The sequence below is a fragment of the Papaver somniferum genome, unplaced genomic scaffold (genome assembly GCF_003573695.1).
Source record: "Papaver somniferum cultivar HN1 unplaced genomic scaffold, ASM357369v1 unplaced-scaffold_19, whole genome shotgun sequence".
Classification (NCBI taxonomy): domain Eukaryota; kingdom Viridiplantae; phylum Streptophyta; class Magnoliopsida; order Ranunculales; family Papaveraceae; genus Papaver; species Papaver somniferum.
The window spans coordinates 17,460,718-17,532,806 of record NW_020628818.1 but is presented as its reverse complement, the minus strand read 5'-3'; the positions used below and the strand labels follow the sequence as shown (position 1 = coordinate 17,532,806).

General features: G+C 36.3%; 2 protein-coding genes across 2 annotated transcripts; both read right to left on the bottom strand.

Annotated features, from left to right (window-relative positions):
- Positions 1–41,789: 41,789 nt before the first annotated feature.
- Positions 41,790–43,153, bottom strand: LOC113338616. Its single transcript, XM_026583996.1, has 2 exons — positions 42,613–43,153; positions 41,790–42,508 (listed from the first exon to the last, which is right to left on the bottom strand). Exons 1-2 carry the CDS (start codon positions 43,151–43,153, stop codon positions 41,790–41,792), a joined length of 1,260 nt encoding a protein of 419 aa, XP_026439781.1.
- A 24,243-nt stretch (positions 43,154–67,396) lies between these two features.
- Positions 67,397–67,714, bottom strand: LOC113338615 (auxin-responsive protein SAUR50-like). Its single transcript, XM_026583994.1, has one exon. It carries the CDS (start codon positions 67,712–67,714, stop codon positions 67,397–67,399), a length of 318 nt encoding a protein of 105 aa, XP_026439779.1.
- Positions 67,715–72,089: the final 4,375 nt, after the last annotated feature.

Genomic DNA, 72,089 nt, shown 5'->3' with positions numbered 1-72,089 from the left:
TGAAACAATTGATAATCCGGTCTTATATTACCGAAGAACAGCCTAGAGTTATCAATCACCTCAAAACAATCTTAATCGTATGGTAGCGAAACAAGATGTCGCGGAATCACAAACAATGAGACGAAGATTTTTGTGACTACTTTTTATATATTGCCTATCGGAGATATCAATCTCAAGCCAATCAATCTGATTGTACTCGTACGATAGAAGATGCAAGATCAGATCACACAACTACGATAAAAGTAGTATCGGTCTGGCTTCACAATCCCAATGAAGTCTTTAAGGCGTTAACCTAGTTTTAGAAGAAGAAAACCAAAGGTTAAAGAAGAACCGACTCTAGTATGCAAACAAATATCACACGTGAGGTGTGGGGATTAGTTTTGCACAGATACTAGAGTTCCCCTTATATAGTCTTTCAAATCAGGGTTTGCAATTAAGTTACCTTGGTAACAAAGCAATCAATATCCACCGTTAGATGAAAAACTGATTTAGATTCAAGCTAATATTTCTCAACCTTTAGATCGAAAACTTAGCTTGTTACACACACTTGACAATGCACGCTTCTAGGTTTTTTAACCATACCCAAACGTATGCTCTTGTTGGTTCAACAATAGTTAACCAAACGGTTAGCCATATGAGCATTTCATATCAACCACGTTCTTCTTCACCATAACTAGTTCAAATGACTTCAAATGAAGTAGTTAGAGAGTTGTTCAATTGCAAGGAAATCTCATGTACTACACAAGACATAATTGGAGCAAAGATAATTTGATTCACTCGAATCAGTTCATGAACTTTTATAGACACAGTTTGCAAATTGCATTCCTTAGTCTTTTTAAGTTTAAGTTCAGAAATCATTTTCAGATATATAACCTTCTCAAGTTCGCAGATTTAAGTTACCGGGAAGATTTTACAAACTCCAGCAGAAATTCTCGGGTATGAGAACTTTGCCGGTTCTCGGACTGAGTTCACGGACTTAGTTTCACGCAAGTAGTTTGTCAACTCCAGGTGAAATTCTCGGGTTTGAGAACTTCGGCAGTTCGCGGACTTCGCTCACGCCATTTTTCCGGTTCTCTTGATCAACAAAGTTTGCAAACTTTAGTTCAAGGAATAGGACTTATACATAAATGTGTTTCCACAACAATGCTTATGTCCACCATTGGTTATGTAATCTAAACTCTCATTTCAATCATTGAAACATTCTTAGAGGACGTTATATAGTTGTTACACCATTTCTCGTCAAAGCAATTTTCAAGATGATTGAAACATATCATGACTTTCGTCACATGGTAAAGATAAACTTGGTTAAAACAAAAAGCTTACCAACTCATATTTAGATATATAGATAGGCGAGGTACACTCGGCTCGAAATACCAAATGTGTATAATCAAAGTCTATATATATATAGCATACGACTTATTGTCTCAAAGAATATGAGATAGAGTAGATATACTTTTGAGTGATAGATAAGTTCAAGTCTTCACATACCTTTTTGTCGAGAAGTTCCACCGGTTCCTTGAGTAGTTCTTCTACTTGTATGATGAATCTCCATGAAGTCCTTGAGCTCAACTACACTTTCTATCCTAGTCCGAGACTTAGATATAATAGACTAGAAATCAAGACTTATAGCTTTGATCACTAACATTGACAAACATGCTTGAGATACCAACGCATGCGAGTTCGACCGAGTAATGCTCTAACAATCTCCTCCTTTGTCAATTTTAGTGACAAAACTATCAATACATATAGAATACAAAAAAGATAAAGAAACTTTAGTAGCCCCTATTCCACATGTCTAATCTTCAACATTCCTCGAAATATTCGTCACTTCCAAATACTCCAATGATCCTAAAGGTTGTAAGTTTAGCATCACCGCTGTTGAAGATCCGTAGCTATAACAACGAGAAAGCATCGGTCTCGATCATTGTTATACAATTTCATAATATTATTACAACTTCAAAAATAATACTGTGGTGATATGTATCACTCCTCCTTAGTAAATACTCCATCTCACATGGAAACTACTCCCCCTTACACACTGATCCGAAAACCATATGTATTTGTAGTGTGAACTACATATTAATTCTCCCTCTTTTTGTCAATAAAATTGGCAAAGGTACAATAAGGAGATCATAATGAAATTTTGAGAGAGATATTTCATGACAAAAGGAAAAAATACATACCAACTAATTTATATGCAATCATAAAGCCGAAGCTAAATGCATTCATCAAGGAGTTTAAAGATACAAGATAACCCCTCTAAAATTCCACAGCCGCACACCCCTCAAGATATGACCATTAAGCACAAGTTCAAAAGAACTCTCCCCCATTTGATGTCATTCCCGAAAGAACAACAAGAGCGACCTTAATTTCGAAAGAAAAGAAGGATTTTTATTGGACACCAAAAACCATGAGAATGATTTTCTATATCCAAAAACTCAATCAAATTAATCACAAGTAAACCCATGATTAATTTAATCGGAATACGCAATCAAATTAACCACAAAAAGTGATCAATTCAATTGATTATGCTCAATATAAGAGAACTTACAGAGACACGAAAATACTCAACTAGATTAATTATAAGAGAACCCATAATTAATCTAATCGGAATACACAACCAAACTAATCACAAAAGTAATCAATTTAATTATCATTTGTTTTGCTCGACATAAGAAAACTTACGGAGCAATAACTAAATAACCAAACAAGATGATTAATTTAGTTCAATATGCTCGACATAACATATCTCACGGAACACCAACTAAGCTAACAAATTAACTTGGTTGTATAGTGCTCAACATAATACACATTACAGAGCTTCACAGTAATACATAAAATATGGATCAGGGATGATCAATACTGCGGAATACACAAGGATTCATTCTATTTTCCATCACTATTTGCATAACGATATTAATAGACATAATCCTTGAAAACAAAAGATTTTAACCTATCTTCCATCAAATATTTGACAATATAGGCTTAAATTTTGTATTTGTCAAAAGTCCATTCATTCTTTTACCAGTACGTGAATACCGATCATGAACGAATTTACTTTTGAAAAAGTATGGGACAAACATAATTCATGGACGTAAACACCAATATCCCATAACACATTGCAATATAACAAATCATAAAGATTAATACTGCAAAAACATCATCTTCCAAATAGTTTTTAGAATTTAAATCAATAAACCTAAAAAAAGAAGATGAAAAATAATAGCTATGTATAGTCACAATCATTTCCATTCAAAGCACTAGTTATTATTCCAACTAAACAAAAAATAAGACATACTAGGAACAATATCTTTGAGAAATTCTTCATCATTCCTGAACTCCTTGTCGTCAACAGCCGTTGGAATATAAGGTTCTTGGAGATAGGAGTTAATAACAACAAACCGTCTTGGATGATGATGTCGAACCAGGGCTTTCTGAATTTCCAAAGATCTTAAAACGCAATCCTTTGTTTCACGAATATCCTTACTTACTTCCTTCAACTCATCAAGAACATCAGAAAACTTCTTAGAGTTAGAAGGGTCAGCCCTTGGCTTTCTTGTATTCCTCTTCTTTCTTTTCAAGGACGGAGTTACTGGAGATTTCTCTTTTTCCTTGATTGATGGCTTAACAATCATGTTGACATCTTTTCCATCCAAAGACATGATGCTTGGAGAACATTTATAAACAACTGGTTTTTTGTGAGTGGAATTCACAATCTCAACAAGCAGTCTTAAGATATAAAGGATATCAGAGAGGAAAAAGGAATGTAGGGTTCGCAACCTTTAAACATGTTCGTGGACGTCCAACTCTAAACCCTATAAAGAGTAGAATTATCGATAATAACCCTTTATTTGATAGACAGGAAAAATCAAACCTAAGAAAAAAAACTTTTCCTAAAGCCTGAGCGGTACACAATCTTATCTCTTTTGATCAGGCACATGAGACAAGATTTACCAAACAACACAATTAATTTGTGCTGTGGTGAACAACAATTTTTCCACCATTTTTCTCTTGAGAGGAATCCTCTGACTTCTGTCTATCAAAGCGATTTGACCGTACCTTCTTCTCTAATGGTCTTATTTTGTCTCTGGACACCAACTTCTTAGACGAAGATAAAATCCTACATACCTCAGCAGTCTTCTGAGCAAGTTTAAGCTTCCTTGCCAATCGATTTTCTCTTCGTTGAAGTTTGTTGGCGTGCCTCACTTGATGTTTGTACTTGTAATATCTTGATAGTTCATGACCCTTCTGAGAACAAAACGAGCACGTCAAACTTGGATAATATTTAGGCATCTGCGGTGTGAAAGCATCCAGACACATAGTAGATCCTGAAACATTACAAACAGAGTTTCCAAAGGATGGGTCAATTGATTCTTCCAGCTTGATTGGATTCTCTTCTTCACCGAAACCATCAAGGTTGATATTTGTATTGCTACAATTATCAAAATCAATGTTTTCAAATAGAATACCAACACTTGATTTTCTATCTTCATCAGAATCATAGATATCAGACATCTCATCAAGTGTTACAGCAAGACCTTTGTTCCCGTTGTATTTTCTACGATTTGGGCACTCGTTTACAAAATGACCAAAACCTTTACACTTAAAGCACTGTGGAATATCCTCGTCACCTGCCTCGTCAACATCCCTGTTTTTAGGAGGAACGCGATTGTGAGGTTTATCTGATGACCTAGGTTTGTCTCTTGAAAACCGTTTACTTCTCTTCAATAGAAGATCCCTAAACTTTCTTGTGATCAAGGAGACTGATTTGTCAAGATCTTCATCCGAAAAATCACCCTCAGACTGATCATCCTCGGAGACATAAACACTTTTACTTTTATCAAGTAATTTAGTGTTATTCTGTGCTTTAAAGGCAACATCCTTTCCGATTTTGGATGTATGCTCATGATCATAGATCTTTAGCTTTCCCACCAATGTATTTCTGGAGATATTATCAAGGTTATTTCCCTCAACGATGGCATGCTTCTTAAACTCGTATATAGATGGGAGCGATCTGAGAATTTTCATCACAATGTACTTTTCAGGAATAGTCTTACCCAATGCAAAAGATGCATTAATAATTTCATACACTCTGTGATTAAACTCATCAAATGTATCTTCATCTTCCATACGAAGGTTCTCCCAATCGGAATTAAGGTTTTGAAGCCTAGCTTCCTTTTCACTGGAGTTACCTTCAAATACGGTTTCTAAGATATCCCAAGCATCTTTAGACCTAGTGCAACTTGACACATGCTGCTGATGGTTTGGGGTAATGGCATGTATAATGGCATTCAAACCGTCGGAACTTTGCTTTGCAGCAAGTATCTCGGCAGGACTGTATTCACCAATATTCTTGGGAACGTTTACATATCCAACTGCTACAACAGGAGCATCATAGCCATTAACAACATATACCTATGATTGAAAATCACGCGCTTGAAGAAAAGCTCGCATAGCAATTTTCCACCATAAGTAATTAGAGACATCGAAGACTGGTGGTACGTTAATAGAGATAACACCTCTGTCCATAGAGTCATATCGCTATAAACACAGACTTGTAAGGTCTTGAACGTGTTTGCCTGCTCTGATACCAATTGAAAAAGAGGGGGTCTAAAAACACCACCCAATATTTCGCTTAGCAATTTTTATGGACAAACTCGAATATACTTTTAAGAGAATCAACAAGACTCAATCAATTAAAAGTATATCAACGAGTTTATATGATTTGATTTACTCAAGCAAGAACTGCGAGTTCTAATCAAATACAAGGAATAACTTGGATTGTACCAAAGATCAATATCTAAGGATCAATCAATGACAATCAACAACCAAAGGTTGGACTACTCTAATTGATGATCTAACACATAACCTGTATTATTTCAATTATTAATATAAACCAATATAATGTGGAAATAGAAATAACACAGACACTAGAAATTTTGTTAACGAGGAAACCGCAAATGAAGAAAAACCCCGACACTTAGTCCAGATTGAACACACACTGTATTAAGCCGCTATAGACACTAGCCTACTCCAAGCTAACTTCGGACTGGACTGTAGTTGAACCCCTATCAGTCTTCCACTGATACATGGTACAGTTGTACTCCCTACGCCTCTGATCCCAGCAGGATACTGCGCACTTGATTCCCTTAGATGATCTCACCCACAAGTAAGAGTTGCTACGACCCAAAATCGCAGGCTTTGACAATAAAAAAATCTGTCTCACAAAGACAAGTCTATCAAAGGATCAATCTGTCTCCCACAGATAAACCCCAAAAGGTTTTTTTCTGTGTTTTGATAATAATCAAGGTGAACAGGAACCAATTGATAATCCGGTCTTATATTCCCGAAGAACAGCCTAGAGTTATCAATCACCTCACAACAATCTTAATCGTACGGTAGCGAAACAAGATGTCGCAGAATCACAAACAATGAGACGAACATGTTTGTGACTACTTTTTATATCTTTCCTATCAGAGATATCAATCTCAAGCCAATCAATCTGATTGTACTCGTACGATAGAAGATGCAAGATCAGATCATACAACTACGATAAAAGTAGTATCGGTCTGGCTTCACAATCCCAATGAAGTCTTTAAGTCGTTAACCTGGTTTTAGAAGAAGAAAACCAAAGGTTAAAGGAGAACTGAATCTAGTATGCAAACTGGTATCACTCGTGATGTGTGGGGATTAGTTTTGCACATATACTAGAGTTCCCCTTATATAGTCTTTCAAATCAGGGTTTGCAATTAAGTTACCTTGGTAACAAAGCAATCAATATCCACTATTAGATGAAAACCTGATTTAGATTCAAGCTAATATTTCTCAACCGTTAGATCGAAAACTTAGCTTGTTACACACACTTGACAATGCACGCTTCTAGGTTTGTTAACCGTACCCAAAAGTATGCACTTGTTGGTTCAACAGTAGTTAACCAAACGGTTAGCCATATGTGCATTTCATATCAACCACGTTCTTCTTCACCATAACTAGTTCAAATGACTTCAAATGAACTAGTTAGAGAGTTGTTCATTTTCAAGGAAATCTCATGTACTACAAAAGACACAATGGAAGCAAAGATGATTTGATTCACTCGAATCGGTTCATGAAATTTTATAGCCACGGTTTGCAAATTGCATTCCTTAGTCTTTTTAAGTTTAAGTTCAGAAATCATCTTCAGATATATAACCTTCTCAAGTTCGCAGACTTAAGTTACCGGGAAGAGTTTACAAACTCCAGCAGAAATCTCGGGTATGAGAACTTCGCCGGTTCTCGGACTGAGTTCACGGACTTAGTTTCACGCAAGTAGTTTGTCAACTCCAGGTGAAATTCTCGGGTTTGAGAACTTCGGCAGTTCGCGGACTTCGCTCACGCCATTTTTCCGGTTCTCTTGATCAACAAAGTTCGCAAACTTTGGTTCAAGGAATAGGACTTATACATAAATGTGTTTCCACAACAATGCTTATGTCCACCATTGGTTATGTAATCTAAACTCTCATTTCAATCATTGAAACATTCTTAGAGGACGTTATATAGTTGTTACACCATTTCTCGTTAAAGCAATTTTCAAGATGATTGAAACATATCATGACTTTCGTCACATGGTAAAGATAAACTTGGTTAAAACGAAAAGCTTACCAACTCATATTTCGAGATATAGATAGGCGAGGTACACTCGGCTCGAAATACCAAATGTGTATAATCAAAGTCTATATATATAGCATACGACTTATTGTCTCAAAGAATATGAGATAGAGTAAATATACTTTTGAGTGATAGATAAGTTCAAGTCTTCACATACCTTTTTGTCGAGAAGTTCCACCGGTTCCTTGAGTAGTTATTATACTTGTATGATGAATCCCCATGAAGTCCTTGAGCTCAACTACACTTTCTATCCTAATCCGAGACTTAGCTATAATAAACTAGAAATTAAGACTTATTGTTTTGATCACTAACATTGAAAAACATGCTTGAGATAGCAACGCATGCGAGTTCGACCGAGAAATGCTCTAACAACTGTTAAATGGAAGAAACATGCCTTGGTAATGGTTGATGATTACACCATATTCACTTAGGTGGTGTTCTGGCCACATAAGAATGAGACTCTGAGTAAGTTGAGGATTATTGAAAATAGAATCCAGAATGAACAAGGTCGGAGACTAAAAAAATTAGGAGCGATTGGGGAACTGTATTCAAGGATACTAAAGTGTTCGAATTCTGTGACCACTGGGAATTATTCAAAAATATTCACTACATATCACTCCACAAGCTAACGGAGTTGCAGAACGGAAGAATAGAAGGATATAGGAACTGGCCAGAGTAATGATCCACAAGAAAAACTTACCTCTAAAGTTTTAGGGAGACGCTGTTTTTACAACATGTTAGTTGATCAACTGTGTGTATTTACGCTCACGAACCCTAAATACTCCTTATAAGATATGGTATGGTAAGAAACCTAACTTACACTATCTCCGTGTGTTTGGAAGTAAGTGCTACATTCTCAAGGATCGAAAAAAAGAGGAAAATTTGATTCAAAAAGTGATGAAGGTATTTTCCTTGGCTATGCATCTAACAGTCGTGGTTTTAGAGTATATAATCTGACAAGGCGAGGGTACCAAATATACCTCAAGCTAAAACTTTTCCTACCTATAAGTCATTTCTCCGAAAGTGATTGTCAATGGACCGAGTCGATACAATACAACGAATCGGTTCACACTTCGTGTGATCATCTATGGATAGAGATCGAGATAATACAACAACGAAATATGTTTACTTCATAAAAAGGTTCAGACTTAACCAAACACAATAGGATTACTTATCAAGTAAATGGGAATTAAAGTTTGTGTAATTTACTTTAAATTATAATAACAAACAATTATAATTGCGGAAAATAAAAGTAAACGACACAACAAGATTTTGTTAACGAGGAAACCGCAAATGTAGAAAAAACCCGGGACCTTGTCCAGAATTGAATACTCTCAGGATTAAGACGTTATACAAAATAAACCAACTTCGTATAGTTGATACCAAGCAACTAAATCTATAGTTCACCTAGTTCCGTCTGTATTCCCACGCCTCCAACTTATGAACAAGTCACGTACTTGGAACAATTCCTTTGGTTCGTATTCCAAACGGTAAAGGAAAAACAAATCTGTTTGGTAGCGACTCTCATCAACCAAGTGATGTGAGTTCGACAAAGGCTCTTCTGTTTATCTCAATAAACTCCTTCGTCAGGTTCTTAGATCTATCTATTCTAAACTACGAAGTAATTGTTAATATTTTGCAATCAATATTTTTAATCACAAAGAATTGTATTGATGCCGATCTACACAACTAATCAATCTAATCTACCACAAGGATAAACCGATTATAGTTGGATCCTATATACCGAAACAAGTATTGTGCACACCAAAGATTATGAACCCCAAATCAGAAATCTTCAATATCTTATTTGTCTTCAAATCTTCTTAGATATTTAATAAACACCTGCACACAATCAACTGGAATCTCTTGTGATCAATCACGCACAAAACAGAGTCTGTTAACAATGGATTATCACAAGACGTCTTTAGATCTAGAAACAATCTAAAGATCCCTGTCGATACTTCAATCTAGTTTGAGTGATTCTTATATCATAACAGAAGATTCTCAAGCATAAACAAACTAGGTGCAATCAAAGTTCAACCAGCGTTAGTTAATCAAGTCAATCGAAAACAAAAGATAAACCGCAATTATTTAGTTTCCCACCAACGGTACTAATAGAGCTTTTCAATCCCAAAGAAGACTTTAAACTGAGCGGCGTAAGAGATTTCGCCTAATTAGATTACTCTCCTCTCCGAATAGGAGAGTTCACCAGGTACAACACAACCGAGGAAGTTTGCTGTTACGAAGGATTAGTTTGCTAGAGATGCAAACTTCAAGTATTTAGAGACAAAGAAGTTTGGACACCAAGAAATTTCCAAAATAGAAAATATTCTCAAGATATTCATTAAAGCTCAGATCCGGTTTCCATAATTCCTGGTAATGCTCTTTCCAAAATATTGACCGAAAATCTCTTTGGAAAATCTCTAACTAGTAAGTGCACATTACTAATTCTCATTTTCCTAAAATAAAATTAAAAACCTTAAATAAAAGATTCTTAACTTATTTATGTTTCGATCCTGGGATTTTCTTCCTTTAGCTATTAAGGAATAACTTTGAACAATTAAAGATTAACATTTACTGCACGTGTTCAAAGTATGTCGACATCCTTACTTTGTAAGTCCTCTTTCATACTTACAATCTTAAAACTGATTTTACACACTTCCAAACAAGTTTAGAATTGGTTCATCTGATTTTCAAGAATTATGTGATTGATCAAGAAAATTTGATAGACACATTTTTGTGTCTAATTTGATCTCAATACTGTATATTGTTGGCACTCGAGTTTGTAATAATTTTGGTGTTTTATATGTTTGTAGGCACCTTTGGAAAATAAACATTTTTTGGAAAATTCGGCTCGAAAAGTTGGTTAAAGCTCCCAGGAGGACAAGTGTTATTCGGACTCTCACTTTGGATAAGGGGAACCCCATGAGGGGCATGTGCTAAAGGGACACCATAACTGGATTAGGGGGAGGTCAGTTTTCTTACCAAATTCAAAACAGAATTTTGGCGGGAAAACTGGTTATTTCATACATATTCACTGGATAATTTTGGACTCGAATTTTGGAGCAGATTTGAAGAGATTCAATCGCTAGAAACAACTGGGTTGAACGTGATTAAGCTAAACATGGCTAGTGCAAGTGATTTCACGAAGCAGATTGGGCTGGATAATTTGTTCTCGGCAAAACAGAGCCATGAGTTATTACGGGTCCTGTTTGGTTCCAATTATGGAAGTTACGTGACCAGATGGGTAAGAAGATATTCTGTTTGATTTGGGTACATCCTATGAAGATTTTGGAGAGGTTAAAACAAGTCAGCAGACGCGTGCATGGAAAGAAAATTTCTTGGGAATATTTTCATTCACTGCCGAGTAATGGAAAGATTTTTTGGATTAATGAGAAGTTATTCTTGGTCCAAAGGTGTATAAATATAACTCTTGGATTAGCATAGAGGGGATGGATAGTTAGGGAGACTTTAGAAGACAACAGAGGTGAGAAATAAAGTTGCAGAGAACTCCATTGTTGCTGCTGGTGAAGAACACACGAACAACAACGACCCACGGAGAACCGTCGTTCATGCTACAGTGGAGCGACAGACTTATTTGCACAGTAACAGTGACACTAGGGAAGACTTATCTGCAACAGTGACATCTACACAAACCTTATATCGTTCTTTGTAAAAGTTTGGTTTGTAACAGAAATAATTGTTACAAACCCGGTTTAAGCATTATTTCTCCCATTTTCTTCATTTGTAAACCCCTTGATCAATAAAAATGATTTTTGAGCGTGTTTCCAACATGATGATGAGCTAATTATCCCACAACCAAGGCAGTGAGGAAGCTATTTATGCATGAATAATTGGTAATCATTTATTTCCTCTAATTTATAATTTATAATTCACTCAATCACTGCTTTTGCAGAGTTTATAATTGTTTGCAAAAAATTTCTTCATTAGTTGTGATTCAATTAGATAGGTTATGCTTTGTTTAGATAATCTATGCTTAGGGATACAATTAATTTTCGAGAATTTTCCAGATTATTTGTGAATTAAGAAATAAGAGTCTTAAAATATAATTAGAGTTTTGTATTGTTTACCATAATTTATTCATGTGTAATAGTGAAATCAGTGTCTTGGTTGTTTTCTAATATCTTGAAGTCAATTTTGTAATAAGTTTTCTTTGTTTTTAATTTTTTATTAAGTCTAAAATTCATTGCCTTCACAAGTCTTAAAACAACCCTTTTATCATTATCTACAACAACTTTGAAAACACATCAAATTTTTGTCAATACCCCCAAACTTATTATTTGCTAGTCCTCGAGCAAATCTAATCTAGAAAGTAAAATGACTACACTTAGCACGTGAAGCAAGCCGTTAAACCACTAGGTGGCCCTAGTGGCGGAGCGTTGTCTCCGGAGGGTTTACCAGAGGTGTACCCACAAAACCTTTACTCCAGACCCTAGCTATCTACAACGAACCTTGGAAGGCACTAAAGAATCTCCTTGGTTGGCATACAGTCATTGACTATAGGAGGAAGTACCCTGATGCGAAATTCCAATTGTTGTACACGAGTTTGCACTCAAGCATACTAAAATTCATATAAAGTGACAGAGCTCTACTCAGATAGTTGCACTATGGACATCATATTCGGAGTCAAACTAATCATATGGATAGAAAAAGGAGATGGAAATAGAAAAATGTAGATGGTTTTGATGTTAACCAAATGATCGATGTTTCACATATCTGTCTGAAGGCCACTGCCAGAATGAACCTATCCTAAAGGAATAAGATACCGGTCTGACTAATATCAACACAACTGGCATATACAAGGGAACCAGTGGTCAATAACTTAAATCTAGATCAACAAACTGGCAAATACAAGGGAACCAGCAGTTGACTACACAGAACAATAACCTTTTTTTTTTCTTTTTTTTTTTTTAACTTAACGGCATGAATAGATCTTTTTGATCCAAGCGCATGCTTCTTGTCAGCAGATTACACGATAGTTCCCACGGGTCCTGCATTCCACGCTTGCTTAGGCGACGGAAACAAGGAGAACACACGCATATTGCTATCCAAGTGTTAATACTTATTCCGATTGGTCTAACTGGTCCGGTCTCTCTTTTTTTTTTTTTTAGTAACTCAGTCACTCTAATTCACCCTAGCAGTGGTAACAACTTGAATCGTGTTCCCCACCTAATCACTTAGAGAAACATAGTTTAAAATGAAAAAAAAATGAAATGAAAAGGACTCAACGAGATATGGTGCAACTATCATGTTATTCTAACACCTGAGCTCTGTGCTTTTATGAATAGACTCTATAGATGTTTCCATTTAATCAGATTGGTTCCTCAACTCCTACAACCAAGATGCTTTCATCCACTTAGATTAGTTAGTGCCATCCTGAATACGCATAAATTTCTAGGCTCTGAAGTTTATTTATTGCAACTAAAAGCTAACAAAAAGTTTCTTCCCCACCCCCAAAGTAAAATCTAACATTGTCCTCAATGTTTCTAATTAAAGAGCAGTACCAAAAGTAAAATAACACGAGGAGAAGTTGGAAAGATAGTACCTGGGTGAAGAAAATCAAAAACTAATATACAACATACAACTGCCTCGATGGTCAATCAAGGGTAAACAGGGTCCTCCAGAGGGACCTCCTCAACATCACCTGTAGGAAAGGGCTCTAAAAAGGGTTTCAATCTCTGACCGTTAACCTTCGAAGAAATACTACCATCCGGTGTCTCGATCTCAACAACTCCATGAGGAAAAACAGTGCGAATAATAAAAGGACCCGTCCACCGAGAACGTAACTTCCCAGGGAAAAGATGCAAGCGGGTATCATACAGAAGAACTTTTTGACCTGGAGAAAATGACTTCCGTAAAATGTTTCTATCATGCACAAGTTTCATTTTGTTCTTATACTCCTTCGCACTATCGTAAGCATCTATACGAATCTCTTCCAACTCATTGAGCTGGAGTTTCCTATGGGCTCCTGCCTCGTCAAGTGAAAAATTTAGCTGCTTAACAGCCCAATAAGCTCTATGTTCTAACTCAACAGGTAAGTGACATGCCTTGCCATAAACAAGCCGATAAGACGACATTCCAATGGGGATCTTAAACGCAGTACGGTAAGCCCATAAGGCATCAGTAAGCCTAGACGACCAGTCTTACCGATTAGGATTAACTGTTTTCTCTAATATACGTTTTATCTCCCTATTGGAAACCTCTACCTGACCACTAGTCTTTGGATGATACGGGGTAGCTACCTTATGTGTAATACCATATTTCTTCATCAAAAGCCTAAAAGGTCCATTACAAAAGTGCGACCCACCATCATTAATTATAGCTCGCGGTGTACCAAAACGTGTAAGAATATTATTTTTCAAGAAATCAATCACAACCCTATGGTCATTGGTTTTACACGCAACCGCCTCAATCCACTTAGAGACATAGCCTACGGCAACAAGGATGTATAGGTTACCAAAAGAATTAGGAAACCGACCAATAAAGTCAATACCCCACACATCAAACACCTCAACAACTAAAATAGGGTTCAAGGGCATCATGTTCCTACGGGAAATGGTTCCTAATTTCTAGCAACGCTCACAAGTAACACAGTAACTATGGGAGTCTTTAAACAACGAAGGCCAATAGAATCCACACTTCAATATCTTAGCAGCAGTCTTCTTAGCACTAAAGTGACCCCGACAAGCATGATCATGACAAAAGGAAATAATACTGGACTGGTCACTCTCAGGTATACATCTCCTAATAATCTGGTCTGGACAATACTTAAATAAATAAGGATCATCCCAAAAGAAGTGCTTGACCTCGTCTAAAAACCTAGAACGATCTTGTTTACCCCAATGTTGGGGAATTCGACCAGTAACAAGATAATTCACTATATTCGCATACCAAGGTGCTTGGGTAACAAAGAAAAGTTGTTCATCAGGAAAACTATCCCTTATAGGAAGGGAATCATCAGGGGAATCAACAACTAGCCTAGACAAGTGGTCTGCTACTACATTTTCGGCACCCTTTTTGTCTCTAATGTTTGGAGAAAACTCTTGCAACAAAAGTATCCACCTAATCAATCTAGGTTTCGTATCCTTCTTAGACAAAAGATATTTTAAAGCAGCTTGATCAGTATATATGACGATCTTAGAACCTAAGAGATAGGGTCTAAACTTGTCTAAGGAAAACACAATGGCTAACAGTTCCTTCTCGGTAGTGGTATAGTTCAACTGGGCATCATTCAGAGTTTTGCTAGCATAGTAAATCACATGAAGTAATTTGTTTTCTCGCTGACCTAGCACAACACCAATAGCATAATCTGAAGCATCACACATGATCTCAAAGGGTAAGTTCCAGTTGGGTGCCTGGACTGTGGGGGAGGTAGTGAGGAAAGTCTTAAGCTTCTCAAAAGCCTCTAAACAAGCATCATCAAAGACAAACTTAGCATCTTTTGCAAGCAAGTTGCAAAGAGGTCTAGAAATCAAGTTAAAATCCTTAATGAATCGACGATAAAAACCTGCATGCCCTAAGAATGACCTAATATCTCTTACGGTTTTTGGGACCAGTCCAGAAACTTAGCATAAGCGGGAATATGCTTAATCGCATCCAACAATGGTAGGTTGATATTAACCTGCTTAAAAACCTCCAATATATCATTAAAGTTCGAATCGCTCTTAGTTGGAACTAGCAGCTGGGGAAACGGGGCTCTGGGAACAAAGCCGGGATCAGCAGGACCCTCATTGGTCTTTTTAGAGACTCTATCAGTCTCCTCATTTTCTGGCTCAGAAGGGTGAACTACAGCATGTTCACTATCAGGCATGACAACCTTATTATGAACTTTCTTTCCACTCCTAAGGGTTGTAATAGAGTTCATATGATTGTACGATTTCTCTGCTTTAGGATTGGGTTGAGTTTGACTAGGAAACTTACCTTTTTCCCTCAAAGATTCATTTATCTGACTAACCTGGTTTTTTAACTCAGAAATAGCTTGGGATTTAGCATAACCTATATTTTTACTTTCTTCTATCCCTTGAGCAACCATTAGGTCGATCTTATCAGAGTTTTTAATAAACGAGGCTAGAGTGTCTTCTAAACTTGTGATCTTTTTATTCGAAGGGTTCTGAAACTGGGGTTGACCTGAAGAGTTCTTAGCATAACCAAAACCTGGGGGAGGATGAGAATTACTAGACTGACCTTGATTTTGGCCCTTAGACCAAGAAAAATTAGGATGGTTTCTCCAACCAGGGTTGTAGGTTTCTGAGTATGGGTCAAACTTCTGACGGTTCTCAAACCTAGCGTTGTTATAGACAACATGGGCTTGTTCTTCACTAACATGACCTTCCCAAAACGAGTTATTGGGCTCTACTCCACAACTAGAGACTTGAGAGGCTCTAATCCTATCATCAGGTTCAACAAGAGACCTATAATTAGGATGATTCAATTCCAAAGCTTCTAACCTTCTAGACAAAGCAGCAAACTTAGCATCTGACTCGAAGCTTGTATCTACCACATTGGTGCTACTTCTATTGACCAAGAGTATTTTAGGGGGTTCAACACAAGACTCCCACTATTGGGATTTTTCAGCGATAGCTCCTAAGAAGGTAAAAGCATCATCTGCATTTTTACTGGTGAACTCACCAGCGCACATAGACTCGGCCATGGCTTTGGTCGAATAGTCTAAACCATTATAAATAATCTCAACAAGTTTCATTTTATCAAATCCATGGTGGGGACACTAGGATAAGAGATCATTGAATCTCTCTAAAAACCTATAAAGAGACTCTCCCTCTTGTTGCACACTAGCACTAATTTTCTGCCTAACAGCTGCAGTTTTATGCTTAGGGTAGAATTTCATATAGAAAGCAGCAACAAGTTCCTGCCATGTTTCAATGGACTCAGGTGGTAGGTTGTTCAGCCAGGTCTTGGCTTTATCTCTCAAGGAAAAGGGAAACATCTTAAGTTTCAAAACTTCATCAGTGAGGTCTTTTATTCTAACTGTCCCACAGATTTCCTCAAAGTCCCTAATATGAAAATAAGGGTTCTCATCATCTTTTCCTAAGAACATAGGGATCATCTGAAGAATACTAGGTATTATCTCGAAATTAGCCGTACTGGATGGCAATTTAATGCACGAAGCTCGGTTGGTCCTAGTTGGGAACATGTAATCTTTCAAAGTTGCCATCGCTGGCACAGCTGAAGTACTAGGGGTACTTTCCTCACGAAGAGACAGATTCTCAAAACTAAAGTTTCCAAAAACAGGGCTCTCAAAAGAAGAGTCTTCGAGCTTCCCGCTTTCACAAGAAGAACTTCTAGGCTCGTCACTAATCAAACGGCCAAAAGTATTTCTTTTCCAAGCCCTTTCGGGCATACACTAACAAAAGAAAAAGAAAAAAGTCCTAAAAGGAAGGGAAGTTCTATGCAAACACAAACAAGGATGACTCCACCACAGCAAACCTACTGATTTCTAGCAAACAAAAAGCATGATGGCTCCACTTAGATTGTTTATAGACCAGCTTCTAATCCTTCGAAAGGGAATTCTTTACAATTTAAGCAAACCCCTCTGGAATCAATCCAAGTCAAATTAAGTTGAATTGAGGCGAGGGAAGCTCAGTGGAGCTTTGATACCCAAGGCCTCACCGCTATCACAAGGCGGCGCAGTCACGCATTCAACTCACATAAACCATCATGAACTTCGAAGTATGCTAAAAGAGTAACCAATATTTTTTGAACGACTTTCCTACTAAGCTCGTTACCCTATAGGTCTCGTTCTATTCCAAATTTTAAAGCTTAGGTTCGCGTTTGGTTTCGTTTTCCTAAGGCGGGCAAGAAGAGAACGGTGATGAAATCCGAACCCTTATCTTGTATGGCCAGTCCTTGCCCTTTACTAGGAATTGAAAACAACCGTTTTCAGTTCCTCAGCATATATGCAAACGGAGGAATACAGTAACTCGCTGACAGGGGATTCGCGAGTGTTTCGACAGACTTACCTCCCGTTCCAGACGGGGGATGAACCGTTGTCATCGACTCGGGCCACAACTCCTATGTTGTGCACGAACCCGAGGGGCCGAGGTGATATCGTAATCACCGTCCTTCTCTGCAAACAGTTTAATATTTAATCTACCCTTCCGTAGGGTTTAAAAAAAAAATAATGTCCAAAGTCCAAAAGAAAGGTCCAAAAAATAAAGTGCAAAAAGAAAAATACAAAATAAAAAGAATTCCTAATACAATCTAATAAAATAACACTCTCTTTTTTCTCTCTCTTTTTCTATAAAAAAAAAAAAATCTTCTTCTTTAGCTCCTTTCGCTTTGCCTTTTACTTCAAGTCTTTAAATATTCGCCAAAAGCTTTGGAAAAAATTTCTTTCGCTCCAAATTCCCAAAATCTGAAAGGAAAAGACAAAAACCCAAAAACGTAAAGAAGAACAAAAATAAATAAATCTAAAAACTCTATCCTAAAGACAAGTCCGCGTCGGCGGCGCCAAAAATCTGATGTGTTTTCAAAGTTGTTGTAGATAGTGATAAAAGGGTTGTTTTAAGACTTGTGAAGGCAATGAATTTTAGACTTAATAAAAATTTAAAAACAAAGAAAACTTATTACAAAATTGACTTCAAGATATTAGAAAACAACCAAGACACTGATTTCACTATTACACATGAATAAATTATGGTAAACAATACAAAACTCTAATTATATTTTAAGACTCTTATTTCTTAATTCACAAATAATCTGGAAAATTCTCGAAAATTAATTGTATCCCTAAGCATAGATTATCTAAACAAAGCATAACCTATCTAATTGAATCACAACTAATGAATAAATTTTTTGCAAACAATTATAAACTCTGCAAAAGCAGTGATTGAGTGAATTATAAATTATAAATTAGAGGAAATAAATGATTACCAATTATTCATGCATAAATAGCTTCCTCACTGCCTTGGTTGTGGGAGAATTAGCTCATCATCATGTTGGAAACACGCTCAAAAATCATTTTTATTGATCAAGGGGTTTACAAATGAAGAAAATGGGAGAAATAATGCTTAAACCGGGTTTTTAACAATTATTTCTGTTACAAACCAAACTTTTACAAAGAACGATATAAGGTTTGTGTAGATGTCACTGTTGCAGATAAGTCTTCCCTAGTGTCACTGTTACTGTGCAAATAAGTCTGTCGCTCCACTGTAGCATGAACGACGGTTCTCCGTGGGTCGTTGTTCTTCGCGTGTTCTTCACCAGCAGCAACAATGGAGTTCTCTGCAACTTTTATTTCTCACCTTTGTTGTCTTCTAAAGTCTCCCTAACTATCCGTCCCCTCTATGCTAACCCAAGAGTTATATTTATACACCTTTGGACCAAGAATAACTTCTCATTAATCCAAAAAATCTTCCCATTACTCGGCAGTGAATGAAAATATTCCCAAGAAATTTTATTTCCATGCACGCGTCTGCTGGCTTGTTTTAACCTCTCCAAAATCTTCAAAGGATGTACCCAAATCAAACAGAATATCTTCTTACCCATCTGGTCATGTAACTTCCATAATTGGAACCAAACAGGACCCGTAATAAGTCATGGCTCTGTTTTTCCGAGACCAAATTATCCAGCCCAATCTGCTTCGTGAAATCACTTGCACTAGCCATGTTTAGCTTAATCACGTTCAGCCCAGCTATTTCTAGCGATTGAATCTCTTCAAATCTGCTCCAAAATTCGAGTCCAAAATTATCCAGTGAATATGCATGAAATAACCAGTTTTCCCGCAAAAATTATGTTTTGAATTTGGTAAGAAAACTGACCTCCCCCTAATCCAGTTATGGTGTCCCTTTAGCACATGCCCCTCATGGGGTGCCCCTTATCCAAAGTGAGAGTCCGAATAACACTTGTCCTCCTGGGAGCTTTTACCAACTTTTGGAACCGAATTTTCCAAAAAATGTTTATTTTCCAAAGGTGCCTACAAACATATAAAACACCAAAATTAGTACAAACTCGAGTGCCAACAATATACAGTATTGAGTACTGTGCATAGTCACACTAGCTTTCCAAAATTCGGTTGACTAGGTACTAGGATCGGTTCCCCACATATATATGGTATCTAACTTGAATGTGTTGCACATGTCCATAGGATCGGTTCCCCTTTGCCTAAAAACGTGTTGCACATGTCCATAGGATAGGTTCCCTTTTGTGCTATAAACTTGTTGCACCTCATACAAGGATCGATTCCCCTTTGTGATGTGTTGCAACTCTTACTAGGATCGGTTCCCATTTACCCAGAGTTGGTCTTACACAAATCACAAACTCGATCATACCATCTCAGGTGATTACTTAAGATCGGTTTCACCAATAAAAGTCGTACCAATACAAAACTCAGGCATTTGTGAATAGTTTTACCAAGAACACAAACAAGTCATGAGCGGTTATACTAATCACACATATTGGTTGTTCAAAAAATATGCAATGAATAACAATGTCAATAATGCCTAACGATTTCCTTTTCGATTCACATAACAAGTTCATGAATTTACTTCCTTAAAACACATGTAAAACATTGTTTCCTAGGATGAAATCCTCACCTCATACCCATACATAATCACAATAGCATTCAAACGATTATGTCGATGTCTTATCTACAAAGTTTAATGGTTAAGCAATAAACCTCGTATTGTATTCCTTAATACTATGTCTATCTAGAGTTCATTCATGCTTCACAGTTTTTTTTTTCAATATGCACGACTTGAAAGATACGTTAGGGAATGAAACAGTTCAAGTAAAATATTACTAACCTCAATTGGAAGGATGATGTTGTCGTTGTAGCTCCTTGATTCTTCACTTCTTCAAGTCCTCGCAATACTTGTAATGTCTCATATCCTAATACTTTCAAGCTAACCTATACGAAGTTTGACTCTAGTACATAATCAAGCGACTCTTTAAATGAGGTTGGATTCACTAAAACATGACAACCAAACTTGACTTAGCAACGCTTGGTGGGTTTAACCGAGCTATGCTCTAACAATCTCCCCCTTTGTCAATTTTATAGATAACACTCTTACATCATATGGATAAACAAATTACAAGAATTCATTATACATATGCTTGATTCCCGAATTCAACAACACAATAACCTGTATACATTCAATCCTTTAAATGCCGATGTTGACATTATAATAACAAAGATAATATTCCCCCTAAAGGTAATATAGGTATATTTTCAATCCGCACATCTTTGTTATTCACTTGGTAATAATATGTTACTCCCCCTTAGTCTATGCTTTCACTCTTTCGTTAGATAAACGTTTAAGCACCAATGTCCTTTCCCTTAGTGATGCCAATCAATATAAATCAATGCCAGTATCACTTGTTTACTCCATATATTTCTTCCCCTTTTTGTCACAAAATGAAAAAGAAACGAAAAAATAAAGGACAAACCGAAAGGATCTTACAAATCTCACAAGACTTGCAACCTATAGAGTTTAGCACGAGGGTTCCACACACCATTTTTGATAACCAATACCCAAACTGAAACTACAAAGTAATTTTATTTTGATATGTTATCAAGGAAAAAATTGTCCAAATCAATTTTCCCTAATAGTTTAGCAAACCAAAAACAACTAAGCACCTTAGTTTCTTTGCTAAACCGATTGTACAAATACAATCGCTTATTCGATAAGACCAAAATAAAGATAACTCTATTTTTCTCATCAGGTTATAATTATCCATATAACTTAGACCTTTCACTTTTAAACAAGACAAGTATTAGGTTAGTTAACTAGCATTTCTTGTTAAGGCATTCGATTAGACTTGAATAACCGAAACCTCTACTTTTATAAGTCTAACAAAGATCAGAATTAACTTAGTTTCTCTTATCCGGAATTGAATTGATCTAAACAATTCATCCCGTAAACATTTTCTTTCGTTAATCCATAAAAAATTGACACAAACCAAATAAATCAACTTGCATAATTATTCACCTCAATTGTAAGAAATTTAAACAACATAGACATTAAAGCACCGCAGTTGCACCGAAATTTTGTAAGCCTAAACAATTGATACTACACAATAAAGCAAGATAACAATAGTTTTTCTTAACCGGAAACAATTGAATCACACACACATCCATATACACATAATGGAATAAAACATCAATTGTACCGAGATTTTGTTAAGCAAAGCAATAAATATATGAAATAAAATAGGAAAACGATTGACTAACAAACTCGTTCCCTCAAATTTCGCATCCACTTCCCCAATATGTTTGCATCTTCTTCCAGGGAGAATTGATATCTAAATATCATTATGTTGTCATCCTTATGCAAAACAAAAGAATAACAACTACCAACCTTTACCAGAGAAAGGTTGAAAACCGGTTTTAACAATTGCAAGAAAAAATTGAAAACCGCTGAAACACATATGCTTTTATGCTAAATCAAAACCGATTCAACATATTGTTTCTATCAGAACCCCTCATGATCCTTTGATAAAGCCTACCAACATGGGCTAAAACTTAATCCTGCTAAATCAAAAAGTCACCCAAACCATAAGGGTTCACAACATTATGAGATCGAATATCAAGGTAATAAAATCGAAATCAAACATCCCATAAACATACATAGCAGTGATTTTTTCAATGAAAATTTAAACCAAAGAGGTACATAAACTGCATTAAAACCTTAAAACGTCTTACTATTACACAGAGGTTCTTACTAGGCATACAACATCTAAAAGATTGTTTACCGGACAAACTCACAGTAATATACATAATATTATACAATAATAGTTGTAGGACCTAATCTGAGATATCCAAGTCAGTATCCTCTTCCGAAGAAGTATCTTGATACTTGTCTGAGATGCCACTCAAGGTTTCAGTAATATATGGGTGGATGTTTGTATAATGATATTAGTTCTACTATGCAATCATTCTTCCTTTGTAGACTTCTCTTAAGAGTTTGTGGGTCCCCTTCAACTCTTATAGGAGGAGGAGCATTGAGGACTTGTCCTCTCATTTTGTTGAGAATTCCTTCTCCTAATTTCTTTGGAATCTTTTCCCTTGCATTTGGCCATACAATTCCAAAAGAGCTGCATATTCTTGTAATAAAACAAGCAAAACCAGGAGTTCTTCTTTTACCCCTTCGAATTGTGATCATTTGTCTGATCATTAGCCCACATAAATCAAAAAATTTGAATCCTCTAACAAGATGGTATACAAGTTCAGCAACATCTGTAGTCCATTTTGTCTTATGCATATTGCTCGGACACAGGTTTGCACAAGCTAATTTTACAAAGACTTTGAGATGAAATTCAACATTATGAATAAGAAGGGAGTTACTTGATCACGCTCCACCAATTACTGAAGAGATGGTATTGTTGTCGACTCTGTACCTTTAATCCGAACACGACAAGGTATTCATGTAGGGATAGGGAATCAATTCTGAAATTACTTGTTTGTTGACTTCAAATGATCTTGTACCAATCATAGTACGAAAAGTACATCCTTCAAAGCTCATTTCACGCATATTGGCATAAAAAAGCTTCACAAGGTCCGGAGTAGCCTTCAATGAACTTTCATGAATGATACCCCATTCATGATGCTTCACAAAGTTCATATATTTCTTATCCGAAACTTTGACAAATAACATTTCCATGATGGGTTCTTTAATTGAATCGAATTTCATAAGACATTCATCATTCACAAAATAGTTTTGAGAACTAACATCATAGGTGATACTAGAAATGTTTTCATAATTAATATTCCTAGTTGTATAGATCATATTATTCCTATTCGAGCTTTCTCCAACATTGAAATTTCTTTTACCCTTACTATCCATTGAATCAACAAAGAGAGTGAAAAACCACTTATGATTGAAATGCCTTATTGAGTGTTGATTCTCCTAGTTTGAGTTGAATTGGAGTGATTTGAGACAAATCCTTTGTTCTTGTTGCAACTTAGGATCGATTGAACCAAAGATTTCCACTTGAATCGAACATGAAAAAATCACAAGTGAGAAGCTTTCGAACCCTTGTATGTTGTAGAGGTTTCTTTGAAACCGAAGATGATAGAGAAAAAGATAGTCCCATCTTTCTTTATTTTTATCACCAATTCTATTTTGTATTTGTATATGTATCAGGATCCAAATAGGATCAAATACCACGTACCGAACCTTGATAAGGGAAAGCCAAAGATCGGTCATTCCCGGTTTTGATAATTTGGACAAGCTAGGTATTGACATGAGGTTATCAGTCAACAAAATTTCTCTGGACAAGTTAAGACCAGTTTTAGTAGGCTAACAAACTATATCTGAGTCATTGTAATCTTCAAGAGAGAGTTCTTCTGAAGTATTATAGAGAAAGTCATCTTGAAGAATATCAGATTCCTCTGAGGTATAATTCATTAAATACTCATGGATGAGATTATTTCCTTTAGAGTAATTAGTTTTCTTTGAGTTGTCCAGTTCTTTGAGAAACTCATCAACCTCATTTTTAACTCTACTAGAGTCTTCAAGGATTTTGAGTGTTTTAGATAGTGACTCATCTTTGTTTTGTTCATATATCTTAATCTCATTCTTTAAGTCAGAGAGTTGCTTTTCCATTTCCGAAAATTTAGATAATTTTCCGTCGATTTTGCTAGAAGCATCTTCAGTGAGATTAAGATATAAGCAACATTCGTCGAATGTCCAAAATTCTTTTGATCGAAGAGACTCAACAATTTCAGTGTTTCACATTTCTTCAAGCAATTTTGAGTCATCTAATCTTTCCATCAGTCTAATTGAATCAGACAGAGATTCAATTTCTTATAGATTGGATTGCACCAAATACAGATTGTTAGATATTTTCGTGTTTTGCTGCTCTGGTACCAATTTAAAAGGCGAGGGTACCCAAATATACCTCAAGCTAAAACATTTCCTACCTATAAGTCCTTTCTACGAAAGTGATTGTATATGGACTGAGTCGAGACAATACAACGAATTGGTTCAAACTTCGTGTGATCGTCTATGGATACGAGATCGAGACAATACAAAAATGAAGTATGTTTACTTGATAAAAAGGTTCGGACTTAACCAAACACAATAGGATTACTTATCAAGTAAATAAGAATTAACGTTTGTGTAATTTACTTTAAATTATAATAACAAACAATTATAATTGTGGAAAATAAAAGTAAATGACACAGAAAGATTTTGTTAACGAGGAAACCGCAAATGCAGAAAAACCCCGGGACCTTGTCTATAATTTAAAACTCTCAGGATTAAGCCGCTATACAAAATAAACCAACTTCGTATAGTTGAGACTAAGAAACTAAACCTATAATTCACCTAGTTCCGTCTGTATTCTCATGCCTCCAACTTATGGATAAGTCACGTACTTAGAACAATTCCTTTGGTTCGTATTCCAAACAGTAAAGGAACAACAAATCTAGTTGGTAGCAACTCTCTTCAACTAAGTGATGTGAGTTCGACAAAGGCTCTTTTGTTTATCTCAATAAACTCCTCGTGAGGTTCTTAGATCTATCTTATTCTCAACTACCGAAGTAATTGTTAAGATTTTGCAATCAATACTTTTAATCACAAATAATTGTATTGATGCTGATCTTAACAACTAATCAATCTAATCTACCACAAGGATAAACCTATTATACCGAAACAAGTATTGTGCACACCAAAGATTATGAACCCCAAATCAGAAATCTTTAATATATTCTTTATCTTCAAATCTTCTTAGATCTTCAATAAACACCTGCACACAATCAACTTGAATCTATTGTGATCAATCACGCACAGAACGAAGTCTGTCAACAATGGATTATCATAAGACGTCTACAAAGAATATAAAGATCTCTGTCGAGACTTCGATCTAGTTTGAGTGAATCTTATATCAGAAGAGAATATTCTCAAGCATAAAGAAACTAGGTGCAATCAAAGTTCAACCACTGTTAGTCAATCAAATCAATCGAAAACAAAAGATAAACCGCAATTATCTAGTTTCCCACCAATGGTACTAATAGAGCTTCTCAATCCCAAAGAAAACTTTAAACTGAGCGGCCGTAAGAGATTTCGCCTAATTTGGTTACTCTCCTCTCCGGATAGGCGGCTTCACCAGTAATAACACAACCGAGGAAGTTTGATGTCACGAAGGATTAGTTTGCTAGAAATGCAAGCTTCAAGTATTTATAGACAAGGAAGTTTGGACACCAAGGAATTTCCAAAACCGAAAATATTCTCAAGATATTCATTAAAGCTCAGATTCGGTTTCCATAATTCCTGGAAATGGTTTGTCCAAAATATTGACCGAAAATCTCTAACTAGTAAATGCACATTACTAATTCTCATTTCCTTAAAATAAAATTAAAACCTTAAATAAAAGATTCTTAACTTATTTATGTTTCGATCCTGGGATTTTCTTCCTTTAGCTATTAAGGAATAACTTTGAACAATTAAAGATTAACATTTACTGCACGTGTTCAAAGTATGTCGACATCCTTACTTTCTAAGTCCTTTTTCATGATTACAAACTTGAAACCAATTTGCCACGCTTCCAAACAAGTTTAGAATTGGTTCATTTGACTTTCAAGGATTATGTGATTTATCAAGAATACTAAATCAAAAATCATGGGTTTAACGGTTCTACCAAAATAAGTTTCGGTTCTACCTCCATGTGAGTATTGTGCATAGTCACACTAGATTTCCAAAATTCGGTTGACTAGGTACTAAGATCGGTTCCCCCACATATATATGGTATCTAACTTGAATGTGTTGCACATGTCCATAGGATCGGTTCCCCTTTGCTTAAAAGCGTGTTGCACATGTCCATAATATCGGTGCCCCTTTGTGCTATAAACTTGCTTCACCTCATACAAGGATCGATTCCCCTTTGTGATGTATTGCATCTCTTACTAGGATCGGTTCCCCTTTACCCAGAGTTGGTCTTACACAAATCACAAACTCGATCATACCATCTCAGGTGATTACTTAAGATCCGTTTCACTAATAAAAGTCATACCAATACAAAAGTCAGGCCTTTTGTGAATAGTTTTACCAAAAACACAAACAACTCATGAGCGGTTATACTAATCACACATATTGGTTTTTCATGCAATGAATAACAATACCAATAATTCCTGGCGATTTTCTTTTCGATTCACAAAACAAGTTCATGAATTTACTTCCTTAAAACACATGTAAAACATTGTTTCCTAGGATGAAATCCTCACCTCATACCCATACATAATCACAATAGCATTCAAAGGATTATGTCGATGTCTTATCTACAAAGTTTAATGGTTAAGCAATAAACCTCGTATTGCATTCCTTAATACTATGTCTATCTAGAGTTCATTCATGCTTCACAGTTTTGTTTTCAATATTCACGGCTTGAAAGATACATTAGGTAATGAAACAGTTCAAGTCAAATATCACTAACCTCAAGTGGAAGGATGACGTTGTCGTTGTAGCTCATTTCTTCTTCACTTATTCAAGTCTTCGCAATACTTGTAATGTCTCATATCCTAATACTCTCAAGCTAACCTATACGAAGTTGACTCTATTACATAATCAAGCGACTCTTTAAATGAGTTTTGATTCACTAAAATATGACGACCAAACTTGACATACCAACGCTTGGTGGGTTCAACCGAGCTATGCTCTAACATAATCTCAGAATTCGTGTTATAATGGAATCGGAAAATGTTATCATTGATGACTTGGAGTAATTTCATCACGATGAATCTCCTGCTGAGTTACCTCTTTTGGAGACAACTGAGAAAGTCAAAGAAGTTCCAGAATCAGTGGAAGTTGTACCAACAGTTACTGATACCGATGTTTCTGGTTACGAGGAGAAAATCCCTACTCAGGGTATTCCTGTTGAACGTGAGACTCCACGATATTTTTGGGTTCAAAAGATTCATGATGCTGACAATATTATTGTAGGTACGAAATCCACAAGTAAGATGAGAAATCATCTCATAAATATTTACAATTTTGGTTGTTATCTCTCGCAAGTGGAACCTTAAAATGTTGATGAAGCTCTGAATGATCCCTTCTGGGTGAATGCTATGCATGAAGATATAAATCAATTCAAAATACAAGACGTGTGATAAATCATACCTTATCCCTCTAATATTAATATTTCTGGTACAAAATGGATATATAAGAACAAGTTAGATGAATACGGAAAAATGGTCCGCAATAAGGCTAAAATTTTCGCTCAAAGATATTCACAGATTAAAGGAATCAATTTTGACGAAACCTTTGATCTTGTTGCACACCTTGAGTCCATAAGACTACTATTAGCATATATTGTTTTCTCAAGATTGACGTAAAATCTGCATTCTTAAATGGGTGTTTGGAGGAAGAAGTCTATTTTGCTCAACCTAAAGGTTTTGAAAGTCCAGAATATCCCCATCATGTATTTAAGCTCAAGAAGGCATTGTATGGATTAAAACAAGAACCTCAATCATGGTATGAAAGGCTTACTACTTCACTTCTTCGAAAAGGGTTCTCAAGAGGAGGAGCGGATAGGAATATGTTTACCAAATGGAGTGAGAAAGATGTCCTTATAAATCAAATCTATGTGGAGTACATAATATATGGATCTACTTCATAGAAACTTGCTAAATATTTTCAAACTTCTCTTGCAAAGGAATTTGAGATGAAAAATGTTGGTGAACTAAGATTTTTCATGGGTTTACAAATTCATCAACATAAGGATGGAATCTACATTTCTCAAGAAAAATATGCAAAAGATATTATTAAAAGGTTTGGTCTTGAGAAAAGTACTCCCAAACTAACTACTATGCCCACTACTGGGAAGTTGAATAAGGATTATAATGGTGTTGATGTTGATCAAAAACATTACATATCCATCATTGGAAGTTTTTTATATCTAACAGCAAGACGACCATATATCGCTTTTAATTAGCGTTGGTTGTTGTGCTAGATTTCAAGAAAATCCAAAAGAATCTCACCTTACAGCTGCTAAGTCAATCATAAGATATGTACAACAAACTATCGGTTATGGTTTCTCTTATACTTTTGATACTAACACAGATCTCACAACGTATTCTGATGCAGATTGGCCAGGTTGTATAGAAGACTGAAAAAGTACATCAGGATGATTCTACTGTGTAGGACTAAATCTTGTTACTTGGAATAATAAGAAACAAAACTCATAGTCTCTATCGATGTGCGAAGCAGAATAAATTACTACAGATTCGTGTTGTACTCAAATTATGGATAAACAAATGCTTATTGATTATGGAAAAGATACTGGAACAATGAAAATATTTTGTGATTACTCAAATGCGATATGAATTACTGAGAATCTTGTTGAGCACTCAAGAACTAAGCACATTGACATAAGATGCCACTTCATTAGAGAACTCTATGGTATTGTCAACATAGATTTGTGCCGTCAGAACGACAATTGGCTAATAAAATCACCAAACCTCTAGACATCACAACGTTTCAACACCTTCGAAAGTCTATTGTTGTTATTTTGGTTTATTAAATCAAGTTCTAACCATTGCCCCTGAATTTATTCAAATCTTTTGGGCAATAAAACTTGAGTTCTAGGTAAAGTATTTTTGTCATCTTATTAAAATCCTTACTGTTTATAAAGAAAGATCACTCATGTTATTCTCTTAGGAATTCCATCAAATGAGGGGAAGTTCTTAAATGAACTAGTGCATAATTGTTATATCTTTGTGGGGAGTGTGGTTGTTGAATTTGAAAGGGGATGCTTGTATCTTAAATCTCCTAGATGAGCGCTAAGTAATTTCTTACTATGTGATATCATCTAAAAAAGTTGATACAGGGAGTTGCATTTTAACTATGTTACAATGTAGAAGATCAAAACTTCCTTAAAGCTTGACATATCTTTTGATTGTATTCATTATGATCCCACGATTTCCGTACCTATTTTATTGAAAAAAAGGGGGAGAATTATTTAGTAGTTTCATACTACATACATATGGTTTATGGATCATCATGTAAGGGGGAGTGAATTTATAATCTATAGGTTTCACCTATTATGCAAAAGATGTAAGTATTGATTAAGGAGGAGAAACATATCACCATAGAATTACTTCAGAGTTGGGATACAATTGAACCTTGTAGAAATGAAATAATACTATGTTTCTGTATAACGACGATTGTGAATATTTGTTTTCAAAGTTGTTATCGCCATGGATATAGTTCTTCAAAAACAAAGATGATGATTTGAACACGTTCAGAATCATTGCAACTTGAAATTACGAAGAGTTCAAGGAGTTGAAGGAACCAAGGAAATCAAGCATGATATGTTCGAGGAGTTTTCAAAACTTTATTTTTTATCCGTATGTATTGGTAGTTTTTTTACTAAAATTTACAAAGGGGAAGATTATTAGAGCATTGCTTGGTCGAACTCACAAGTGTTGCTATCTCAAGCTTGTTGTCAAATTTAGTTGTCAAAATTATATCTTAATTTCTAGTTTACAAATAGTTAAGTCTCTTACTAGGATAGAACAGTGGATCACGATAGTCATCATTGCGTTCGACCGTTTGAAGGGGAAGATCAACCGAAGTTGTTTGAGAATTTCATAAATAAACGGTAAGTGAAGACTGAACCACCTATATCTAAAGTTATATTCATCTTTCTATCTATCAGACGATGTCGCGTAACTAATTAGACTATAATGCATGAACAAGAACTTCGATTCAAGTTTATGTTGATAATTACTTCTCGAAATATAATGACTAAGATTAATGAAAATTTGTTCATACTTGATGAATTTTGGTTAAGGACAATTTATTATTCGGAATCAAAATCATGATTCAAGTTTTATCACTTGGAAATATCCTAGAACAGTGATATGTGTCACTGATATTATTCGGGAATGTTTCGAATCGATTTAGAGAAAAATATAGAACTACTATAGATTCGGATACAAGACAGTGTAATACCAGTCTTACAAACTGGGAAAAATGTTATAAGTATGAACCTGTATTACATGTACTCGTACACGTAACAGAGTATCTATATATATATATCGACTTGCATATTTATGGTACGCATATTCTTATGAATACCAGGTGTAAAATCTGTCTTAATCAAGAACCATATCGGTATGCATACTCGTATGCAAACCATTTGAGAACTGTGTTACAGAACCGAGTTAGTTTACAAACTGGTACATGCATGTACCTAAATAGTTCTGTTTTCCTGAACTCGGTTTAAGTATCCAAATCAGTGCACAAACCAAAATAGTTCTGTGGACTCTGGAACTGGTCGTAGTCTTAAGGTTTCCAAACTGGTACGCATACCTAAGTGGTTCTATTAACTCCGGAACTTGGTTTGATTAAATGTTTGCAAACCGATACACGTACTCTGACTGACCTGAGTCGCGAACGGCTATTGTGTTTTTACCATGTGCATTTACTAACCATGTCCATTATTAGAAGTGCGATTAAATTACTTATACGAGATAATTATCATTTGATTAATTCTCTAAAACACTAGACATATTTGATCACATGATTGTGACTCGAGATTAATATCTTATTAAGTGTTCATGAAAATCGAATATTAAGCTTTCAAGTTCAAATCGGTTAGCTTAGGCTAACCACCTTGAACACAGTCTTTGTACACGGTTTAGTTATGGTTTCACCTAACCAGAATGTATATCTTGTTTGCTTGATTCCAAAGCTATCTTAGCTTAAACATAAAGCAATTTATGCTTTGAATATCTATAAAAGGGGAACTTCAAGAAACTGGATTCTTTGAATCATGAAACTACTTTTTGGTGTGTCCTAGTTGTATCTAGAGTCGTCCTCTTCCTAACCACTTTTAGGGTTTAATGACTACAAAAACTTCATAGGGATTCGTGAATCCAGGTCCAGTTATCTTTCCTTGATAACTCTTGTATCCTGATCTTGATTGATTTTTGAGCTGCTCACTCGATAAAGATAGATAAGAATCATCAAAGGTATTTTCATCCCAAACTTTGTTGATTCCACAACTTTTATATTTGTGAGGTGAATATTAATCTAGGATGCACTTCCAGTTGCAAGTCCGGATTTTGAGGTTAGATAAACTTTCTCTATTGCCATATCACCTTGATCGAAATATTTTTGATCGTAAGGGAAGCCATATATATATATATATATAAGATTAATTTGTGGGAAGTAGATTGGTTCAAAGTATTTAATTGAGTTGAAGCAACTCTTAGTTGGTGTCGCGTCATCTAAGGGAATCAATTGCACGGAGTCCTGCTGGGATTCAAGAGGTGTAAGGATCTCGATTGTACCTTAATCGGTGGGTTACCTTTTAGGGCTCAACTACATTCCAGTCCGAAATTCATTGGTAGTAGGTTAGTGTCTGTAGCGGATTAATACAGTTTTATGTTCAATCCTGACTAGGTCCCGTTTTTTTTTTTTTTGCATTTGCGGTTTTCTCGTTAATAAAACTTCTGGTGTCTGTGTTATTTCGTTTTCCGAATTATATTGTTTATATTTATAATTGAAATATCACAGGTTCTGCGTTGATCAATCATAGTTGATACATCCGACCTAGTTTGTTGTATACGACTTGATTGATTCTTGGTTATTGGTCTTTGGTACCATCCAAGTAATATCTTTGTAAGTAGGTTCACATAATTGGTTCTGTAAACACTCCAATCTCAAGAGAGAGATATATAACTCTAGATATTATTTATTTATTGAGTTTAAAAATTGCCTAAAAAAAGTGGTGGTATATTTTGGTACCTCCGTATTTTCAATTGGTATCAGAGCAGGCAAACACATTAAGACCTAACAAGTATGTGCTTGAAGCTGAAAAGGCGAGTGCCAAATATACCTCAATCTAAAACTTTTCCTACCTATAAGTCCTTTCTGCGAAAGTGATTGTCTATGGACTGAGTCGAGGCAATACAACTAATCGATTCACACTTCGTGTGATCGTCTATGGATACGAGATCGAGATAATACAACAACGAAGTATGTTTACTTGATAAAAAGGTTCGGACTTAACCAAACACAATAGGATTCACTTATCAAGTAAAGAGGAATTAACATTTGTGTGATTTACTTTAATTATAATAAAACAATTATAATGCGGAAAATAAAAGTAAATGACACATCAAGATTTTGTTAACGAGGAAAACGCAGAAAAACCCCGGGACCTACTCCATAATTGGATACTCTTAGGATTAAGCCGCTACACAAAATTACACCAACTTCGTATAGTTGAGACCAAGCAACTAAACCTATAGTTCACCTAGTTCCGTCTGTATTCCCACGCCTCCAACTTATAAATAAGTCATGTACTTGGATCAATTCCTTTGGTTCGTATTCCAAACAGTAAAGGAACAACAAATATGTTTGGTATAAACTCTCTTCAACCAAGTGATATGAGTCGGACAAAGGCTCTTCTGTTTATCTTAACATAAACTCCTTCATCATGTCTTTAGATCTATCTTATGTTCAATTACCAAAGTAATCATTAATATTTTGCAATCAACACTCTTAATCCAAAGAATTGTGTTGATGCAGATCTACTCAATTAATCAATCCAATTCTATCACAAGGATAAAACCGATTATTAATTGGATCTTATTTTTACCGAAACAAGTATTGTGCACACCAAATATTATGAACTCACAAATCAGAAATCTTCAATATCTTCTTCGTCTTCAAATATTCTTAGATCTTCAATAAACTCCTGCACACAATCACTTGAATCTCTTGTGATCAATCACGCAAAAAACGAAGTCTGTTAACAATGGATTATCATAAGATCCATGTCGAAACTATGAACTAGTTTGGGTGAATCTTATATCAGAAGAGAATATTCTCAAGTATAAACAAACTAGGTGCAATAAAATTTCAACCACCGTTAGTCAACCAAATCAATGAAAACAAAGGATAAACCACAATTATCTAGTTTCCCACCAACGGTACTGACTAGAGCTTCTAAATCCAAAAGAAGACTTTAAACCGAGCGGTCGTAAGAGATTTCGCTTAATTAGGTTACTCTCCTCTCCGAATAGGTAGCTTCACCAGTAGAAGCGCAACAAGAGGTAGTTTGCTGTTACGAAGGATTTGTTTGCTAGAAATGAAAACTTCAGTATTTATAGACTAGGAAGTTTAGACACCAAGGAATTTCCAAAACCGAAATATTCTCAAGATATTCATTAAAGCACAAATTTAGTTTCCATAATTCTTGAAAATGCTGTGTCCAAAAATAATGATCGAAATCACTAGGAAAATCTCTAATTAGTAAATGCACATTACTAATTCTTATTTCCCTAAAAAATGAAATTAATAATCTTAATTAAAAGATTCTTAACTTATTTATGTTTCGATCCTGGGATTCTCTTCTATTAGATATTAATGAATAACTTTGAACAATTAAATTATAAACATTCACAGCACGTGTTCAAAGTATGTCGACATCCTAACCTTGTAAGTTCTCTTTCATACTTACAACCTTGAAACCAATTTGCCACACTTCCAAACAAGTTTAAAATTGGTTCATCTGACTTTCAAGAACTATGCGATTGATCAAATAACATTCAATCACAAATCATGGATTTAACGGTTCTACCAAAAAAAATTCGGTTCTACCTCCATATGAGTATTGTGGATAGTCACACTAGCTTTCCAGAATTCGGTCGACTAGGTACTAGGATCGGTTCCCCACATATATATGGTATCTAACTTGAATGTGTTGCACATGTCCATAGGATCGGTTCCCCTTTGCCTAAAAATGTGTTGCAAATGTCCATAGGATCGGTTCCCCTTTATGCTATAGATTTGCTGCACCTCATACAAGGATCGGTTCCCCTTTGTGATGTACTTCACCTCTTACTAGGATCGGTTCCTCTTTTCCCAGTTTTGGTCAGACATAAAATCACAAACCCGATCATACCATCTCAGGTGATTACTGAAGATCGGTTTCACTAATAAAAGTCATACCAATACATAAGTCAGGCCTTTGTGAATAGTTCTACCAAGAACACAAACAATTTGTGAGGGGTTATACTCAATCACACATATTGGTTGTTCATAAGATAATCAATGAATAACAATACCAATAATGCCTGGCGATTTTCTTTAAGATTCACAAAACAAGTTCATGAATTTACTTCCTTAAAACACATGTAAAACATTGTTTCCTAGGATGAAATCCTCACCTCATACCCATACATAATCACAATAGCATTCAAACGATTATGTCGATGTCTTATCTACAAAGTTTAATGGTTAAGAAATAAACCTCGTATTGCATTCCTTAATACTATTTCTATCTAGAGTTCATTCATGCTTCGAAGTTTTGTTTCCAATATGAACGGCTTAACAGATACGTTAGGTAATGAAACAGTTCAAGTTAAATATCACTAACCTCAAGTGGAAGGATAACGTTGTCGTTGTAGCTCTTTTCTTCTTCACTTCTTCAAGTCTTCGCAATACTTGTAATGTCTCATATCCTAATACTTTCTAGCTAACCTATACGAATTTGAATCTATTACATAATCAAGCGACTATTTAAATGAGTTTTGATTCACTAAAATATGACAACCAAACTTAACATACCAACGCTTGGTGGGTTCAGCCGAGGTATGCTCTAACAGAAGCAGTCTGATCATATGGATGAGAGTACAATCTCGATAAACATATCACTAGTGCAGATTATTCCAATTCCCGAGTATGTTCTAGAAACCATCAATGTTGATTTCAGTAATGATATAAAGACATATTGACTTTTTTAATCATATTTGACTTGACTAATATTCCTAATATCCCCCCTCACACTGATAATAAGAGAAATCAGTTTGAAAATACAACACAAATACTCAACTCACTAGGATGAATAATACAACAACAAAAACAACTATAGAACAGAAAAATAAACGTGTCTAGTATGATATGGAACAAGAACAAAAACTTCGTAGCTAGATAAATGAGAAGTAAAATTTCCAGAAACAGCAAGCTGACAGTTTTCTGCTGAAGTTGATTCATCCTTGGAATTCTGACTGATATATAAGAGAAGTAAAGACTGGAGAACATAAACCTTTTGTAAACCTGTCTGTGAATTGATTTCATGAAGCTATATGTAATGATAAACATGATTAGCCACCAACTCTCTGACCACATGATACTGAATTTTTATATGCTTTATTCTGTAATGAGAAACATGATTAGCAGACAAGTATATTGCACATGTATTATCGCAATTAAGTATAATAGGCTGTTTTAAATTGATATGTAACCAGATAATAAAGAAGAAAGTCACTCCAGTTCATATGTAGATATAGATAAACACTTGTATTCTTCTTCAGTTGTTGATCTTGAGACAGTGGGATGCTTTTTACTAGACCAAGAAATTATTCAATCACCAAGAACAATTGCATACTTAAAAGTAGACCTAGCAGTTTATGGACAGTTTCCCCAGTCTGAATCTGTATAAGCTGTTAATGTTTCTACATCACTTTTCCTAAATGTGATTCCATATCCAATAGTACCCTTTAAATACCTAAGAATTATTTTGACCAATAGTAAATGAACATCTAGGAACATGGATAAATTTACTTACATAATTCACTCCAACGCAAATGTCAGGTCTTGTTAAGCACAAATATTATCACATACCAACTATTGTTCTGTATTCAGATGCATTTGATAATAACATACCACTAATGGAAACTCTAGGCCTTTTAGCTACTAGAGTACTACATGAATTACACTCTGTAATATGTGCCTTCTCTAGCAGCTATAGTGTATATTTCTTCTGTGTCAGTAAAATATTATCTGTTGTTCTTACCAATGTTTTAAAACCGGATCGGATGTCGAACAGGAAAAATTACTGGGTCATGGTCAACAGGTTTTACCAGTGGTTCAACCAGGATCACCGGGTCAATATATAATACTCTTTAAATAAAAAGACTAGTAATCTTATTTGATAATACTCTTTTAATAAAAAGACCAGTGGTTCAAGACGGTATGGTCCCCTGGCTTACTTTTCTTTTTGTTTTTTCTGGTGGTTTTACACCATTATTTTGAACTCTGTGTCTGGGTCAATGTTTCTTGCCATTGATTTATTTTCATTGGATTTTGTGACCATCATGATTGTTTTGAAGATTTTTTCCATTGTTCTTCATCTTTGAAGTTTCCGGGAATCACCGTTATCGTCTCTGATTTGTTGTTTTTGTCCACATTTTTTGATTTCTTCCCCCTGTTTTCCTTCTAGCGATACCGGGAAAGGTTCGATGAGAAATTCGGGTTCCGACTGTTCCTCCGGCATTTCTGATGATGCTTTCCAGGAATCGGTAAGGGTTAGATATCGTCTTCAAAGGTTTCAGATGTCCTTCGCTACTCCCGAGGGTCATTTTGGTGTTCTTTATAAGAGTCTTTTCGAGGAGAACCCTTGTGGTCCTAACGAGATCACTGTTGCAGTGGGCCAACTCGATGCCGGACTTCGTCTTCCTCTATACTGTCCGCTAAATCCTTTTCAGTATGAGGTATTGTGTAAGCTTGACCCTCAACGAGATATATTTCAGCCCAATGGTTATTTTTATAGGATCGCCCGAGAGTGTTCTCGTCGAAGTCAAGGTAAGGTTACCGAGCACGAGTTGAATCAATTCGTTCCTTCTCAGAAAGACTTGTATAACTCCACTACTTTTGTGGAGAACTATTGGTGCCAATAGTCCGATACCTTTGACGGTTTTGGAGTTGGGATTTCTCGGTCTCGGAAAGCTATCAGAGGTCCTCCATGTATGACCGATTTAGATCCTCCTATTTCTACTCAACGTTCGCCTCGTAAGACTCACGATCCCAAGTGGCTTGTTTCTCCTATTAGGATTGTGGGGCCTTATATTTTTGTCTGGGATGAGCTTGGAAATGTCCTTCCTTGTATTCCTGAGATGCCTGCCCATCTGCCATCCTACATACCTTGGGAGCTTAAATGGGTCACCTCTCGTAGGCGTTTATCGCAGTTTACTCGGGCTACTGAGGATGCTAAGGTATAAAATACTATCTATTTTGACGTATATATATATACCTTTCCCCTGTTTGATGCCTTAGCAGCCGATGGCTTCGTATTTTTGGTAGAGGAGAAGGGTTGCTGATGGTTATGTGCCATCTAATGCTCCTGCGGATATGACCGAGCATACCCTGGAAGTAGATGTTGCTGCTTTATTTGGTGAAAATGAAGTATTGGACCTTACTTATTCATTCTTTGATGATCTTGATCAAGCTTTGCTGAGTGATCCCGTCCATCCCGATGCTGCTTTTGGATCGGAAGTGAGTCTTCCCCAGGAGAGTGATCTCGCTGACAAGGGTGCTCTCCCCGATATGAGTGCTCGGGGTGGTGATGTTAATGTAAGTGGTAGTCTTTCTGTGATTCCGAGTGTTTGCACTCTTGGTGTACCGAGTAGCTTTGATAGTGGATTTCCTCTTGCTCCAGCGGTTCCGTCTAGTTCGTTTTCCACCGTGTTTTTGTTTAGTGGAGGGTCCGAGGCGATGAAGACGCTATGCTCGGATAAGTATGCTCATCTGAGCGAGGACGAGCAACCTCGTATGTTACCTTATTTTCCTAAGTCTGCTCAACGACAGCTAGTGCATGCGATATGTTTTTGGATACCTTTTCTTTATGAGTTTTAAGTTTCTTAATACCCAGCTTTGACTGGTTGTTATTTGATGTACTAGAGAAACAGTTTGAGGATTGATATGTTGTATGAGACTCGTGTTGCTAGCAGGCGAGCCAGGGATGTTGAACAAGAGATCCAGCATCTTCGTTCTGCTATGGAGATGGCTAAGAAAGAGGCCTTATATTTTCTCCAGGATAATAAGGAGTTAGAAGGTATTTATTTGTTCCTTCGTCTAAGTTTTGCGTCTCCATAATAGGTTTTAGACTTCTGAATTAGCCCCTCTATTGGTAGCTACGGTCAAACGGTTGGAGGAGCAGATACAAAATGCTAGTCATAGGCATGCTAGAGAACGTAGCAATCTTAAGCTCGATGTGAGTGCGTGATAGTGCAATATTGACTACTTGGAGCAAGATAACGCAAATTGCAGGAGGATGTAGATGTACATTGGGACCGTATTGTGGAGCTTCGTGGGCTGTTGGATAAGGCTAAGAAGGTAGCTGTGGATCGCTCGGATTAGAACAACATCCTTCGACTTCAGAAAGACGAGCTTATTGAATGGCAGTCCAACCATTTGCCTCAATTGGCGCAAGCCTAGGATGATAGAGAAGCATTGAGGAAGCTTAAGAGAGAGTTTGTCGCGCTTGAGAGGGAACATGATAGACATATGCTATCATGCCCTTCTGGTGATGCGGCTATAACCCCTGCTGAAGCAAGGATTAGTGCTCTAGATACGAAAAAGATCCAATTAGAACAAAATTTAGTTGCCGTGTTAATTGAGAATGAAGGTTGCTTTGGCAGCAATATTAATTTTTTATGCATTTTATTTTGAATGCTATCCTTATTGAGATAGTCTTCTCCATTTATGTTTCTTGCAGAGGCTCATAAGAGAAATGCAGAGTTGGAGAAGCAATTGGAGGAGGAGAGAGCTGCTAGGCAAAGTCTTGATGAGGAACTTAATGAGTTGGTGAATCAACATGAGGAGGAGTTATCTGCTGAGCGTGCTGATAAAAAATGAGAATGAACAAGCTTCGGGCGGAGTGCTAGGCTTTGGTGACAAAGGCCTGCAAAGCCGCTGTGATTCGTGAGCGTCAACAAGTTGCTGTAGCTGCTGCCTCTAACGCTGCGATCACTCCTCCGTTCGTCGATCCCTATCCTGATCAAGAGACTCCCGATACCAAGGATCAGATGGACAATGATCAAGGCGCTTATGGTGATGGACAAACTTGAGCTTGCATGCCCTCTTGTATATGTATATGTTTCCTTTTAAGGACTTTGAATGTTCTTATTTTGACCTCTAGGTTTCGCCCGAGGGTGTAGCAGTGACGTTGTTCGGTAGGTTCTCGTGCTCCTTACGAGATGAAAATACTTTTTTATCTTTGGAAAGTCCTCAACTGTGGGAGGCGCTATTTTTCTACTCATAGATTGATAAGTCCTCATACGTGAGAGGTACTTTGATATTTTCTGCTAATATGATTAGCGACTTCTTGCTTTCTATCATACGATGGTCCTGCATTATTGGCTTTAAAGGGTTTGGGTGTATATTTTTGGTCCAACCATGGATGACATAGCCAAGGAATGATCAATTCCTTGATTGGATAGATCATCTCTTACAATGTTGTGCTTCGAATATAATGAATTTCCCTTTAGTTTTCGTTCCCTTGTAGGCCTTTTAATAGTGTCAACTTTAGGTTACACTTGCCCCTTGATTGAGTGACCATATGTTTGAGTCACCTTCTGCTTGTTTAACCAAGTTTTTTTTTTGGGGCGATACCTCGGTCGAGTGATTCTTTCCTTGGCCGAAGGTAAGTACCTTGAATCTGGGTATCTCCTGTTATGGAAGGACAACATCCGATATCGTGATCATGATGGCATTACCTTAGGTCTGTAGTCCGTGTAAGGTAGCTTAGGTTATTTACCCACATCATTCGTTGTGGAATGGAAGGTTTGGCGAGCACCATGCCATAGTTTTGATGGGATTTCTTTGGAGTGCAAGTGTGATGCGATTAATCTATATGCGAATATAAATAAGAAAAAAAAGAAATGAAAGACGAGAATATAAAGAAAATTAAAAACGGAAAATCAGCATGGATAAACAAAATGAGTAATTTTATTATTTTCAATAGTGGGTTCGTCGACCCTTGGTACATTTGATTGAGGTTTTGTGACCTGTTTACAAGTAGGGATTAGGCCCTATTCCCCTATGTTGACCTTCTAAGCGCCAGCCTTCATGGGCTTTATACTACTCTGGGTGTTTGATGTCTTATGGGTGCGTTATTGCTTCCCTTTTAAGTTTGGGCCACTTGTGTGCTTCATCATTTTCCTCGGTAATGATCGCGCGAGCATCTTTTTGAGTGGAGATAGGTTCCTCTGACTCGTAGTGGTATGGTAGGGTCTCGTGCCAAGTTTTGTCCTTCCGAGTCGAAATGTCTCTGTCGGGCGTACTTGTCGTGTCCCCGAGCATGTATCCAGTGACAGTTGTCAACCCTTTGAGGGACCAGGGCTTGGTTTTCCTCAGGATTGGCTGGCTTCGAGGATGTTATCTCCGAAGTGAGTTCCTTATCTCGTATCTCGGTCTCAACCATTTGGGTTATCGTATCAGCTGCTGTGATAGCCGATGTATTAAATGTGGGAACGATTGGGATTGTTTCTGCCATCGACCTATGGATAGTCCGATTGGCCTATAACATGGTGTATAGCTGGTCGCATCTGCTGGATCCTCGCGCTTCTATGTTTGTTAGGGTCATATTAGCTATTGTTTCGTTAGTGACCCTTTGAATGTTGTTTCCGCCATTTGGTATGGTGGATGTTTGCCAATGTGAGTCACAAGAACGTTAGAGACGTCGTGGTCTTGGGAGCTTCTATGAGTTGTGCTTTTATCCCATTTTGCAAAGTGATCCGGTATAGTGATTCGCCGTCCTATGCTAGCCTGAAGGGGATCAACGATGTTGGTTCCCTTCTTAGTTAAGGGCCAAGGGCTCAGTACGAGGCTTGGAATTTCCGAAGGGGTACGCCTTCGTCTACCAACCTCGTGTTGCTCTAGGCTCATCATCGTTGCTTGCTCTAAGACTTTTTCTTGGTAAGTCCAGAGATGCTCTTGCATTCTAGACTTGCTAGTTGGGGAGTTGTAACCCAAATATCTATCCATCAAGGATAACATTTTACCTGTGGGTGCGACATCTGTGAGTCGGTTGAGTTTTTGTGGACCGTTTCGTGAACAGGTCCTTACAAGTTCGCTGGTATCAATGTTGTGTCTCCTGCCTCCATTTATATCTGACATCCTAGTTATGTCAAATATCGTTTGCAGTGGCATGATTCGCCGCGGGTATGCTTGGCCCGATTTCTTAGTGACAGCCTGTTGGTGCATTAGTGTCACCTTGTGCCCTGGACCAGTTCTTAGTTGGTTTTGGAATTCTCCCGTATTTTATTTGGTGGTGCCCTCTTCCTTTTCCTTTAGGATAAGGGCGGTTTCAACCTCTGAGTGGAGGTTAGATTCGTGTTCTCCCTCATCGGGGAGGTTCTGTGATTACTATAATGGCTATGTAGGCGACTCCGAGATTATAATGTTGCACAAGGATGGGGCATCGTCCGAGTATATTGGTGCATGAATTGTATCATGGACTTCAGCCAAGGTATTGGCATTTCTGGCCCTCCTTGCCTGCGCCTTTGGGGAGTTCACCTTGTTTTCACCGTTCTGAACGTCCATCTCGTAGCAGTATTTTGCCTCGCCAGAGTCTCCGATGATTTCCGCAACTCCATCAGGCGTAGGTAACCTTAGCCTTTGATGGTAAGTCGAGGTCACTCTTTTGATCCCATAGACCCAGGATCGGCCGACAATGGTTGTGTAGGGTGATAATACATCTACCACACAAAAAGTGGTTAAGGTGAGGATTTTACCCACCCAGATTTCTAATGTCACCCCGCCCCTTGGGCGGGTTGAAGAGCCTTTAAAGCCAAATATGTTGTAAGTAGAGGGTATTAAGCAATCGTCTCTAAGACCCATCTGTTTGAATGTTTCATAGAACAAGATCTCGACGAAACTACCCCCATCGATTAGGATTTTGGGCATTGCCCATGGCAATGTCTTTGGTCTTTCTTCCTCGCCTTCGCATTCGGCAAGTGCAATGTCCATCGTGACCACGAGTGGGTCATTGTGGTTTCGTCCTCCATCGGGTGACTCTGAGGCTGAAAAGCTGATAGGTAATTTCATCCACTCCTCAATCGGGAGCTCTCTGGATACACTGAAACCTTCATCACCTGCGAAGTTTCATTTGTGAATTCGTCCTGTAATATTTCCTTCGGGCTGGGGACAATGATTGCCGAGTGCGATATTCTATTGTACCCTAAATATTGCACCTCACGTGGAATTTCCACACGATGTATGGGTGCCCCGACAACGAGTGGGATCGCTGGTTGCGCGATGTACTCTCGAAGATTTCCTTTATCGATCATATCTTGCACCATATTCTTCAAGTCCCTACACGAGTATGTCATGTGGCTATGGAATAGATGTAACTCGCAGAAGTCAGTTCTATTTTTGGCCCGTTCTGGCTGCTGACCTCTGTTCCATGGGTAAGTAATTTTATGTTTTCCATCGATCTTCTTAAGGATCTCGGATATGGGGGTGTTCAACTTCGTGTAAACTGGGTCTACGAACTTTCCCTTCTTTTGTTGGTCCTGGTCTCGCCATTTCCATCCTCCAGTCCGATGCTTGTCGAACTGGGTTGATCCGTTGTTGGATCGCGCTGCTCCTTGGGCTGGTATTTTGGGATTCTGTGGTTCTACCACATTTTCTCCTCTACTAGTCCCTTTCACCATTTTGTCGTAAGTATCGTCCTGAAGTTCTTCCAGGGCTACATAGTCCTCCTGGATTTCTCTTAACTTTCCCAAATTCTTTGGCATGGTTTCATACATGCGGATGAATATAGGGTCTGTCTTTCTTAGACTATTTTTGAATCCAAAGATCGCGTAAGCCTCAGAGACTTTTCCGATCTAAGCACATAGTTTTTTCCATCGTGTTACCAGGGAGCGAAGTGACTCATTTGGTCCTCGGGATATCTGGAACACCGCGTCAACTTCGGGTCGGACTCTGCTATTATGAATGTATGTTTCTAAGAACAACTCAGATATGTGAGCAAATGATTTAACTGAGCCTTTGGGTAGGTTGTTGAACCACACTAGGGCTTCGTCTTTTAGGGTTTCCGTATAAAACTTACACAACACCACATCATAGTGATCCCATTGGGTTAGCTTCATGCAATAAGTCCTAAGGTGTTTGATTGCATCTCCAGTTCTGGTGAACAGAGCTGTGAACGTCGGTAAAGAGCATTTCCTTGGAAATGAAAATTTTAATAGTTTCTCGGACAGGGGTGATTGTCCTGCCTCTTGCATGACTTCTGCAAACTTCTTGATTTCTTGCTTTCCTGTAGCTTCTCTATACATTGCCTCGAGCCGACAGAGTCGGGCCTGCAATTGGTCATCATTCCGCCTTGTTTCTGCTTTCTTTTTCCTTCCGTGTGCTCTTTCGGGCAAGAAAAAAGCTCCTGATGACAATGTCTTGATCGCCCTGAATTTTCGTCTGATTGTTCAGTATATGATACGATCTTAGAACGAGTTGACCTCGAGGTCTCCCCTCGCTTTGGGTTCACAGTCGTGAGGTTCTCGGCCTCGTGGTTGGTTCTAACTTCATCGATTATATTCTTATCTCGTCTGTGCTTGGGATCAACGTCTGATGATCTCTCGGATGGACTATCCTCCTGGTCAGGGACGCCTCTGCTCTGGGGAAGCGATCCGTTGTTTCCTCGTTCGAGGTGTCAGGGATATCGATTCGTTCGTCATCCTGTAGGTTCTCAAATGGATTTTCCTCCTCGGGGATCTCCTCAATGGTAGCGAGTGGCGCCTTCTTCTTTTTTTACGTTTCAGTCTGCGGCCTCTATGTTCTAACTTCCTATTTCGTCTTTCTAATCTCTTTATTCTCTCATCCTGAGCTTCTTGGGATTTCAGGATGGCTGCGATGGTAGCGTTGGCATCGTCGAGGTATGAAGGGTTGCCCTTCTTAGCCTCACTGTTTACTATTTTCCTTGGCAAACGGTCCAACCCCCCTAGTTGGATTAGATGGACATCATCATGCATCTCGAAGGGGTTTCCCTCTTCGTTGGAGGTAGAATTGTCATCTAGTCCTTCCCTATACTGGTCATTGGGTTGTCCCTCTCCTGGGATTGCACCATTTAGCATTGCCTCGCCCGGTTCCATGTGATCTAGTCCCTCTGGCTGGGCTCCACAGTTCTCACCTTGGCTCGTGCGAGCAGATCGTTGCGTCACCATTACCTTCCCCGCAATATATGCAATGATACTTAATTTTTCTCTTTTATCAGAAAAGTGGGACCTTAGATTTGCAGGTCACGTGCAATTGCTAAGTCATAGTTCAGACTGGAAAGTTTAGTACAGGAAGACTTTGCAGTAAATCTTGGAGATATGTAAAGATGTCAAAACATTCCCTACTTGCAAAAGGTGTTAATGATGAAGAAAAGGTGTTTTATCAGTCCTCTTTTCTCGAGAAAAATACCTCCTTCAATACGTTATACCTTTTATTAGGAAAAAAAACAAATCGTGACGATTAAGCATATCTTCCCATTCTAGGAAGTATTTCTCACCATCTTTAGACTTTGGATTTTGAACAAACTTTTGGGTTTGATGAATGATTATGTACTCATTAACCCTCCTTCTTGACTTAGAGTTAGATTTCTAAGAAGAGGTTTATGGATTATCTTGAGTTCCCTTGAGGATGAAGAACAACTAGTTTTTTCAACTTTCACATGAAGATATTCCCTTCTATGAAGTCTACTGATTAGCTTCATTCATTCCTACTCTTTCATGGAGGAGATATTTTGAGTGCCCAAGAATAAAAAACTCCATTTTCACTCCGATCTTCAACTCTCTTGAGCACCTTGAGAAAGATATCGAAAGTTGTTACTAGACGAAAAATCTAAAAGAAAACTAGCGAAAAACTGTAGATCTGCTGATTTTGAGGTTCTTCTAGACTTCACAGATCGTGTAGATCATATTTAAGTCTGAGCTCTACTCATAAATCTCAACAGAAATCTACTTAGTAGTATGAAAACCACTTCTCTCATGGAGATTATGAAATCAATATAGATCTGTTACTAGGGAGGTAGAATAAATCTTCATACTTCCTTGTTTCTAGCGCCAAAATGTAGTTGCATCTTTTCTGATGACTACACCCTAGTAATATTAAAGACTAAAAACTACTAAAACATACAAGATTCAAGATGTAAAGAGCGTGAAAAGTAAAGATTAACACAAGCATATAACGTGGTTCGGCCTAAGGCTGCATATGAACCGAGCCAAAAACCCGGACCGGCCCAGAACCAGTGGAACGGTACCTGTTTTTGTACCGAACCGAGAAAGCGGGTACAGGTACCGGTTCAAAATATAGGAACCGAGGATGAGGAGGTATAGGTACACAGTCCTGTCCAAGTCCCGTACCGTCCCAGACCGCATGTACCGAAGAATTATAGCCATTAGATTTAGGGATTTAGAACTAATAATAGCCATTAGGTTTAGGGGGGGGGGGGGGTATATAGAACAATAAGGCTAGGGTTTCTCATTTTTTTATTTTTTTTCCTTCTTCTTATCTCTCTGGGAAGGAGAAAACCTGAATAACTCCATTAGATTTTCTTCTTCACTTCTCAACTCCACGAACACCAGTTACTTACACCACCAGTTACACTTACAAGTTACACTACCTCTCGATCCAGAAGAAGAAGGAGAAAAAAAATCAGTGATTGTTTTTCTATTGTAAGTTTTTTTGTTTTTTTTCTTCTCCAATTTTAACAATTTCTATTCGTTATTGTGTTTTATTTGCACTACTGGGTTACTTGATTTTTGTTAATTTGAGCTTTATTTTGATTTTTGATGACCAATTGGTTGGAACTGGATTAACTTAATTTAGGGTTTCACAGGGTAAGTTATCACGCCAAGGAGACGACGAAGGGAAAAGATTCAAGGAATCATCCAACTCAGAAATTGTTAACCAATGGTAAGTTCATCAAAATCTTTCCTTGCAAACCTGTGAAATCTTCTTATGTTTCTGTGAAACCTCTCATTGTTGTAGGGTATTTCTGTTTGTTTGATTTTGGGGTTTCTAATTCGGTGATTTGAGATGCTAGAGATTGATTGGAGATGCTAATCACGTGTATTGTTGCAGGTAATCTTGATTAGTTGCTGAAGTTTGAAGCTACTGAAAGTCTGTTATTAGACTAGAGACAAGACATCTAATTGCTCTTACCGAGGTTAGCATTTTACTTTTTTGTTGTGTTCTGTGTTCATGAAAATGTGTCATCTCACTCATGTGTGTAGTTTGGCACTGTGTATTTTGTATGAAAAGTGAAAATAGCATCCTGATTCCTGAATCTGCAAAGTGTTTGTGTATATATTGTTGAAGTTTGGAGCTGCTGTTGTTGTTGTTTCTGAATTGAAATCATGTTTGAATTTTGTATATATTGTTTGTCAGTGATCAATCATGGATGCATCAATTCCAGCTAGGGTTCGGAACATAATATGGCGCCATTTCACTAGGAGAAATGTTGCAGAAGCCACTTACAATTATTGTGGAAGGACATTTAGGGCTCACAACTGCAAAAATGGAACATATGCATTGTGGAAGCACTTAAAGATATGCACCCACATTCCTAATCCTAACAGAGCTCACATAATTAATGCTTAGAACTTAGGCTTAGTGGTTTATGTGTAATGACTAATGTGTACTGCAGCTTTACTATTTAGTATTAAGTAAACCAGTTTGAACTTTGATGTCTTTAATGTTTATGAACAATTTGTAGGGAAACCGTGGAAGCACTTTATATGTGTGAATATAATATATGAATTCACTTTTATTTTCAGTTCATATTTCCTTTGAGGTTTTCTTTTATTTTCAGTTCTTAGTTTTTTATTCATTTTATATGTATGAATGTATGAATGCAGTTAATTTCTTAGTCTTCAACTATTTTCTTTTATTTTCAGTTCATAACTCATAAATGTATTATGTACTTATGTTTTGTTTATTTGTGATTTCTCAGTGATCAAGCATGGATGCATCAAGTCAAGCTTACTAGGTTAGAAAGGTATGATAGGGAATATCAGTGGTTTTATTTCCCAAAAGAGAATGAGAAAGATTTACCCAATGCTAATGATTTTGATATTGATGTTAGTGTTGGTGACGAAGAAGAAGAATTTGGTGAAGAATAACAAGAAGAAGAAGATGATGTGAAAGGCAAGAAGAAGGCACAAAAGAAGAAGAAGAAGGCTATAGTGAAGAAACCTGCTCCATATCAAGAGGACTGGATCTTTGCCAGAGGCCTTGTGAAATGTTTGAAGGTATTCTTTGATGCCACTGTTGCATTTTCAGCCACTACACCAAAACAACTATTTTGGAACGTATACATGCGTTGCTATGAATTTAAGCAACACCATAGTACGTTGCTAATACGGTGTAACAAATTATTGTGCAACGCCAGGATACGTTGCTCAAATTAAATAGAGCAACGTTATGAACCGTTGCGCACTTTGTTTACCAACTTTTTAGTTTATAATTTGAGCAACGTATTTCTAAACTTGAGCAACGTATTGGATTAATTTAAGCAACATATAATTTTAATTTGACCAACGTTTTTTCGAATTAGACAAACGGTTAAATAGATTCACTAAAAATTCTGCAACGTTATCTTGTTTTTAGTACCGCTGCTCATGGAAGCAAGTGAAAGCAACGTATTAAATTTCCAACGTTAACATCCGTTGCACAATTTTTTACAGGTGAAAAAAAAAAAAATTCCGACTCCGGCAGATTTCTGCTCCCGCATAAATATACCATTCCAGATTTCTGCACCTGCATAATCCATTCTAGATCAATTACAAGACCCAATTTTTCATACAGAAGGAATCTCATAAACACATTGTCATCATCACAAACATACGGCTGATTATCACAATATAAAACTATAAATATATATACTTGTATCCACTTGCAATATATAATTCCTCATAAGCATTTAACAGATGACTATCATAAGCCCATACAATATTTTGGTTGATTCAAAGACTGTGTGAAAGGTAGTTCAAAAGAACACTAACCTTCAGTTGTTTTCATTTTTAAATGAGAAGTCTTTTTTGATTCCAGCACTCTATCAATGGTGGAAGAAAATTAAAATCAATCCTGCAAAGTACAAGACAGGATTAGTCCTTTTGATACGGAAGCTAGTTTATTGACAAAATAAAATGTTGCCACCTCAATTCAATTTATTACAATAAAACAAGAATTAGTCTGTGCAGATAACATATCAACTCAAAAGAAATCTGAACAAAAACTCACTTAGTAAACAACGTTCGCCTGGTGGCAAAATTCAAGTTGATCGAGGCCTGAAAATTCAATGTAAAATTCAATGTGTTAATGGTCGATAAGACAAAATTGCTTGGTCCTTCAAATTCAATGTGTTAACGGTCGATAAGACAAAAACATGACCTGCAATTGCTTGGTCCTTCAAATTCTGATTATATAATCGAGCAAGCTGAGTGAAGTTTTGGAGGAAGTTAATCAACGACCAAAATCGATTCAGAAACCAGAATTGAGCAGCTGTACAATATCAAATCAAGTCAAAATCAAATTGAAGCGATAACAACAATCGCAGTCAATAGTAGTAGAAACAAAAAGATAAGAAGATCAAAATTGGAGCTGGTCACAAGTTAACACTTCAGCAAAAAGCAAAGATCGCAGATATGAATAATGGCCTCACAGCATGGAATTAAACTATAATTCATCAATAACGCGTCAGTTTTCGTTATGTTTCATATGCTATGATTTTTGTTTTGACATAAATCTCATATGGCCTGAGTAAGAAATTAGTTACCCCTTTACAGGCTCGAAGTCTACCATTCCGTGCTCCAGCTCGACATCCATCAATATCAAGGCCAACTTCGTAAGGCTGTTCATCGACAATATCCATCGCTTATGTACAACTGCATACAAAACCAATAAGGATAAGAATGTAACTAGGACAACTTATGATCAAATTTTGAAAACTGATATCCCGTTCCAGATGGCTTTGATGAATCTTAAACTGGGTCACATTAGTAGATGCAATCACATCTTGGTTCAACTTTTTAGAGATGGTTACACCAGATACTTCAGAAAAGTTGGCGAATATATACAGATAACCATGCTTGAAACATCATACAGATATAGAAAAACAGTGAAAAGTGGAGAACCCTCACCAGTAAGAATGATAGAAAATCAAACTCAGAAACTGGTACAAAACTGGTGCAAGGAACTCCTTATCTGAAAAAGAAAAGAGCAAGTCCATATTATATGTATGATAGCATACAAACCTTCTCCCTCTTCCTTTATCCGGGCTTGGGACCGGCAACGCATTCGCGTTGGCTGAGTTAAAAAGAGGTTGACAGTAAAAGAACAAGACACAATATATATATATATATATATATATATATATAAAGTCCATTAAGCATAGAAGAGTAGACAGATGCATAGTCTGTCTATTCTTCCTACAACCAAAAAACACCAGAAAAAGAAGTCTGTAGGATTCGTCGTTGTACTAAAAAAAACTTCTTAAAGTCAACATACCCCAAAAAAGAAGCTTGTAAGATTCACTATCGTATCGATCTATCCTCCTTGTGTCGACATACCCAAAAAGAAAAGAAGTTTGTCGGATACCAAAATAATTTCTCATCTGACCCTTAAAAAGATTCACTCCTCGCAGAGGCAGTGGCAACTGTTTTAGGAAGCAATAATTATCTCCTTGGGGGGGATCCCAAAGAACTGCTGCTTGGTCAAGAACTTCCTCGACATAGAGCTTACTCTCAGTCGGCTTCAGCTTTTTACAATGTACGTATTCACCCTGGTGAATACTCCCTAATGCAACAACTTCACCTTTATTATTTAGTAGATCAACTTGCTCAGGTGTAACCGCAGTAGATGTAATGTCCTCATTGTCCAGATTCCGGTGACTTCCACCAGCATGATGACTGACACCAGCATGATGACTTCTACCAGCATAATGACTTCCACCAGCAAGATGACTTCCACCAGCATGATGATTTGCACCAACAGGATGAGTAGTGGACCCTTTCGCTGGGCTAGGTGTGACTCTTCTAGGAGGGTTGGAGGAACTTGCCGATGCAGACACATTAGCCCTAAGTAAGCGTAATATGACCTGTCAACAAGATAAAATTAGAACCATCACAGTGTTAAAGGTGTACTAAACTTATTTAGAATTGCATGACAAGTAAGAATTGAACACTTACGTCGACTTTACTCGTAAACGACCCCATTTTTCCACCCAAATCACTAACTTCAGTTTCAATTTTGTTGAGTCTTTTTTTATTTTGGGACTCTCTGTTTTGAATAGCAGAAAATGCAATCGCTGCCATCTGAGCCTGCTTCTTCGACTTACGGGATGAGTAGCCACGAATAGAATCTTTTCGATTTGCTCCATACACATCTTCTAGTGGCTCTGAAACCAAACAACTCTTGCCACCACTTTCTCCTACTTCTTTATACTTCACTTTGGCTTCCATTACTTTCTTCTGTAATTTGATAATAGAAACTTGGTGGTTAGCTAAGAGTATGAAGCAGTGAAATAAGTGTCGTTATTCACATTTCTGAAGTATACTTACATGTACCTCCTCCGCACTAGGATGCACAGTCCCATCCTTACGTTGGTGTCCCAACAACCACTTGTCTGTAGTGTCTTTTGGTACTTGTAATATTAAGGCAAAATAAAATTACCACTACCATTTTAGACTAACAACTGACTTGGATCCACAAAAAACCCCCCCAAATTTCACATTTATTGCCTTCTACATCCATGTTTTTGAAATCCAAGATTTTCAGGATCTTAAAAATAGCTTCAAGGGCAGCTTCCTAACATTTAATAATGATTAAAAACTTGCAGGACCTATGAAACAACTGCATACTTAACCAATATGATGAACTAAAACCAAAATACTAGAACACTTGAATTGTGGATTCAAGTTTGGGAGGGATATTGATTTTGGGGAAAAAAAATGAGAGGGAAGAATTGGGGGAACCAATTTTTAGAATGATTTTGGGGAAAAAATTGAATCATAATCTTTTTTTTTTTTTTTTTTGTGATCTGCATTCAACCATGAAAGCCAATGAAAACATAGTTTTTCTAATCCAGTGCTCATTATGCAACTAACTCTCGAGCATACGGATCCAAACCCATCCAACGCTCAAGTAATTATTTCATTTTATAGATTAAAAAAAAAAAAAACTGAAAGCTAAAAAAACACAAGGTTGCGCAAGGTTTTAACAATTTCCAATACGTTGCTCAAATATCTTCAATTTATTAAATTAGGGGTAAATATTTTGAGCAACGTTTTTACTTGTGTGCAACGTCCCAGTCCGTTGCACACCTCCAACACTGAAATGTTGCTAAATCCAGGATATGGTGTAGTGAGCCTCAACTAAGGTAACAACAAAAACTTTCTTATGGCAATTAGTTATCATTTATGAACAACTAGTTGAGTTTAGAGATAATGTAGATGAAGATCCTTTTATTGCTACTATGGCTGGAAAAATGTTTAAGAAGTATAACAAATATTGGGGTGATTATGCAAAGATGAACTCTACAACCTTTTTTGCCATGTTGTTGGATCCTAGAGAGAAATAAAAAGGACTAGAATTTGCTTTTGAGTGCTTGTATGAGAAGAAGTCTTCTAAGGTTGAATCTGTTATGAGGAGTGTGTTATTGGATTTTAAGATTCTATTTGAAGAATATAAAGATGTGTATTCAGTTCATGAGGAGGAGTTAAGTACTTCTATTCAGGGACAAGCCAAATCAGTGGTAAGTAAACCAGGGGCAGGGCCAAGTCGTATGAAAGAGTCGATGTCAAGGAGTAAGAGGTTCAAGAGCATCCCAAATGATGATGTGGGAAAAACAGAGTTGGATACATATTTCATTAAAAAGTATGAAGAAGGTGAAGGAGAAGATGGTTATGATGATGAGTTTGACTTGTTGGGTTGTTGGAAGACCAACAGTAACAAGTATAAGATACTTGCTCATATGGATAAGGATATACTAGACATTCTTGTATCGTCTGTTGCCTCTGAATATGATTTTAGCACAGGAAAGCGAGTGTTAAGTCCATGTTGATGATCTTTATCTACAAGGACAGTTGAACCATTGCTTCGCGCACAAAGCTGGCTAAGCAAGCCAATACAACTTGATCTTCTATCTGAGTACATACCAGATGACAATACTGAACTGGAAGAAGGTAACACACTAACATATACTGATATACATATTACATTATTACTTTTTTTTTGGCAGTAATAGACATAGACTAATAGTTACTAACTGCTATTACTTGTTTTTGCAGCGTTACTTGGTCCTATCAACAATAATGCCACCACCAGTACTGCTTCCATGGAATAGAAGATCAAGACTTTGTGTTTTCCATTGCCACCAGCGCTACTTGTTACTTTTTTACTACCACTGTCCAGTCATTCCTACTGCAACTTGATACTTTGCTACTTGTTACTATTTAATTGTGTGTGTGAGTGACTGTTTCTGTCAGTCTTTGACTTTTTTGCTACTTATTACTTTTTCAATTTTTCAAGACTTGGTATTTGAATTTGACACTTTTCTTTGCTAGTATTAATATTATTGCTACTTGTTGTTAGTTGTTAATTGATATGTATTGTGCTTTGAGATATTTCTTAATATATTGTTGCTCATTAAAACAGGTTCTAAGCAGGAAAAAAAATTTCTGGAATAATTAAGGACCGAGAATGGTATCGGAACCGTACCTGGCACCGTACTGGTCCCTAATAGTACCGGAATCGAGGTACAAGGTACATGTACCAGTTCAAAAAATAGGAACCGAGGTTAGGGAGGTACAGGAACTCGGTCTCGTCAATATCCGAGTCGAACCGTACCGTGTGCACCCTTAGTTCGGCCATAAAGACCTACGTCCACGGGAAAGAAGATGTTTTCTTATTGATTATAAGGTCCTACCCTTGAAAGAAGTACAAATATCACTTAGATTTCTAACTTTCTCTCTATTTAGATCTCTCTCAGGAATTCTCTGTAAAAAGACCATCTATTGTTACATAAGTTGTCCATCTCCTTCTACATGGACTGGTATTTATAGACGGAATAAGACTCGTGAAGGTCTAGCCATGCCGAGCACATTGATCCTATCATCTATTCCCTCTGGGCTTCGAACGAGTTTCCATACTATCCCTCATGATGGCATGATGGGTTCCTCTCCGAATTATCTCGCCCTGTACACCATCGCGATGTTCTTCTCAAGTAACCTCGTGCTGCATCATCCTCGGGATATAGTATAAGTCGTACGAGCTCTCTGAGGTGTTGTAGACTCGCTCATGTTTCTTCTGATCCTTTATTAAATGCGGTCCTCTTTTTTATACTTGACCGTCTGATTTTATTAGACCACACCTTACACGCGCCATGCATGTAACGTCGTAGCAGACATCTCAATTTAGACGAAACTACTTTAAGGATTGTGATCTGGTGCTTCTCTCTTATCGTCTCATCATGAGATCATCCCTTGAGACGATGACACGTGGCAATCGGGTATTTTACCCTCACAATATTTATATGAGGTTCAAGATCAACCAACTCACATGTACCATTTCTTTTTAAAGCATCATTTTCATCTATCATTGAAACTTCCCATTTAGGATCTTGCATTGCCAATTCAAAACTTTTTGGATCAGAAAGAGTATTTAGAAAAGATGGAAAGCAGAAGGAAGAGGATGTTTGAAAATATGATTTATACATGATCTGAAAAAGATTAAGGCTTTACAATACACTTATGAGACCTTATAACGATTTTGGAATAACAAGGAACTGAATTGATGGCATATGTTGAACATTTTCTATAGCAGGAGATGAGAAACGAAATTTGGAAAAAAAAATAAAACTATATCTCAGAGAAAACAACATCTCTAGAGATATATGTTCTTTTTGAAATGAGATTATAGAACTTATATCCTTTATGTAAAGTACCATATCCAGTAAAAACACATTTTATTGATTTTGGAGATAACTTTTCCATTCTAGAATGTCCCGAAAAAGGAAAACAGAGGCAACCAAAGAATCTTAAGAAAAAAATAATCTGGTAACTCACTATACAAATCTTGAAAAGGAGATTTATCATGAAGAATATGAGTAGGAGTTCTATTTAAAAGATATAAGTTGCAGCTAAAAAGGTATCATACAAGAATTATTTAGGACAACAAGAAATTCTTATTTGAATACCAGAAGATTCTGAATAATCTTGACGAAGACCTTTTACTAATTCACTAGCACCATCAGTTTGAAATGCTAAGATTTTCGTCTTAAAAAGATTTTCAGTTAAACTTTTAAAATGCTGAAAACACAATAAAACTTTAGATTTAAGTTGCAGTGGGTAAATCAAATGCAACCCACTAAATCATCAATTAAAAAAAAAGTATTTATGTCTGCTAATGGTGTAACATGAGGAAGACCCCACTCATCACAATGAATTAGTATAAGTGGAGATAAAACATGAGATGCAAATAATTGAAAACGAATCCATTTGTTTTTTTTTTCCGGTTGACAAGGATGACATTTTTAGATTTAACAATGATGTTTTTATGATTATGTAGTTGTTGAATAATTTTGGAGGAGGGATGACCTAACCTATTATGCCAAGTATCAGAAGATTCAACAAGAGATGAAAATGCATACTACATCATAGTAGAATTGATAGGATACAAGTTATTAATCATTTTACCCTGTGCCAGTATCTCATGATTGTGTAAATTTTTTATCTCATACCCAAAAGGATTAAAAGTGATACAACATTCATTGTTTTTTGTAAAATAACCACTGATAGTAAATTATGCTTTATTTTTGGTACATGTAATACATTATTTAGCCTAAAACTTGTTTTAGGTATATGAACATGAGAACTACCAGTAAGGGAAATAGTTAAAGTCTTACCATTTCCAATCATAACAGAATCCTTGTCTTTATAATTAGAAGTATTGTGAAGAAATGTCTGTTTCCATTCATATGAATTGAAGCACCATTATCAGAAATCCAAATTTTATTTGATGAAAACTGATCATCATTAACTGCAACATTGTTGAAATCAGACTTGTATATGCATGTTGAGTTGTACAAAAAGGATGTATAGTTTCAGTAGAGAAGTTTTTATGAACATCAGAAGTAGCATAATTTGTTGGAGCCCTATAACCATTTGAATTACTAGTTGGAGGTGGATGATACATATATGACATAACATCTTTGAAATATCCATATAAGGTCTTTTATCACCATTTGAACTAAACCCATTATGATATTGACCATTTTAGGTATTAGAATTAGACTCACGATGATACTGACTATTTTCATAATTTCTATCATTACTATCTTTATTATTACCGATATTTTTCCGTTAAAATTGTAGCTAGTAGAACCATTTCTTGCATAGCATGCAATGGCATTCTGTTCATCATACATATTGGTACTTTCATGTTGCCTTTCAGCCAAAAGTTGCTCATGAGAAAGTAATTTTCCGTTAACTTCTCCAAAAGTATGTGGTGTTTCCCTATCTAGAATACATAGCACAGTTTAGATAACTTTTCCTAGGTAAAGAGTGGTCGGTATTTGTTTAGGGAAAAGATAAATCTACGGTCGTGGTTCGTTCAGCTTTAGTGTTAGTTTAAATGTTTTATTAATTGGTGTTGTCTCATTAATTTCTCATAATAAATGGTTTATTAAATTTTATTTCTCCTAATTAAACTAATAAATGTATATTCCATTAATTGCTTAAATGATATTATTAGTGTTTTGTTAAATTGGGGTCTTATTAATTGTTTATGATGAATGATTTATTAAACTTTTATTTCCCTTGATTAATTTAATAAATACATAATTTCATTAGTAAGTAATTTTACTAAGAATTATATCAATTTAAAATGTTAATGTTTGTTTCTCATAAGTGATGGTTGTGATTGGGAATAAAGATGCATCTAACGGGCTCAGATCACAGGTCCCATATTTTTCCGTCTCTTCCTGTCCTAGCCAACGACTGTACGCCACCTGTTTTTCGCTATATTATTTTATTTGTAAATTCATGACGAGATTATATTCACCTAACGTCATTGTCAATCACTAAAACTACCCTTTATTTGGTTCTTTGTCTTTTCAAAGATGATTTTATATCTACTCCTCTCTGATAAACTTAAATAACATGTTAAAGATCGTAAAAACAAGGACTTTTATATAATGAGTGCATTTTTTCTTTCTTTTTTTGAGAAAACAAAAAGTTAAAAGAACAACAAAGCAAAACAAAACAAAAGGGGAATGTCGTTGAGATCCACAACCACAAATCCAGTTTGATGTGTTCAAATCAAAAAAAATATTAAGTTCACGGAAGATTTGTTTTAAGTTGAGAGAACGACAGTGAAAAAGAGGGTGAAAACATGACTGGAAGAAAATTGGTGGAAATATGATTAAGAAAGAAAAAGGGCTTATAATTGAGAAAACCTCTAAAGAGAAACAGAAAGGTTTAAGTTTCGAACCCAAAACTAAAATCACCATCCACATATTACTACTCATAAAATTAGGTCTCTAAAATCTACCATTACAATCGTGTATAATTCTGTTGTATATTTTTAGAATGAAGAGAAAAATACAATCGATAGTTCATCGAATGTTGCTTTCGGTTTATGATTAGGATCCAAAGTATAATTGAAACTATAATTGTTTGGCTTGGGATTTTATGTTAATTGATTGGGGAATTTATCATATATTTACTGGACTGTAATGACTATATAAACAAAAAATTTTGTGACCATCATCATGAACAATGAGAACCATGAAGACAACCGTGTCATATTAGACGTCGTTATTTATTACTTAAATATTTTTGGAGAAAACAGGTGGCGCACTGTCATTGGTTGGGTGGTGCAATGTCATGTTAAAAATAATAGTAAATAAATTACTCTATTAATGGTTATTTAAATACATTTTTATTAACTAATACTTAAATTTGCTAATAATTATATAAATGGCCATAATGGTGGCCGTGGCGGGGTTCATGAGCAGTGGAGATGACAAAAACATTATGGTGTTATGGACGGTGGTCGCGGAAGCTATTTCGGTAGAAAGAGTGGTGATGGATGGTATTTTTGGTTTGGTAATTATTGTTGAACAACCTTGTCCGGTTAAAAATAAAATGCACTCATGTCCTTCAATTATACTAGCAGGTATTTGATTAATTTTTTTTCTGTTTTTCCAAATCGAGATAGTTGCATAGTCTTATATTACTGTCATTTTTTTTTCTTTTCTTATTTTTATATGACTTTGAACCTCAATCAAAACAAACGAAAAAAAATGACAATTATGGTTATTTTATCGAACATGGTATGGTTTTATTTTGGATGTTCTACCAAGATTTCGACAAGCACAATTGGGTGGCGATGGGCTTAATCTCATTTTTTTAATGGATTATATTATTTTCATGAAGTTCATTTACCCGAACATGTATTTTCCATGGTCGCTTTATTCTTTATATTCTCAAACTTTGACCATATTGCTAAATATTTTATCTCAACTTTGTTTTTATGGATTTTCAAAATGTTAGTCTTTTGTGTACGTAATACCGTTGTTTTAAAACAGTACTATTATAAATGATAGAACAATTATTTCTTTTGCATACATATTTACTACTATAACTCTATAAGATAATGCAAAGAAGATATTGATAACGCACATATGTTTACAACTATTATTTTGTCATCGAGACTCTTTTCCTACCATATTAAGAGGATTTCTCGGGCGAGATCACATTATTTTAATTTTTCAGACAACAAACGCAAAAATAATGCCAATTGATTGTAAGAATTATTTCGAATCCAAGAGATTTATAAGGCGTTTCACACAAAAATATCCCTTACTAAATGTTTTGACGTTATTTTTATTCAATGATGGATAACAGAGTCTACTGGTATTCAATTTTTTGACATTATTTAGATAACCATGGTTTCATCATTTTTTATGCACGGAATAACCGCACATTTGGAAGGTCAAGATCGTAGAATGTATATGGGTTTTGAGGAAAATGTGATCTTATTGAATTTGTAAGAACATAAAATGTGATATTTATTGTTGAGTCCATACTAGGTTTTAATATTTTTGGACTACTTTTTAGGGGGGAAAAGTCAACAAGGATGTGGACATTTTTAAGGCCTAACCAACTATTTAGGAAGGATGAACTCAGGCGACGTAAATCTATGTTTTGGTTTTGCACGGTCATTAAAATAAGGTAAATTCGGAAGTGCAATATCATTTCAAATGACCCATAAAATACCTTTGTACACTTTAAAACACATAACAATTTTTTATTTTTTTTTTGAAATGAGAGTGTAAAATTAATTATGATTAATTCGTGACTTGAGGATACAACTCTAACATATTTTGGAAGATGTAAAAGTGTCAAACATACTAGAAATAAATCATACATGAGTGTATGAAAAAGGATTTATAGATTAAAGACCGGAAATATCAATCGGTTTTTCTTTACTTTTGATAAAGAGGACAAAACGACAAATAATAAGTATTAATTATAATATCGGAACACCGGAAATTGATACCAAATAGAATTTTTCCCGTGCCGTTACGGCACGGGTTAATCCCTAGTTTTGTGAATAAACCAAATAAATATCATACTCACCACCTAATCCATTTAAAAGAAACATCATTAAATCCTCATCACTAACCTTTTCTCCTGTTGCGGCCAGTAAACAAGCTATTGACTTAATCTTTTGAAGATAAACAACTATTGGTTGATTTCCCTTCTTTGTTACATTCGATTTCCCTTCTTTATTACATGCAACTGTGTCCTTAACATATTCTTTTCGGAACGAAACTGTAACCTGAAACTTGTTTCAAGATAATCTCATATTTCTTTTATTGTTGCAAGACCAAGAACATCACTATTTACAGTAGGAGTAAAAGTAGCTTTAAGACAAGTTGAACAAACCTATCTAGCCTTCTCCAAGAAACTCATTCTTGATTAACTACTTCGATACCATCAACCATTACCTTTCTTCGTGGTTGTAATCTCTGACCATCAACATACTGATAGAGATCGATAGGTACTAGGATACCATCACAGTGATCACACCATAAGTGATAATTGGAAGCATCAAACTTCATAGAAACAAAATTCAATATATTGTAAAAAGAAGGGAAGATGGATTACCATCATCAATGGAGGACAACATCACGTTATTGAGTTGAATGTGCAGATTTATTTGATGTGAATTGAAATTGATGTTGTCGTTGATGTCGTTGCTGTTAGAGTTGATGTTGTTGTAACTGCCAGATCTAGTAGTTACCATATAAATTTCAGATGAACCCTAAAGATTGAATTTGGGGAAAAATTGTTGAAGTTGTTATTACCTAGATTTGGAAAAAGTTAAAAATTATTGAAAAAAATTATTAAGTTATGATTGTTTTAAAGAAGCAGGATCGTTGCTTAGTCTAATACCATGAAAATTATTATGTTCTCATGATAATCAAAAATTTGACACAGGGACATAAATAAAAGCAAGAAGAAAACCTTAAGACAGAAACTATTCAGACACAATTAATACTTGTCTATACAGGACTATGTCAAAGATGTTTGACTAGTAAGACATATTGACTTTCTCAATCATATTTGACTTGACGAATATTCCTAATACAAATGACCAGAGATGACGAGCCTTGACCAACAATATTTACTTGTGGTCGGAGGACATAGAGAGCAACGAACACCAGAAGACAGTCATAGCAATGAACACAACACGTTGTGGCCTGAACAAAGTGCATCGGCTAGTCTCTAGTCCACTGGCTAGGTACTTATGGTTCTCAGCTATGAAAATCTATCGTTTCTAACTTAACTAATGAGTTCTGATCATAGCTGCTTATTGACGGAAGACGATTTTTGACAGAAGAAAAAAAAAAAAGTTTCTTATATGGAAGGCAGGTCACCACACAACACTAGTATCGTGTCCGACTCTGAAGTTATTGTACTTGGACCCGTATATAATATATATAGTTATTATGCCTTATATGCTTCCAGTTAGATCAGAAATCGATATTAAATACACGCTAGCTAAGTAAGAATCTAATGGAGTATGTTGGAGCAAGAATGACTTGGTTCCAGTTTTCCGAACATGTTTCACATTTTTCCTCTTTATGCAATTCCCACTTCACATAAGCTCATACCTATCTTTCACTGACACAAATACCATTGATGGGGATCTCGTTTTGGTTTTAAGTGATATTGTATTATATTTTTGTGCACACATGTATTATCACACATGACCATCTATAGGACGGTTGAACATCTACTACGTCTTTGATACTCTTTTGGTGGTAGAAATTAAATCTGTCTCGTCTTTTCGTTGATCATGACAGTGCCACAACTGACAATGGTTTGGTTTACTTCAAGCGAAAACTAGCCTGGCGCCAATGATGAGCCAGCTATTGCACTAAGCGCCAAACCCCTTCGTAAGATATGAATAGTGAAGTAGAGTAACAGTTACAAATATGATCAAGATACGTATTAATGTATGGAGCCCATTGTAGGTGTATTTTGTCTTGCTGTATTTATGTCTTTCTTCTGTATTCAAATATGAAGCCATTTCTTCTTTGAACTGTATTTTTTTCATGGAGTACTGTAGTTGCAATCAGTAGAGTAATATGATCAGTTGTATGACATTAATTAGATGTTGTTTTTTTTTTGTTGCTGACACGTTTGGATACCTTACGTGTAATTCTTATTGTTATCAGTCTATATTTTGTCTTGACTTATACTCTCAATGAAAATTCGAAAAGAGTATGAAACCACGTAGTATTAAGCGTAATGCTGACTTTGAGGTGAGCAAACCAGAAGGCTGGTGAGTAAGCTATAATATCTGTCTGAAATTGGAGTCGGCTATAACGTAATTCATCTAAACTTTCAACGTAAGAGTTTGGTGGTTGTGACTTACTGCTAAATGGATATTTGTGAATTGTGGTTATTGTTTATGTAGGGTCGTAGCCATGGTGTTCTTCATGTGCCATGTTTTCTCTTAGAAACTGTAGAAATTGTTAATCACAGATGCACCACTGAACTTCATGTGGACTGCATCTCTTAGAATTAATATCAGAATATGGTTTGTCCAAGCTATATAGTTGTACGTAATTGTCAGACCTTAGACATAGAATTTAGAATTAGTCACGAGTATCAGTCTAGTGTGTTGGATTAACTTCAACATAGAAGTCACTAACAAGCTGATTAGGACAAGATTAGGAAATTAATGTAATTCTAAGGAAATTAGAAGTCATCTAGTTCTAAGAAAAGGAAAGACATGTAATAAGGTAATAGGACTAGGAAAAGGAATTCATAGTTCTATATATATATGATCACCAAAGTTGTGGTTGATCATATGAGCAAGATTAGAACTTGTGTTTAGTTTTGAGAGATTTTCTAAACATCAATAAAGAGAGTTGTCTATATATAAGCTAAGTTTCATCTTGCAGTTGCCATTAATTGGTATCAGAACAATTAATGGCAATACCAGAATGTCTTGTTCTACAAGTTGGTGAACAGGAAACTTTAAAGAAAATTTGGGATGCAATAAAGGCACGTAATCTCGGAGCTGATTGAGTTAAAGAAGCCCGTCTGCAAACCTTAATGTCTGAATTTGAAAGAGTGAAGATGAAAGACACTGATACTATTGATAGCTTTGCTGGAAAGCTATCAGAGATAGCCTCAAAAGCTGCGTCACTTGGAAAATCCATAGATGAAGATAAACTGGTAAAGAAGTTTCTCAATAGTTTACCAAGATCCAAGTATATTCATATGATAGCTTCTCTCGAACAAGTCTTAGATCTATGAAGATATAATTGGAAGATTGAAAGCATATGAAGAGAGAATCCTTGATGAAGAAAATAATGGAGAAACTCAAGGAAAACTCTTGTACACAAACTCTTACCAACAAAACTATGCGACAAGAGGAAGAGGTCGTGGAAGAGGTGGTAGAGTAAACAGAGGCCGAGGAAGGGGAGGAAGGTTTAACTCACAAGATAGAACAACAAGTCAGAATGATCAAAACCAAGGGAAAGAAAATAAATATAGATCAAACATTATTTGTTACAGATGTGATAAACCAGGACACTTCTCCTCTGTATTCCCTGAAAGAATACAAAAGATGGAAGAAGCAAACAAGAATGAAACAAGGGAAGCAGATACATCTCTTTTCATGCACGAAGTTGTATTCTTAAACGAAGCGAAACTAATACCAAAGAACTACGAATCAAAGGATGGAGAAGAAGGAATCTGGTATTTAGATAATGAAGCCAGCAATCACATGACTGGTAAGAGACACTACTTTTCTGAACTCAATGAGAAAATCAAAGGACAAGTGAAGTTTGGGGATGGATCTTCTATAGAAATTGAAGGGAAAGGATCAATTCTATTTCAGAGCAATACCGGAGAACAGAAGCTTGTCACAAACATCTACTTCATCCCAAACTTACAAAGCAACATTCTAAGTTTAGGACAAGCTACAGAAGTTGGATGTGATGTTAGAATGCGACAAGATTATCTAACAGTTCATGACCCAAGCGAAAGACTTCTAGTTAGAGTCTCACGCTCACAGAATAGACTCTATAAGATAAGTCTCATGATTGGAAGGCCATTGTGTCTGAATATGAGACTGGAAGATCAGACATGGAAGTGGCACGCAAGGTTTGGACACATAAGATTTAGAACTTTAAAGGCAATGTCTCAGAACAAGATGGTTCGAGGGCTACCACAGATAAACGATGAATCAAGGATTTGTGAATCATGTTTAGTTGGGAAACAAACGCGTCAAGGTTTTCCAAAAGCAACAACATTCAGAGCCTCAAAGCCATTAGAGCTTCTTCATGCTGATTTATGTGGTCCTATTACACCACAAACCCTTGCAAATAACAAATACATATTTGTTATTATAGATGACTTCTCAAGATATATGTGGTCTATTCTTATGAAAGAAAAGAGTGAAGCATTTGACAGATTCAAAGCTTTCAGAAATCTGATAGAAAAAGAGTTAAAAGAGGAGGTCAAAATGCTTAGAACTGATAGAGGAGGAGAGTTTACTTCCTTAGAGTTCAACAAGTTCTGTGAGTCAAATGGAATCAAAAGGCAACTCACAGCACCATATACACCACAACAAAACGGAGTGGTGGAGAGGAGAAACTGGACTCTAATGGAGATGACAAGAAGTTCTTTAAAGGCTATGCAGGTACCTAATTATCTATGGGGAGAAGCTATACGACACTCCACGTACCTAATAAACAGGATACCTATGAAAGCTCTGAAAGACATGACTCCATATGAAAGTTTGCGAAAGAGAAAACCAAACATAGATCATTTAAGAGTGTTTGGTTGCAAAGCATACGCAAAAGTTGATTCTGCAACTCTTAAGAAACTGAATGATCGATCTCAGACTCTTGTGCATCTAGGAATTGAGCCTGGATCCAAAGCTTACATATTATTCAATCCAACAACGAAAAGAGTAATAGTGAGTCGAGATGTGGTATTCGATGAAAAAGCAAACTGGAACTAGAAAGAAACTAATATGGACCAAGTAGGGATCCAGGAATGTTTCACATGAGATGGGGTCAAGTAATTGATGAAGGCGAAGGACCCATAATCATCATTACCAATGGAAACAATGATGTTAATCAAGAAGAAGAAGAGAATAATGAAAACACTTAGAATAACAAATAAGAAGAAGAAGAAGAAGAAGAAGAGGAGATCGATGAAATAACTCAACCCATTCCACTGCGAAAATCAACAAGATAGATACAAAAGCCACAGTATCTGGAGGATTATGTTCTTCAAGCTGCAGAAGAATGTGAGATTATGCTACTTTCTGTTAATGATGAACCAAGGAATTTTCAGGAAGCAAAGGTCTCGACTAAATGGACACAAGCATGTAGAGAAGAATTATTCCAATCAACAGAAACAAGACTTGGTTTCTAGTTGATAAGCCAGGTGGGGTAAAAGTGATTGGCCTCAAGTGGATCTTCAAGGTTAAAAGAAATGTTGATGGAACTATTAACAAATATAAGGCAAGACTTGTAGCTAAGGGATACGTTCAAGAATCAGGCATAGACTTTGATGAAGTTTTCGCACCAGTTGCTAGACTAGAGACAATTCGTCTCTTAATAGAAGAAGCTGCATCAAACTCTTGGGAAATACATCATTTAGATGTAAAGACGAAATTCTTGCATGGCGAACTAAGTGAAGATGTGTATGTTGAACAACCAGAAGGTTTCGAAGTAAAGGGACAAGAACATAGAGTTTACAAGTTGACAAAAGCTCTCTATGGTCTAAGACAAGCTCCTCGATCCTGGAATACAAAGTTAGATCAAATCTTAAGAGAAACAAGATTTGTTAAGTGCTCTAAAGAAACATCAATATACAAAAGAGAAGAAAAGGGAACGCTTCTTGTGATTGCAGTCTATGTAGATGATATATTTTTGACTGACAACTCCCTTAAGGTGATCAATGAGTTCAAGAGAGAAATGTCATCAAAGTTTGAGATGTCATACCTCGAAAAACTCACTTATTACCTTGGCATAGAAGTCCATCAAGGAGTAGATGGGATTCAGATTAAACAAGAAGCTTATGCAAGGAGAATTCAGAAAGAAGCAGGACTTGAAACTTGTAATCCAACTAAGATACCAATGGAGTTTGGACTTAAAGTTTCAAAGGCACAAGAAGAAGCAGAGATTGATTTAACGAGTTATAGAAGAAATGATGGATGCCTAAGATACTTATTACACACAAGACCAGATTTGGCTTTCTCTGTGGGAGTAGCAAGCCGTTATATGCAGAGTCCACACAAGTCTCATGGTGATGTAATAAAACAGATATTGAGATATCTAAGAGGAACAATCAGCTGTGGATTGAAGTATGGTCGAGGAGGATCAAAAGGAATTGTTGGGTATAGTGACAGCAGTCATAATATTGACCAAGATGATGGAAAAGGTACAACTGGTCATATATTTTATCTAGGAGAAGCACCTATTACATGGTGTTCACAGAAGCAAGACACTGTATCCCTCTCATCCTGTGAAGCTGTGTTTAGGGCCGCAACAGAAGCATCTAAACAATCAATATGGCTTCAAGAACTGTTGGGTGAAATCAAAGGAAGAGAACCTGAAAAAGTTCTTATCAAGATTGATAATAAGTCTGCAATTGCACTCACTAAAAATCCAGTGTTTCATGGGAAGACGAAACACATTCAAAAAAGGTATCATTTCATACGAGAATGCATCGAGAAGGAGGTCATTAACGTTGAACACATACCAGGAACTGAGCAGAAAGCAGATATATTAACAAAGGCATTGGCTCGGATCAAGTTTGAAGAGATGAGGAAATTAATAGGAGTACAAGATTTTTCACAAGCACAGTTGAAGCTTAAGGGGGAGAATGTTGGATTAACTTCAACATAGAAGTCACTAACAAGCTGGTTAGGACAAGATTAGGAAATTGATGTAATCCTAAGGGAATTAGAAGTCATCTAGTTCTGAGAAAAGGAAAGACATGTAATAAGGTAATAGGACTAGGAAAAAGAATTCATAGTTCTATATATATATGATCACCAAAGTTGTGGTTGATCATATGAGCAAGATTAGAGCTTGTGTTCAGTTTTGAGAGATTTTCTAAACATCAATAAAGAGAGTTGTCTTTATATAAGCTAAGTTTTATCTTGCAGTTGCCATTATATTGGTCTAATAAGTGGAACTTCTTATTGTCTAATAAGTGATGGAGCTTCTTCATGCTAGATTTTTTATCAAAATGGACACCTCCAAATTGATTTTAAAGCTTGTCTGTTGGTACCATAACACTGGAGTTTCACCTCTTCGATACGATACCGGAATTTACTGAAGTGTCAGAATTTGGTTCATACTAGTGACATTTTGACGGAGCTCCTAGTTCTGTTAGTGTTATGTAATTGTCACACATGGGCAAATAGAATTTGGTATTGGTTGAGTATGTTTCTATTAGTTTCTTGTCGTCTTATACGTGAATACATGTCGCGTCTTCATACCAGAATTTTGAATGATGAGATGGACTTTCATTTCTGAACCATTTTGAATGGTCGTCGATTTACCGGAGCCTCATCTCTCTCGAAAACACTACTGAGTGCCCATTTTTTTGTGAATCTATGGAGAGTTACAAGATAGTTGTGTAATCTTCAGAATATGGACACTAATAGCAATGTTTAGGTGAGAGGTAGTGTTTTTCTGCTACATACTCTGGTTGTACTATATTGGGAAAATAGAATATGGAACGAATTACCTTTTTTATCTATTTCCCATCGTCTACTACTCAGTTTACTCGATTTTTTTTTCTTAGTGATATAAATTGATCTTCCCCAGGCCTCCTTTGAGCCTGTTGCTGGGCATGTTACCGCGGTGTTTTGGTTGCTGGAAATCATTATTGCAATGATGGCCGTAATAGTATTAACAACCATAAATTGCTATACCACTACAAAGGCAGTTTTCAAGCATTGGAATGTTTGAGCAAACTCTTAGTCTGATTCTATCCTCTCTTTTGTTCGAGGATATACACAAAACAAGAACAAATCTGTAGTGATCCTTGAAATAGATAATATGTGAACATTAATTTTCATTAAGAAAAGGTGCCAAGGACTAATGTACGTAGCACCAATATGGAATACACACCATACAAAGAAGGAGCATCAGAGAAGAAGTAAGGCTACTCTATGCTTCCCCATGCAATCAAAAACAAAACATAAAGATTTATGACTACTTATAAAGAAGATCTAAAGACAACAGACTAAAAACCAACGCTTATATCTCGAGTGAGAATAAGGTTTCCACTAGTTTTAGATATACTTTCGAAACTACTACTTGTTCCAGATACTCCACCAATTCGCGAAGAGAACGTATACTAATGTCATTGGAGCTGTGTTAATCTTCACGTTCCGTTTAACACTTCCGTGTAATGGATGCAAATTTATCATTACTAGAAACATTATTTTCCTCTACCACTACCTGCTAAAATTCTCTTGAGCTCATCTGGTTTACAAGGTAGACCAATAATTCCATCTTGTCCAAACCCAAATTCTTCTTCAGCTTTCTCTAAAAGTTTCAAGAATGCAGGATTATTAAGACACTCCAATTCAACTACGAACCTATTGGCTTCATCTCCTTCAGTTGCAAACACCGCAAACTGCCCTTTTTTCACATCGTAAGGCAGTTCCATGGATTTCAATTTAGAGTACTTGAAAACACCAGGCCTTTTAGCTAATGATGATCCAAGGTTTCCGAATATGATTTTAAGCATTGCCATCTCCCCTCTTTCTCACTCTCTTGATGATAATGAACTAAGATTAGAATTGATGTTGCTTTGAAATTAATTTATATTTGTGAAGAGATAGGTATCAGCCTATGTACACCATATATATAGAAGAAATATTATGCTTATTATACAAAAATGTGTGAATGTTGTAAAAGATTGCACTATTCGAGTCTCGCTTATGGGGCCAAATGATATACGGTGCTCCATTGATCACGCACAAAAGGTAGGTATATTCCCACATTATATGGCCATCCGGGGCTTCTATTGTCCATAAGCTTTGGACAACTTGCAAGTAGGTTTCTAAGGAGAGTTACGAAAGAACACGAGAAAATTGTCTACCATAAAGGATGGAATACTCATATGTAAAATCACAAAGAAACAACATACACTACAACCTGAACTTTTTGTAACTGCTTAAAATTATTTCAAATTTCACTGATAGCTAGGATTTGTTAATGAATGACATTTATAGGGAAGGACGATCACTGAAACATATGATATGCCCATTTTCAGCTATATATTAAGATAATCAACTCAACTCCGTAACCTTTCCTTCTGGTGCCTGCAACAGCAAACACGCTCTACAAAATGACCTTATTCCTTAACATCCCCCAGTTCAATTTCTTGAGTTTCTTCATCCTCCATCTGGTTGTCATTGTTCCAGTTATAGTAATATGATTTCTGCTTCTAGCTAAACTACCTCCTGCAGCTTCTCCTCAAAGCTAATGCGTCTCCATGACCCATACTTTGATCTCTATATGTTGATCTTATTGTTATTAGTCGTGTAAAAGTCTCACAGTTGATATGTCTTAGTAGGATACGTATACGGAAATCTGAAAGCTATGTTTAAATTATGGAAGTTTTGCATTGCAGCCTATTTGTGTGGGCTGCTATGTTGGTGTCATTGGGATGCATTTTTGTTCAGTTGTTGAGATAGCAACATGCCACTAATGAGATGTTTTTCATCAATTTCTGACCTGTACACTTTCACTTTTTTTTTCTGACCTGTACACTTTCACTTGGATCGATCCCTTGCGTGTAACTCTTAGAGCTGTTGATCTTACTTTGTCTTGACTTATACTTTCTTCTAACTCCATTATCATTCAACTCAATAATAACGAGACAAGGTTCACCAGTACAAGTAGTTTTAACTTATGAGATACTTATAAACCACGTATTGATAAACTGAAACGTCGACCCGGTAAGTGTGTTAAGAAAATCAAAAGACTAGTAAGTTGATCAACCGGAATCAGGTATATAATTATGGTAACTTCACTTAAGGGCATGTTGTTTTCTCTGAAGACACTGGGCATAAATGCTTAGTGTGACTTCTAAAGGAAGATCTCTGTAAGTTTTCTGGTGAACAAGGAAATTGCGTCAGATCTGGCGTTCAATGGAAGGGCATGTTATTTCTCTAGTAACAACCTTAAAAATTGATTATTTCACATTTCTACTGGGTTGTTTCATGTGACATCATGCTTCTCTTAACAATTTCTGGCTGCTTTCAGAATCTTGTCCCAATACTAGTGGTGATATCTTTGCAGTGTAACTGTAATCAGTTGAGTATCTTACTATTGGTTTTTCGTCTTCTAATACGTACGTGGATCTTCCAACCAACCAAAAAGAAGAAGAAAAATATACGTACGTGGAGCTTCCTAGCTAGTTATCGCTTAATAATGTCATAGTAGAGTTTCGAATGATGTGGAATTCTTAGAACTGTTGAAGCTTGTTGGTCGATTACTAATTCGTAAATCTATCTTTCTTCCAGGCATGCATTTACTTCTTATCTCTCTGTTGTTTTTTAATAATGAAGAAACTGGACAACCGACATATCATGAAATCAGTATTTCTATTTGCAAGGTAAGAAAGATATCCGAAGCCCGAAGGCGACCATTTTTGATGTATAAAGGAAGATATCTTAAGGATCGGTCGACAAATACTGGAGCATGATGCACTGCTGCCACTGCACATATCATTCCTTAGCAGTGATCACTTGTACGTATGTATTAGGGTTGATTGTCGAGTCCATAATGACTGCAAGAACTCCATTTGGCAACCTCAATATTGCAAGTTAACTGATGAACTCTCAAATATCGACGAGTCCCTTCTTTTTAATCCCTCTATATGGAAAACACAGCACATATTAAAGTGTAATTCTCAAATTCCCTATGACCAAACGATACATTTGTGAGAGGACAATAATCCCACGTTGCTATAATCCCCTTAATTAACTTGAAATATAATATGGAAGGGCCGCTGCACTCATTGCCAATTGGTTTTGAGTTGGATGCCTGTAGACTTTAACATGGTATCAGAGCTAAGCCCTAAACACAGACCTGTACGCCGGGTGTAGGCTGAGTTACTGGCCGAAGTGTTTAACCGATTTTGTCACTTGTACACCCGGAGTGTAGGATAGTGCCGATACTGGCCGAGGTGTTACCCCTTGATTTAGTCACTCACCTATGTACACTTGTTACCGATGGACTGGTAACTCGTACGTAGGTCCACTTGTTACCCCCTGATTTAGTCATTCTAATCACCACATAAACAAGCACTCCAATTTTTAAATATTTCTCATGGAGGATATATCCTCTAAAATTTGGTACATCCCAAACAAATTACAATGGGATTGGTAACTTTTCCTAGAATCTAGAAACTAAAAACTAAGTCATTTAATTTTTTAAAAATGTATTAATATGGGTAGAATTGGAAAATTTTAACTCTCTGATGTTTCTTAATCTCCATGAAAAAATCTACAACATCAAGTAAAATGGAACGGAGGGAGTATCATCTTTTGGCACCAGTTTTTTTGCCGCTTTCATCTACTTGCCTACGCGCACAACATTTCCACAAAAGTGTTACTTTCTCCATGACCACTTCTCTCTCTCTTCTTTTGCCGCTTTCATCTACTTACCTCAGCGCACAGCATTTCCACAAAAGTGTTAATTTCTCCATGACCACTTTGATCTCTCTCTCTTCTTTGCCGCTTTCATCTACTTACCTCCGGCGCGCATCATTTCCACAAAAGTGTTAATTTCTCCATGACCACTTTGCTCTCTCTCTCTCTGGACATCTTTAAGTATGAAAAATGACACTTTTGTTTTTATTTGTAGGACAGATTGTATGTACAGTGAAGTAGGATATTGAATACAAACAAACATCTGCAAGATATGTTTAACCTATCTAAGATTTTATGGAGCCCCTTATATGTGGGTTTTGTCTTGCTGCATTGATGTTTCATGTCTTAATTCGTTTTGTATTCTACAGTCTATTGTCTACACGCAGAAAATAACAAATCCAAATATGAATACCCATCTTATTTTTTCTTCATGGATTCTAGTTGAAGCGAGTGGAGAATTCTGATCAGTTGTTGAGACACATACTCTTATTAAAGATCGGAGATGCATTTCACTTTCTGACTTACGCTAGCTAGCTTTCTCTTTTTGGATTCCTTGTGTGTAAATTCTTTTTGTTGTCAATGCGCATTCTTTGTCTTTGACACAAAAACAGAATAAAAAAGTAATTGAATGATAGATGGGAATTTTTTTTAATTTACCTAGTAATTTTCCTGTTTTGATGACGATGAAAATTAAGAGATACGTATGATACCACGTAGCGATAAGACGAACGCAGACTGCATGTGAGATCAGTGAATGTATGAAGGTACGTAAATCTTAATCATGTTTGGGATTCAAAGTCGATGGATTATGACGTAAAATTGTAAACTTGACTTAGCAATCAGCTTAATGAAGATCTTTTGAAGTGTTTCGCATGAAGAATTATACCAAGTTTATCTATGGTTCAACTGCATGTTCTTCCTGTTGGGTAGTTATCCCACTAAAGTTAATATACATGTGGGATACTTCTCTTATGTTTAATAATATCAAAATATGGACCCCTACTACAGATATTTTGGGAAACCCCAAAACTTTTCACAAAATTGGTTAAAAATACCAAAATCAATAATTTCCGGGTGAAAAGACATCTAAGTTTTGATACTGTTTAAATGGACAAAAATATTAAAATAGCCAGGATGTAAACAGTTTCATCCTACCCATTTTCAAATACTTTTTCTTATTTTCTCAATTTACATCAGGATGCATCCAGTTTCATCCTCGCTATTTTTTAAGTTTAAGCTAGGATGAATCCAGTTTCATCCTTGCTATTTCTTTTTTGTCCTTTTCACCCGTATTACTCGTCCATTAAAACCATGTTTTAAAAATATTTGGACAAATGACCCATTTTTCGGAAACTTTTTGATGAGAGCAGTTAATTCTGTTACAGTGTTACGTAAATCACATTTTGGCAAATAGAATTTCAAATCGGTCGAGTATGATCTCTCTTTTTTCTTTTCCTAGTATCATGT

Coding starts and splice junctions, on each gene's coding strand:
- LOC113338616 (XM_026583996.1), bottom strand. CDS start 43,153: ATGCCAAAGAATTTGGGAAAGTTAAGAGAAATCCAGGAGGACTATGTA. Junction 42,509..42,612: donor ACATCGTGTGGAAATTCCAC/GTGAGGTGCAAT, acceptor GAAACTTCGCAG/GTGATGAAGGTTTCAGTGTA.
- LOC113338615 (XM_026583994.1), bottom strand. CDS start 67,714: ATGGCAATGCTTAAAATCATATTCGGAAACCTTGGATCATCATTAGCT.